The sequence below is a fragment of the Marmota flaviventris genome, chromosome 15 (genome assembly GCF_047511675.1).
Source record: "Marmota flaviventris isolate mMarFla1 chromosome 15, mMarFla1.hap1, whole genome shotgun sequence".
Classification (NCBI taxonomy): domain Eukaryota; kingdom Metazoa; phylum Chordata; class Mammalia; order Rodentia; family Sciuridae; genus Marmota; species Marmota flaviventris.
This window is the reverse complement of record NC_092512.1, coordinates 53,120,083-53,192,171: the sequence shown is the minus strand read 5'-3', so window position 1 is coordinate 53,192,171 and position 72,089 is coordinate 53,120,083. Positions and strand designations below refer to the sequence as shown.

At 36.3% G+C, this 72,089-nt stretch overlaps 1 protein-coding gene and 1 non-coding gene across 2 annotated transcripts; both read left to right on the top strand.

Moving 5' to 3' along the window:
- The first annotated feature begins 18,508 nt into the window (after positions 1 to 18,508).
- LOC114106482 (U6 spliceosomal RNA) lies at positions 18,509 to 18,615 on the top strand. Its single transcript, XR_003585199.1, has one exon. It is a non-coding gene; the product is annotated as a U6 spliceosomal RNA (small nuclear RNA).
- A 14,148-nt stretch (positions 18,616 to 32,763) lies between these two features.
- Zbtb10 (zinc finger and BTB domain containing 10) lies at positions 32,764 to 69,853 on the top strand. Its single transcript, XM_027953211.2, has 6 exons — positions 32,764 to 33,801; positions 44,532 to 45,420; positions 59,866 to 59,964; positions 64,165 to 64,341; positions 64,541 to 64,713; positions 64,978 to 69,853. Exons 1-6 carry the CDS (start codon positions 32,830 to 32,832, stop codon positions 65,281 to 65,283), a joined length of 2,616 nt encoding a protein of 871 aa, XP_027809012.1. The 5' UTR covers positions 32,764 to 32,829; the 3' UTR covers positions 65,284 to 69,853.
- The last annotated feature ends 2,236 nt before the right edge of the window (positions 69,854 to 72,089 follow it).

The window sequence follows — 72,089 nt, the reverse complement described above, 5'->3', positions numbered from 1 at the left end:
CATACATGGCCCCCCAGTAGCATTTTACCACTGAGCTTTCTATTTATTTATTTATTTATTTATTTATTTATCTATCTATCTATTTATTTCAACAAGGCCTGTCTAAATTGCTTAGGGCCTCACTAAATTGCTAAAGCTGTCCTCAAACTTGCAATCCTCTTGCCTTAACTTCCCAAGTTGAGGACAGCCTCAGCAACTTAGTGAGGTTGTAAGCAACTTAGTGAGACCCTGTCTTAAAATAAAAAATTTAAAAAGGTTGGAGAGGTAACTCAGTAGTAAAGCATTCCTCGGTTTAATCCCAGTACTCCAAAAAAATGTATATATGTATATATCTATATTTATCTATCTAAATATATTATATATTATATATATATATATATATATATATAGAGAGAGAGAGAGAGAGAGAGAGAGAGTCCTATTGGGGATTCAGTAGTCAACTACTAAGGGTAGATCCTGCCATCAAGTTTTAGTAGGTGAGACAGACAATGAAAAAGTAATAATAAAATAGGTGAATCCTATGCAAGAAAAAAAAATCTGGAAGCTATTTTAGAGAAAAAAATAGGAGATAGGGAAATAGGTATTCAACAGACTTTCTAAGAAAGTGACTTTTAGATTGAGATCTAATGCTAAGAAGAAGGCAGCACAGAAAGGGATGGAGGGATAACATTCTACTCAGAGGGACTGGCATGTGCTAAGGCCCAGTCAAGAAACAATCCCAAGTATATGAGAATTGACATAAGGCCAAGGTAGATACAGGACACTGGGAAAAATGGAGGTGGCATTGGAGAATGAAGACTAGAGCATGCCAGGCATGTGGGCCAGTAAAGGGATTGCCTTCTAAGCACAGTATGAAAACAGTGGAGACAGGCAGGCTGGCCACTGTCTATCACATTACTTCATACAGTGCTAAATTGTGTTGCATGTCAATAAACACACTTCCCAGATCTCACGTCATATTTATGAAAATATTTATTTTTCAGAATACATAACAGGATATCATCATCCTGAATATTTTTCCAGAATATGAACAATTTATTCTAGCAGAGCAGTCAATTGTATATTGATAGAAGCTTAGGCCTACATAGCACCCATTTCATCAAAGCTCAAATGGATATCCACAGAGCAAAAAGGGCTATTGAAATTAGGACCCAGAGGGCAAAATTTTTTTCTCTTTAATTCTGGGCAACTGGTTCCAAATAGCAACAACATTCCCTCCAGTTGGTTATTGTCCTGGTCACAAAATTCCAAAAGAATATGACCTGACATAGAGCTGGGGGAGGTGGCAGAGGCTTTGGCTAGAGATGAATGACGCTGTCTTCATACTTGAATTCCAGAAAGTCACTATACTGTTTGCTTTGACTTTCTTTTCATTACTTATTCTTGCATAAACTAAATTTTTATGCCTCCAAGGTATTCTCCTAAATGACAGGGGTTATGTTTCTATATCCTTTTGGGTTTGAAGAATAGCTTCAAACTTGAAAGAAGAATGAAGCAATCCTAAACCTACTCATGAATATTAATCTAATATTTTATAATTTTTAAAAGCACCTTCACAGATTTGTGACTGTGCAGTTCCTATAACTTGAGGCATTTGCTCTCTACTGTGCTCTGAGGAGAGATTGAGAAATCAGCTGTCAGCAATTTCCCTGGGGTCTTGGAAGCCTTGGTGATGTAAGCGCTTTTCTTCATTGGGTTAAAGTTAGGAGGAAAGGAAAAATCTGCTGAGTTGGTGTTTTTTGTGGCAATAAGCCAATTTTCCTTTCCATATGTTGTTTGCCCTGGGGCACTCTTATAAAGGTACTCAGGATTCATTTCCACTGAAGGAGAACTTACAGCACAGGAGAAAAAAAAATGAATGACACAGGATGGTATGATTAGCTATTTACTATGATCTGTAAAATACTATAAAATTGAGAATGGATGCTGGGGATTACAAATGTGCACAAATTCAGGCCAGCATTCCCAGAAAGTAAGCAGATTGTCTTGATTTGTTGTACAAAACAGGTTGCTGGAAGATCAAGGCCAGGAAAGTTTGGTTTGAAGTGTAGGCACTCACTGAGATCACAGTCCAGCGGGATTTCAAACAAAGAGACTTACAGTCTGATGAAGTGCTCTGAGGAGGGAAGCAGACATTACCTCAATGGTAGCACTGGGAAGGATTTGGGGCTGTGGGGAGAAAGGCTTTCTGGAGGAAGCCCTTTCAGATTCTAGATCTAAATATAATGAAGACGGATTTCAGGCACAGAATGGGATGGGGAATGGGGTGGGGTGCACTGGTAAGAGGATCATGGAAGAGGAAGCATTCATGCAAAATAAGAGTTCAATGGCAATGGGAGGTGCCTTCCAGGAACTGAAAGTAACTCAATATGCTGAGACACCACACACAGGTGGGGAGAGGAGGGGGATTAAGAGAGGAGGCCCGGGCCAAGGACCTGAACAGACACTTCTCAGAGGAGGACATACAATCAATCAACAAGTACATGAAAAAATGCTCACCATCTCTAGCAGTCAGAGAAATGCAAATCAAAACCACCCTAAGATACCATCTCACTCCAGTTAGATTGGCAGCCATTATGAAGTCAAACAACAACAAGTGCTGGCGAGGATGTGGGGAAAAGGGTACACTTGTACATTGCTGGTGGGACTGCAAATTGGTGCAGCCAATTTGGAAAGCAGTATGGAGATTTCTTGGAAAGCTGGGAATGGAGCCACCATTTGACCCAGCTATTCCCCTTCTCGGTCTATTCCCTAAAGACCTAAAAAGAGCATGCTACAGGGACACTGCTACATCGATGTTCATAGCAGCACAATTCACAATAGCTAGACTGTGGAACCAACCTAGATGCCCTTCAATGGATGAATGGATAAAAAAAATGTGGCATTTATACACAATGGAGTATTACTCTGCATTAAAAAATGACAAAATCATAGAATTTACAGGGAAATGGATGGCATTAGAGCAGATTATGCTAAGTGAAGCTAGCCAATCCCTAAAAAACAAATGCCAAATGTCTTCTTTGATATAAGGAGAGTAACTAAGAACAGAGTAGGGTCGAAGAGCATGAGAAGAAGATTAACATTAAACAGGGATGAGAGGTGGGAGGGAAAGGGAGAGAGAAGGGAAAAAGCATGGAAACGGAAGGAGACCCTCAGAGTTATACAAAAGTACATACAAGAGGAAGTGAGGGGAAGGGGAAAAATAATACAAGGGGGACAAACGAATGTCAGTAGAGGGGGCAGAGAGAGAAGAGGGGAGGGGAGGGGAGGGGAGGGGTGATAGTAGAGGATAGGAAAGGCAGCAGAATACAACAGACACTAGTATGGCAATATGTAAATCAATGGATGTGTAACTGATGTGATTCTGCAATCTGTATATGGGGTAAAAATGGGAGCTCATAACCCACTTGAATCAAATTGTGAAATATGATATATCAAGAACTATGTAATGTTTTGAACAGCCAACAATAAAAAATTAAAAAAAAAAAAAAGTAAACATAATAAACATGCAAATCATGCTTTGAATATGGAGATACTTAAAAAAAAAAAAAAAAAGAGAGGAGGCCCTAAATGTGCATCCAATTGTGAGAAGGCAAGATTTACCTGAGGACAATGGGGTCCCAGTGAGGGCTTTAAGAAAAGAATGATCAATTGAGAAAGATCAGTTTAGCATCTGTGTGAAGAATGAATCAGAGGGATCAAGAGGTAAAGTAAAGCAGGGGCCCAGTAGGAGGCAGTTGCAATATGCAGGTGATAGGTAATGATGACCTGAACTAAGGTGGCCATAGTGGAATGGGTGGAAGTAAATGGAATTAACAAGTGTAGTAAGACTTGATAAGTGTTTGAAAGAAGGGGTGAGGGAGATAAGCAGTTCAGTCTTCCTGTAGGTTTCTGGCTTAATGAGCTGGTAAATGGTGTGACTATTCTCTAGGATGGCATCCAGGTAAGTTAGATCAGTGTCCTTCACACAAGGCCATGATGTCTCCCCTCTGTTGCAGGTCTTGTGCATTGAGTCAAATTTAGGCAACCAAAAGGGAGCCATGAATTTGGTACCATAGTCATGATTTCCCAAGATAGTACTGCTGTATCTCAACCCATGTATCTTCTGGTTTATCATCTTTTTAGAGATGAATGTACTGCTTTGGACTATAAATAATAGCCGCCTACTATGGGAGACTGCCCTTAAAAGGAAAAATATTCTTGTTTGTTTTGGTGCTGGGGATTGAACCCAGGGCCTCACAAGTGTTAAGCAATGCTGTAGCACTGAGCTACACCCCTTATTCCTTTCTTAAACCCCTTATTTTTTTACAGGGGTAGTAGTCACAAATTAGTTTTTAGAAGGGTTAAATGGGGTAGAAAAATATTAGTAAGGAATAATCTATTATTCTTATTTTTTGATATTATAATATTACCATAGTGGAAATTCTAAATTATATGTATTCTGACAATTTAAAAAGTTATTGGAAAAAAAATAAAATCATTAAAAAAAGATATTGGAATTTGGAAATTATTTCATATCAACCTACCATTTTAATTTTCAAATTGTGAATATATATGAGTCTAAATACTACGAAGAGGTGAAATAAACCATGAACATGTCTACAGTGTTTTTTATTCACATGAGTGTGATTTAGTGTAGATGAGGTTGTTCTTAGGATATGATTGGACCTCCCACCAAACTGGGCAAAGCCCAATTATATTCTAATGTGGATACGATAGTCTTCCCTTTATTCCTGGAGGAAATGTTCCCGGACACCAATGGACACATGAAACCAAGGATTGTACCTAAACCTATATATGCTATGTTTCCTCCTACATGCCTTACAGTGTTGCCACATAGTTCTGGAGTTAATCTGTCCCCCCATGTTTTGTGCCCCATGCCTCCTCTACATTACTACTATTGTGGTCTGGAGTCATTATTAAGTAAAATAAAGTTACTTGAACACAAGCACTGTGATACTATTGATGTGATAACCCAGAGCTGGGCTATTAAGGGACGAACAGGTGGATAGTATATACAACATGGAGACATTGAACAAAGGAATGATTCACTCCAAGGTGGGACAAAGCAGGACAGCATAAGATTTCATCACACTACTCAGAATAGCATGCATTTTAAAACTCATGAATTGTTTATTTCTAGAATTGTCCATTTAATATTTTCAAATGGCGGTTGACCATGAATAAGTGAAACCTCAAAAACCACAGATAAGGGGGGGACTATTATAGTTCATTTCAGGGCTATGAACAGCTGAAACTATTCTGTAGCTCATCTTAAAGTCTTAAAATCATGTGTTTTTAATCTATAAGGTTCATTTATATATTCATAGACCATCTCCTTCCAAAAAGTATCCAAGATAACTCAAAAAGATTTAGCCCATTAGAAAAGTTTTTCGAAATGCTCACCATCTCTAGCAGTCAGAGAAATGCAAATCAAAACCACCCTAAGATACCATCTCACTCCAGTAAGATTGGCAGCCATTATGAAGTCAAACAACAATAAGTGCTGGCGAGGATGTGGGGAAAAGGGTACACTTGTACATTGCTGGTGGGACTGCAAATTGGTGCGGCCAATTTGGAAAGCAGTATGGAGATTTCTTGGAAAGCTGGGAATGGAACCACTATTTGACCCAGCTATTGCCCTTCTCGGTCTATTCCCTAAAGACCTAAAAAGAGCATACTACAGGGATACTGCTACATCGATGTTCGTAGCAGCACAATTCACAATAGCTAGACTGTGGAACCAACCTAGATGCCCTTCAATAGATGAATGGATAAAAAAAAATGTGGCATTTATACACAATGGAGTATTACTCTGCACTAAAAAATGACAAAATCATGGAATTTGCAGGGCAATGGATGGCATTAGAGTAGATTATGCTAAGTGAAGCTAGCCAATCCCTAAAAAACAAATGCCAAATGTCTTCTTTGATATAAGGAGAGCAACTAAGAACAGAGTAGGGAGGAAGAGCATGAGAAGAAGATTAACATTAAACAGGGATGAGAGGTGGGAGGGAAATGGAGAGAGAAGGGTAATTGCATGGAAATGTAAGGAGACCCTCATTGTTATACAAAATTACATACAAGAGGAAGTGAGGGGAAAGGGAAAAAAAACAAGGGGGAGAAATGAACTACAGTAGATGGGGTAGAGAGAGAAGATGGGAGAGGAGGGGAGGGGAGGGGGTATAGTAGAGGATAGGAAGGGCAGCAGAATACAACATACACTAGTATGGCAATATGTAAAACAGTGGATGTGTAACCGATGTGATTCTGCAATCTGTATACGGGGTAAAAATGGGAGCTCATAACCCACTTGAATCAAATGTGTGAAATATGATGTGTAAAGAACTAAGTAATGTTTTGAACAACCAATAATAAAAATTTAAAAAAAGAAAAGTTTTTCATAGTAGTTTTTAACTCCAAACTTTCTTTTGAAAACTAACTTATACAGGCTTCCCTGTTATTTCATTTTCAAAGAGACTGCATTCCAAAACTGCATCTTGGGGTTGATTCTTTGGAAGATGGAATTCATTTTTCTTTCAGAAACACTGAAGGGTGAGTTCCCAGCATGGACAACCCCCCCTCCCCAATCAACCTCGTACGTACATTAATCACTTGAATTCTGGGTCCTAGAAGTATCACTGGGCAGAGTAGATGAAAGAAAAAAAAACTATATACAGAAGATAATTCTAGAAAATGTGAAGTCTGTCTTATCTCCACCCTTTTCTGTATGCTTCTCTCTCTCCTGCTGGTGCTTCTCCAGTCCCAGTGCTATCTCAAGTCATCACTGCTTTCCTCCATTTGGGCCTGTTCCAACCCCTAATAATGTAATTTCCCCTAATCATTGCTTCTTTCTTAGCTAATAAAACTCCAATGCCTGCAGAATAACCTTATCTTACCTTCCCATTAAAACACTGATTGAACGTCCATCTGTGAATGACTAATGGATTCCACATATTTAGAGACAAGGAATATATATTATTTCAAACATTTATGATTTAGGAGAAAAGAATGTAGTGCATATTAATAGAAAGGGAGGAGATTTGGGTTAGGATAAGGTATTGCGGGTCCAGGGCCTCCAGAGTTAGATTCTTTAAATTCTTTATTTTATTTGTGTGTTCACAGTGTCTGCCTTTATATTTAAATGAGAACAACAACTGATTTAAGCACATCACTTTATAAAATGCTTCCATATGTTGCCAAAAGCTAGGGTTCTTGTCCCCCATGCCAATCCAATAAGGAGGACATGGTTTTGAGAAAAAGGAAAAAAAAAATGTGTATTGCTATTCTAGCAACAGAGAAACAGAGGGGATTCCTGTCCCAAAGGCTGCAATTCTGCCCATCAGCAGGAACAGGGGGGCTTTTAAAAAGGAGATTCAGAGAATATGAGATTAAGGAAGAGAAATCAGGAAGGAGATTAAGGAAGAGAAATCAGGGAGGAGAAGGTTAGGGAAAAGCAGATCAGGGAGGAGAAGATCAGGGAGAAGAAGGTTGGGAAAAAGAAAAAAATAAACATGTAAGTTTCAAAGCCACAAGGGATATGGTCAAAGCATCAACTGAACCCCTGTTACACATATATGTTTGATCCAGTAGGGATTATTCCTGTTTAACAGAAGAGGAAACCAGGCTCAGAGAAGCTAAGAGCATGTCTTTCCTGGGATTTCTAAGCTATTGGCCTAAAAGCTTGGGATAGAAAGAACCTAGTTCCTAATATTCCACTTCTCTGTCAGGTCGGGGCCTTCGGTCACCCCTCCAAGCTTCCAAAGTTCCCAACATCTCCATGTTTGTAGGTAAGGTTTAGGCAGCGCTGGTGAAAGAAAAGGCATGTAAAATCAAGGATTTGGCTCAGGATTGCCATCCCAAGCGAAAGCTGTTTTTGTCAAAATTCAAATGTGCCTACTTCTCTTGGAGGAAAAAAATGGTTGCTATGCTAATGGTTGATGCAAACTTGAGATTCAGTCAGAAAGGAGTGGGGAAGGGAGTGGAGAATAAAAGGAAACAGCCAGGACCCATGGCACCTACCTATAGTCCCAGTTACACAGGAGGTTGAGGCAGGATGGCTTGAGGCTAACCTGGGCAACATGACCGGACTCTGTCTCAGAAAATAAAAAGACATAACTCATGGGGCCATAATACCACGGTTGTAATCAAAATGAAAACGAAGTCCAACATGCATCAGTATCACTGGGGGGAAAGAGTGTTTACCACCAGCTCTGAACTTGGCAGAGAGCTTCCTATTCCTGAATGTCATGCATGGATGTTCAACTTGGTTTTCTTACCTTTTTTTGTATGGTGGGGGGTGGGTATCAAACCTAGGGCTCCACACATGTAGGCACATGCTGTACCTCTGAGCTATATTCGCCAATCCTGTACTTATGTTGCCTTTCATTTTATATATATATATATATATATATATATATATATATATATATATATATATATATATATATATAAAGATCCATTGTCTCTCTCTATATATATATATATATATATGGTTCTTTTTTAGTTGTAGGTGGACACAATAACCTTTATTTTATTTTTATGTGGTGCTGAGGATTGAACCCAGTGCCTCACACATGCTAGGTAAGTGCTCTACCACTGAGCCACAACCCCAGCCCTTGCCTTTCTCTTTTGAGGTCAACTCAGCTCTTCAGCAGTGCAATAAGTTAACACAGGAAAATATTGGTGCTCAGAAGTCCTAGGCATAGCTTTTTAGAATGAAGTACTGGGAGTCCACTGGGGTGCTCCTTGGGGCGCTTAAACCCACAAATTCCTGAGAGTCTTGATCTGTTTCCCGCTAGAAGTGCTCTGAAGAAGTGATGGGGAAAGAACAGAGCCAAACAGTTTACTCTTTTCATTTTAAAATAGTACTAGGCAAACATTTATCAAAAGCCATACAACGAGGAAAAATCCTGACTGTGTTGAAAGGAAGGTGCTACCCCATTGCCTGCGTTTAAAAAAGCAAGTCAGAGCAGGGTAAGTAGGGCATGGCTGTAATCCCAGTGACTGGGGAGGCTGAGGAAGGAGGATCACGAGTACAAGACCAGCCTGGGCAATTTAGGGAGACCCTGTCTAAAACAAAAATAATCAATCAAACAAACAAAAAGTCATAGGACCCTGTTAAGAGGATCAGGGAGGAGGGTGGAGCAGGGAGAAAGCTAAAAGGAGGGCTGGAGGGCTGTGGGGGGTTTCTTTAAATTTCTGATAGTCTGTCAAACCTAGACTAGAGAAAATCCCAACAATGAAAATGTAAATCCATTTACTTTAAACGAAGGCTAAGTCTGTAAGTGGGCAGATAGGATCTTGTTTGTTTCTAGTTGAAAGTGATTGGATCCATTTGAAATTCAGACCTCCTCAAAGAAATGTTTTGAACAACCAATAAATAAATAAATAAAAGAAATGTTAAACTGAAATAAAAGAAGCATTTTTTCACTTTATTTTGAGTTTTATTTTGATGATTAGGGTGATTTGATGATTAGGGTGATTCTGGTTTGTGTGGAAGAATCATGTTTGGGTTTACTACGGTATAGTAATGTTTGTTTGCTGTACAATATTTTACTAATAAAATATTTTAAAAGCTGGATCTCACATATTTCTTTACATTGGTTATTCTTAATTTTCTTCCTGACACCCTCCTCACCACATTACTGGGGATTGAACCCAGGGGTACTCTACAACTGAGCTCCCTCCAGCTTTTTTTTTTTAATTTTAATATTTTTGGAGTTCTGAGAATTGAACTCAGGGCTAGTAAGCACTCTACCACTGAACCACATCCCACAGCCCTCTTTTTTTTTTTTTTTTTTTATCTTGAGACAGGGTCTCACTAAAATGCTAAAGCTGACCTTGAACTTGGTTGACCTGGAATTTGTGATCCTGTCTTGGCTTTCTTAGCAGCTGGGATTACAGACGCCTAGCAGTTACTCTTAATATTCTTTACTGTGGTGATATATTATTTATTTATAATCTGTGGACTGGGGACGTAGCTCAGTGGTAGAGTGCTTGTATGCACAAGGCCCTGGGTTTTAGTCCTAGCATGAAAAGAAAAAAAAAATCTGAGCCTCTCTCACCTTAAATTTCAGTGCAAAATATTCTCCAGTATTTTCCACCAAAACACTTTGCATTATGTCAGCACATGAGTCTCACAGTTTAATAAAGCAGCTTCTTTAGTATTTATAGAGTCATTTACAGAACAAGTTTATCTTTGAATGTAAATAATATATAAATGATGAGTTTTAAAATATTTTTTTTAGTTCTCAATAGACCTTTATTTTATTTATTTATTTGAGGTGCTAAGACTCAAACCCAGGGTCTCACACATGCTAGGCAAGCGCTCTTCCACTGAGCTGCAACCCCATCCCTAAATGATGTTTTAGATCAATTTTACATTAAGATCTGCTACCTTCATAACTCTATACTGAGACCATTTTTTTGTTTAATGAATATTTGTTGAGTAAATGAATTCCCATGTTAAATGCTTAAGGACAATATGGAACAGATAGAAAGAGTAGATAAAATGAAGTTTCATTGGTAGCAGAGGAACTTAGTGCAGTCGTCCTGCTTCCCACAAAAACCCCAAAGTATTCATAGCATTTTGTAGTTTACTAAGGTTGTTTAAATCCATCATTTCATAAGATCTTCATAATTACTATTCCCCAAATGTGTTAAGTATGTCTTTTCTCTCTACCTATACTGCTATTCCTTCATACAGACTTTTGTTTCCAAATTTGCTATTTAAGATTACAATAGATGGTTTTTACTCTATTTCATTTTCCACATAAATGGTAGAATATTTTCTCAAGGTGAAAATCAGAATATGTCACTCACTGGCTTAATACCCTCTTGATATCCCACAGTCCTTAGAATAAAATACATATATCTTATTGGGGTCTATAAGGCCCTATGGATCTGGACTGTGCCTACCCTCTGACATCATCTCCTGTCATTCTCCTTCCTCTTTTACTTCAATCCTGGAAAGAATCTTCTTTAAATATTATTATTATTATTATTATTATTATTATTATTATTACTGGAGATTGAACCCAGGATGCTAATCATGTACTCTATCACTGAGCTACATCCTAGTTCCTCTACAATATTATAAAGTTTGTCTCATCTCAGTGTCTCTGATGTCCTACTTCAAAAACTCATTCACCACCATGAGCTAAGCTATAAGCTAGTTTCTTCTCATGGCTAAAATAGTATCATCTTCATCCTCATCTAAAGTTTGTCTTGTTTTCTTTATAATATTTGTCACAATTTGTAAATTTATTTATTTATTCATTTTTAGTTTATTCCCCCCCCCCCAAAAAAAAAAAGTTATAAAGAAAAGGAGTTTATTTTGGCTCAGGGTTCTGGAGGTGCAATCTTGAGGGGCCATATCTGAGAATGGCCTTCTTGATTGGAGAGTCCAGAGACAGACAGCATCATGTGGCAAGAGACAATACACATGTGTAGTGTCTACTTAATTTTTAAAAATTCACTTCCCATCTTGACCTATGAGCATACTCTGTCCATCTTTTTTACTGATGAACAGCTAGTATCTAGAACAGAGCCTGCTGAGCAATGAAAACACAATAAAATTCTTGGAGAAATAATTAAAAAATGAACAATAACTCACTGACATGCATAGGCTTTTCATGGTGGTCAACATTATTTACTAATGACCACACAACTTTTAAGTGGTGAGCCAAATAAAAGTGAAGTCTTTCCAGGGTTTAGTCCATTCATTGCATGGCCATCTGGCTGTCTCCCCTTCCTGCTACACACTTCTATTGAGAAAATTGCTTAATAGAAGCAAAGCTGAGAACGCAGCATATTGTTTTACAGTAAGTCATTTTTTTAATAAGTAGAAAGAGTATTCTAGAAGGATGCTTTTTTTTCTTTTTCCCCCAGAGTTGGGGATCACAGGCTAGACAACTGCTTTTCTACTGAGCTACATCCCTGGCTATGGAGTACCCTAAAATAACTTTAAAAAATATAATGTAGTAAATACATAAATCTATAATAAGAGTTGTTCATTATTTTCAAATGTTATGTACTGTACCTAATTGTATATGCTGTACCTTATAAACTGGGAGCATGGTTATGATATTACCATGGTTGCCACTGCCATGATGTCACTGCGGGTTATACATTTTTCAGTACCATTATAACCTTTTTTTTTTTTCCTTCCTTTTTTGAGGTACAGGCAATTGAAACCAGGGCCTCATACATGTTAGGCAAGTACTCTACCACTGAGTTATATCTTCAGCTCTCTTTATTTTAGACAGTATCTCACCAAGTTGCCCAGGCTAGCCTTGAACTTGCCATCCCCCTGCCATTATTTTAGGCAGACAATTCCTGAAATATTAAAGCCTCTTTAAAGCTTTTATTTATTTATTTGGTACTGAGGATTGAACCCAGGGGTACTTTATCACTGAGCTACATTCCCAGACCTTTTTCTTTTTTTGAGACAGGGTCTTGTTAAGTTGCTCAAGGTCTTGCTAAATTGCTGAGGCTGGCCCTCAAATTTGTGATCTTCCTGCCTCAGCTTCCCAAGTTGCTGGGATTACAGGTGTGAACCACCACACCCAGCCTCTTTAGCTTTTTTAAAGAAAGTTAGCATTCAATTAATTTTTTTTTTTGGTGCTGGGGATTGAACTCAGGGCCTTATTCATGTGAGGCAAGCACTCTATCAACTGAGCTATATCCCCAGCCCTCAAGTTAATATTCTTAACAGTAACAATAAAAAAATTTATAAATACATCTTCTTGTTCATATGGAAAAAAAATAACAATCAGTCAATAAATGAATGAAGGTTTCTGAATTTTTTATTTTATTCTATTCTATTTTATTGGTATGAGAGATTGAACTCAGGGGCATTTTACCACTGAGATACATTCCTAGTCCCTTATTTTTTTTTTTTTTTATTTTAAGACTTTAAAACAGGGCCTCACTAAGTTGCTGAAGCTGGCCTCAAACTTGCCATCCCAAAAAACAAAACAAAACAAAACTTGCCATCCTCCTGTCTCAGCCTCCCAAGTCACTGGTATTGCAGGTATGTGCCACAATGTCTGGCTTCTTTCTAAATTGTAATAACTATCAAATAACTTACCCAAACCAAGATACAACATACAGGAAAGCAAGCAGCAGCTCCAGAGAAGAAACTCAAAGACTGGTAGGTCCTACCACATACAATAGAATCTCACAGAATACTAGGCTGCAAGTAGAGGTAGCTTGTGCAAATACAGAAATTCATTAGGAGAATTCTGGAGTGTTTGGTGGCACATAAGGAGAGTAATAAGAGTTCTGGGGAGTTGAATTCAGGAACCCAAGACTTGAATCACATCAGTCCACATAGTTTTGATCTCTGTTCCTATCCACATCTTTTCTAAGATTTAATTTTCCTAACCCATAGACACAATTAACATTTCCATTTTATGGATAAGGAAATTGAGGCATAGTAACTTGTTTAGAATCATTAGGTTAAAAATTAGTAGAAACCAGTTGGGGAGGCTAAGGCAAGAGGATTGCAAGTTTGAAGCTAGCCTAGGCATCTTAGCCTAAGCATTTTAGCCTACTTACTGTAGCTGAGTGGTAGACCACCCCAGGGTTTGACCTCCAATATTAAAAAAAAAAAAAAGAGAGAGAGAGAGAAGAAAGAGGAACTTTCTAACTCAATTTATTTCTTTACCACAAAAAGTAAATTTTACATTACACTATCTCATTTTAACTTCATCTACAATAAAAAATTAAATGGAACCATAAAAGAGTTCTGTGGTCTCTCTGACTTTCTGGTGTTATCCCACTAAAATCTCTGAAGGCACTGATGTTGATACAAAATCCCCAGATATCAGCTAAAATCTGGAAAGTGATATATTTTAGTCATGGTCATGTGTTTGCTTTAAAGAACATATCACTCTAATTTTCATTGAACAAAATATGAAGAACCTGTTTCCTTGTTTTAAAAAAAAGAATAGAATGCACACTAATCAAAATACTCAAGAATGAATTGTTAAAATTCATGGTGCTGAGGACCTTGTGCATGCTAGACAAATGCTCTAGCACTGAGCTACATCCCCAATCCTTATTATTTCCTTTTTGGAAACAAGAATATCTGTAAATGTTTAAACCAGATGGTTAAAATTGTAGTTGCCTTGTAATGTATAAGGTTTTTCAATAAATTTCTTGCACAACTGCATTTAAACGTACAACATGATAAATATGAAAATAGGTGATTAAATTGGGAGAAATAAACAGGGTAAGTTCCTAGGCAAAGGAAGAAACCTAGATTCCAAGATATACAGATAAGAAATTTTTATCCTGTTAATTCATTTTATTAGAGTCTAAGTTATCAATTTTTTTTCTTTTGGCTTAGGATATAATTTAGAAAAAATAAAAATGTACTTGTAAAATTAAGGCGATCTATCTTACTGAATACTGTTAATGAAGGAAAGAATGAGGCTTGACTACCCATTCTTTCTAGTTTTAATATACCGATTTTAATAGTCACTTGCTTGGAATAATAGTAATACATTTTTGTGGATTTTCTGAGGAGGGCTTGTGCTTCTCCAGGAAAAAAATTTTTTTTTTTGGTTTATAATACTCTCATTTAAAAATGTGTTACATATAACAGCCCCAGTTTGGTTAGCAACCTTTAAATGTATCACTTAGTCACTAGAGATAAATAATTATTCATAACTGTTGCATTCATTTTATTTTTAACTGTTCAGTGATAATCCATAGGATTTAAAGTATAAATCAGAGTTATTGTCCTTGTCCAGTCACTACATTTTATATTATTCATTTCATAATAATCAGTTGTAAATTTGCTCTTAACAGTGTTCTACTGCATCCACTGATGATGCAGTCTGCTGTTCATTCAGTCAATATCTTTGGTGAAATCACAGTGTAAGGAATTATGCCAATGTGTTATGGATACAAAGGTAATCATGACATGATGTCCCTTTAGAAAGCTGACAGCATGGTGTTGCAGAAAAATCCTTGCACAACATGTTATAATAACGTGGTAATGACACTGATGGACATGAGTCCTGGGTATTTTAGAAGCACAAAGGTGTTTGTAGGTAGGTAGGAAAGACTTTCTAGGAAGACTATAAAACAAAGACTGATGAGCCAACTGATGAAGAAGACAACAGAAATGGCAGGATGTTCCAGACAAGCACAGGAGAAATACCACCATTGCTAGGGAGCAAGTGAAAGTACAGGAGGAGGACAACAGACCAAAATAGAAGATTAGATGGGAGCCAGATCATAAAATTATTTAATTTCATGTCAAACAGCTGGAACTTTATTTTATATGCAATGAAAAATCATCAGGCTATTAATTAATTGATTAATTATTTTTTCATAGTGCTAGGAATCAAGCTCTTGTATGTGTTAGATAAGTGTTCCACCACTGAACTATAGCCCAGCTCTGAACTTTTAAGATAGAGAAAGAAATGGAAAGATTATGGACAGGGCAAGACCAGACATTAGAAACCTAGTTAAGACATCAGCTGCAGAATTCAGGATAAGAGGCTGAACTGGAACAGTAATAGCAGAGATGGAGAGCAGGAAAAGGATGTTAAGAACTAATTAGGAGAGAGATGGGTAAAGGGAGGAAATGTGGAATGAATTCTTTAAAAATCATATTATGCACATATATAAAAATACCACAGGGAACTTCACCTTTATGAATAAGTAAAAAGAACCAGTTAAATATAAACAAATAGATGAGCAAAAGGAAGTTTATTAGAGGAAGGAGAACAGGAGAGGGAAGGGAGAAAGGACAGGAGAGAAAGGGGAGAGGATCATGAACTGTCATTGAATTCCATGCATGTATTGAGTTTGTCGGGATGAATCCAGCTACTGTGTATAACTATAAAGCTCTAATTAAAAAGATAAAAATCATAAAAATAAATAAAACACATCTAATTTTTTTAAAAAAGAACTAATTAAGCATAGTTTGATGATTGGTTGAATTTGAGAAATACAGAAAATTGGAAGGCAACTGTGAAGCACAGCACTGACATCAAGGGATAGAGAATAATAATAATAATTATTATTATTCTCTATCACTGTAATAGAGAACACAAGGAGTAGGGAAGGAGTATAAGGAGAAGGGAAGTGATGTTTTCCATAATTTTAAGCCTGTTGGGTTTATGATGTACCCAGAGCATATACACGGCAGACGGCAGCTCTGGAGAAAGTTTTCAGGTTATAGCTGTAAACTTGGTCTCATTACAATATCAGTGATAGTTAAAATCCATATCAATGAGTCAAGTAACTCAGAAAGAATGCAAAGCCAGAGAATTTTTCTTTCAATTCACTGTGAAGTTGTGAACTTGTACTTTTAGTAGTGTGCTCATCTCTGCCATTAACTCTGGATTTTGAATACAGCACTGGTCATAAATGGATCCACCTGCCTGATTTATCATTAATTTGTGTATCTTTAAGGTTACTCTTTAAAGTTTAGACATGGAGGCTCATGTTAGGTGAAGAAGCACACAAGAAAAGAAACAAGCAACTGGCTAGGTGAGGTGGCTACTGGAAAGGCTAAGGAAGAAAGAGCTTGAGTTCAAGGTCAGCCTTGGTAATTTAGCAAAATTTTATTTTGGCTCAAATTAAAAACTACAAAAAGGGCTAGGGATGTAGCTCAGTGGTAAAGTGCCCCTGGTTTCAATCTCCAGTACCCAAAATAAGAGAAAAGAAAGAAGGAAGGAAGGGAGGGAGGGAGGAAGGGGAAAGAAGTATGAAACAAGCAACTAAACAAAAGTATCTAAAATTGAATATTTTGACTGTCCTTCAGGATTATTTCATTATCTTCCAGGGTTTGAAAATACTCCCAACATACTAATTCTTCAGTTTGCTGTACTTCTTAGTTCAGTTTTTATATTGGACTCTACCTGTCCAGCAAAGATGTCATTGTATATTTAAACATTCTAATTCTTTGTTTTTTTAATAGGTCATTTGAAAATATGCTGTCAAGGTAACAATTTAGCATTGCCACTAGAAGATCTCCTGTGGAACTTTTAAAATGACAGCTGAATTCTTTGATTCGTTTCTAACCAAACAACCTCTATTACTTTTTGTTCACTTCCAAGTCAAATCAAGAGTACTTTCTGAGCAGCTTCAAGGAAAGAACCATGAATAAAACTCTTGTAATGACATTTCAGAACCATGTGTGGCAACCATGCAGATTAGCACTCCAAGGGCTTCTAAAAATAGACCTTGTATAACTGGGCAAAATGAGTGGGTGAGTAGATTTTTCAGTAGGGCCATGACCTCTAAGATTTTCTGTTGTCCTTCCTATGGTCAATAAACTGAACAAAGTGCTAATTCTTTTTCATAGGAAGAGTCTGTTATGAGTCTGGGATCAAATTTTAAATTTTATTTTGCTTTTTGTCATATATATATATATATGCTTTTGTCATACAAACATATATATATATATACATATATACATATATATATATGGGGTGGGGTACCAGAGATTGAACCACTGAGCCACATCCCAAGCCCTTTTTATTTTTTATTTTGAGACAAGGACTAGCTAAATTGTTTAGGGCCTAAGTTGCTAAGACTGGACTTGAACTTGCAATCCTCCAGCCTCAGCCTCCACAGTTGCTGGGATTATAGGTGTATGTCACCGCACCCAGCATACTATTGCTGTTTTTAATGGAAAATGTGGGTAACCTGTACCTCCTCTTCTATGTTCCATTTTCAGGGTAAACAGTTTAGTACCACCATTCCAACAATTCCAATTCGTGGCAGTATTTCATAAGCCAGGACTCTGATTCAGAATCCTAAACATCATATTGTTCAGCATTAATTAAGTTAATACTAATCAACTGGAACTGACAAAACAAAATGAAACTCCAGTGCCATTGCTGGTCCTTTGTCCTGATTCAGGACAGGCATCCAATATGATTTTTGAGATAAAATGTGGACTGAGAGCTGGGCTTAATGGTGCACTCCTGTAGTCCTAGCTATTAGGGAGAATTATTTGAGTCTAGGAGCTTGAAATCAGGCTAGGTGACATAATGAGACCCTATCTCAAAAAAAAAAAAAAAAGGAACTAAGAATACAAAGATAAGCAGAATCATGTTCTGTCTCCAAGAAGCTCACAGTGGAGTAAAAAAGAGACATGCCAGCCATCAGTGAGCAATACAATGAAACAAGTGAAATAAGGGAGATTATTTCATACATGCAGATTAAATCTGCTTTTACAGTTTAAACAAGAAAGGGGAGAAGAAAAAGAACATTCTCTTTTTGGGGAGAAGAGGTACTAGGAATTAAACCCAGGGGCACTTCACTACTGAGTTACATTCCCAGCCCTTTTTTGTTTTGCTTTAAGTATTTTGTTTTTTAGTTGTAGTTGGACACAATACCTTTATTTTATTTTTATGTGGTGCTGAGGATTGAACTCAGTGCCCAGCACGTGCTAGGCAAGCACTCTACCGCTGAGCCACAACCCCAGCCCTTCCCAGCCCATTTTTTTGTTTGTTTGTTTTAAGACAAGGTCTCTGTGCTCGCTTCGGCAGCACATATACTAAAATTGGAACGATACAAAGAAGATTAGCATGGTCCCTGCGCAAGGATGACATGCAAATTCGTGAAGTGTTCCATATTTTTTGTGACTGCATGACCACTGTAATTCTGTAACCTGTATACTCAGAAAAATGAGAAATTATATCCCATCTGATTCAAATGTATGAATCATTGTACGGTCATGATCATTGATTGTACTGTCATGTGTAACTAAGTAAAACAAACAAACAAAAAGACGGGGTCTCACTCAGTTGCTGAGGCTGTTCTTGAACTTGCAATCCTACTGCCTCAGCCTCCCAAGCTACCGGGATTACAGGCATACACTACTGTACTGGGCAAGAACATACTCTTAATCTATTTTATCTATGCAAGTACATGGGATACATACAAAGTTGTTACCCTCTACCCAAACTGACATCCATAAGCTCAGGAGCAGATCAACTTGCTTCATTCATCACATAAGGGGATTGAAAATTATCATTCTGAAGTGTCACAAAAGGGACTTAAGGTTAACAATAAGCATAAATTTTTATTTCATCCAGGTAGACACGATCAAAATAAAGTCATTTGCTAAAAGTCCTCTATTTAACATGGAACAAATTCAAGATAGCACTGGGATACATAAAGTTATTCTATAAGAAATTTTAAAAAAATTCTCCAGTGATCCTCAAAGCGAATCTTGCAAGTCCAATGTCCAGCAACAGACTCTATAACTAAAGGAGGGAGATGGAGAAAGTGGAAGAGATTCAACAGAGAGTCACAGAGATGATTAAAGGGTTGGAAAAATAGGAGCTAGAAATTATTTAGCCCAAGTTAGAGCAGACTACTAGGTTTCTTAATAACAGTATTCAAGCATAGGAAGGGTTGTTATATACAAGATGATGAACAGCTGCTTTCTATCTCAACTGGAGAGTGAACAGAAGAAATAGACTTTGATTAAAGAATGGAAGGTTCAAGTTAGACATGAAAAAGAACTTTGAAAATGAGGATTATTGAATGTGGGATCATCCCATGATCCTCTTTCTGCACCTGTTCTTTAAATAATGCTGTCTCACAGGTTCTTTTTGAAGTTCTCTATCCTCACTTTACATGTTCTCTTTAGTTTATTTCATTTACTCTCATTTCAGTTACCTTTAAAAGCCCATAATCCTCAAATCTAGCTCTAAATATTTTCAATCCAGACTATTCTCCAAATGCTTACTAGGCATCAGTCTTTTTTTATTTTTATGTACTAGGGATTGAACCCAGGGGTGCTTTACCACTGAGCTATATCTCCAGCCTTTTTTATTTTTTATTTTGAGGCAGGGTCTCACCAAATTGCTGAGGCTGGCTTTAAACTTGTGATCCTCCTGAGATGCTGGGATCACAGGTGCACACCATTGCAACCAGGGATCAGGCTTTCATCAGTGCTCTTCCAGTGAACCACATTCCCAGCGTTAACATGTTCTTTTGAATGTCTTAAAAGAACCTCAAAATCAGATTTCCAAAACTGAACTCACAATTTTACCCCCCCACCAACTTTCTTGTTCTAATGTCAGTAGTCTCTGTGAATGGTGCCAGAAACCTGGGAGTTATTAACACAGTTCTTTTTTATTATTGTAATTTGTTATATATGACATCAGAATGTATTATGATTCATATTATACACATAGAGCACAATTTTTCATATCTCTGGTTGTACACACTGTCATACCATTCCTTAACACCGTTCTTTTTAAATCCATCACTGACTTCTATAAATTTCCCTCCTAAATAGCTCATGAATTTGTTCAGTCTCTCACCTTTAGCATTATCAGCCAATTAAAGCTTTTTTATCATGTCTTGTAATAGCCTCTATATGCTCAGTGTCTCTTCTCAATCATTCTTTGCAACAATGATGATGTCAAAATCCCAATGTGATCATGGTACTTTATTCTGTCTCTTCTCCCTACTTCATTCAAACCTTCAGAAGCTTCCCATTGTTCTTTCTTTTTTTTTTCCTTTTCTTTCTTTTTCTTTTTTTAGTAAGATTACAAATTTCCCATTGTTCTTATCAAATAAGGACTATAAAATTTTTTTACAAAAAAACTTTAAACTGCCACAGGGTCCTGCACCATGGACCCCCCCACACTTCTTTTCACACACATCCTATCTTACATTCTGCTCCACCCCCCCAATAGCTCCAACTATTTGGGCTTGCTTTTCATCCTTCAATCCTGTGATGACCCATTCCTCTGCAGGCATTGCACAGGATGGAAAGCCATCTTTCTTCTCAACTTCACCTGGTTTACTCCTCATCATCATTCAGCTTGAGAGTTTTGTTCCAGGGAAGTATTCTCTGAACATCCTCAGATATTTCTATAACAAGCTCCCAAAGTGCCACATTCTTTCCCTTTTCCCTCCACATCCTTCCCCTCTGCTTTCTTTTACAGTTGTTGTTGTGATTGTCAACCTCCTCCATTAGATGATAAGCTTTATGAAAATTATGTCCATTCTTATTTTTAAAAAATGTTTGACACATAATCATTATATAGATTCATGGATTACAGTATGATCTTTCAATATATGTGTACAATGTGTAATGACCAGATTGCAATTAGCATATCTATCATCTGGACTGTTTATTCTTGCTTACCATTTTATCTGCAGTACCTGACAAATATAAAGTATTTGAATATGAATATGAATATTCAAAAATGAATATGAAGAAATTAATCTGTTGGTTTATTTACCAGGCACTGTGCTAAGTGCTTTAACTACATTAGCTCATTAAATCTTCACAACAAGTTTATGAGGTTACTACTATTTTCTTACTAGTTCCATTTTACAAATGAGGAAATTTGAGCAATTGGCCAATGGCCTCACAATACAAATACTATCTCTACAGTAGAACTACGTGACAGTGTGACTGGAGCTCATCATTTGGGGATGTAAATGTGTTAACTAAAGTAACATGGAGCATATGAGCATTTTAGTCTGTGGAGCAAACCTGAAAATCCTGAAACATTTGAGTCAACCACAGAAACCCACAGTTGTTAGGTCGGGTTACTTAAACAGAAGAAAAAAGTAGGTTGTACCTGAATTGTACTTGTTTAATGAACCTAATTATTCCACTGACCAACAAGGCATAATAACTTTGCAGTGTACAACTCTGTCCCAGGAAAAGATAGCTCCATCAAGAAACATACCAAGCCAAAATAATGACTTCTCATTTCACCTACAGGAAAATAACACACCTGCCTCACTTGTTGATTGTCGTTGTGAAACAGATAAGACTAATGACTCACTGACATAAACTTACTATAGTAATGGCCTTATTGGAGTAATACTATAGTACTGATTCACTCCAACTAGTACAACTACTTTGAGCCAAAGGTACTTAGGAATTTTTCCTTTTCCACCCATGCTATCTGGCTTGCCCTTTTGTGAACAGAGGTGTAACTGCACATTTGTTCTTTACAGGTCTTGCTGAGCCAGAGTATTATTGTCTTAGTATTTCAGGGAAATTTTATGTTGACTGATCACAAATGTTTGGAAAAGCTTCAACTTTATTTCTGGTTATATTAAGGACCTTACACCCCCCCCCCCGCCCCCCAGTACTAGGGATTGAATCCAGGGGCACTTTACCACTGAGCTATAACACCATTCCTTTTTATTTTGAAACAGGGCCTCACTGAGTTGTTGAGTGCCTTACTAAACTGAGTGAGGTTGGCCTAGAACTTGCTATCCTCCTTCCTGAATTCCTGAGTTGCTGGGATTATAGCTGTGTGCCACCATACCTGGCATTTAGATTACTTTTTAATAGATCAAATTTGGCAAGGTAACATACCTTGTTTTCAAAGGGAATTTCTCTCTAGTGGTTGAATAGACATAGAGGACAAATTAAAGACTGGTTGATTGATGAGCATATAATGAGAATGAAGGAAACTGATGTTAAGAAGTATCTGCTTTAGTCATTCCTTTAAAAATCTTTCAGTTTCCCCGTTGTTAACCAGGATAAAAATCCAAACTCCTTTATTGATCACTTTGTATTGATCACTCTTCCTTTCTCAAATCTCACTTCAAGCATTTTTCTTACAGTCCAAACACACTTAACTCCTTAAGAATTCCTTACTTTTTTTTTTTGTTCTGGTGATTGAACCCAGAGGTGTTTTACCTCTGAGCTATATCCCCAGCCTTTTTTGATTTTTTATTTTGAGATGGTCTCGCTAAATTGAAGATTTCTTTACTTATGTGGATAAATTTCATTTTTATCTCAAAATCCTGCTTAAAGACTATCTTTCAATTTGATTTTTCAAATCAGCCACAGTCGCATTTCCATAGAAAATTTTCATATTTCTATCAACAGTTAACTTCTGTAGTTACTAATTTGAATATTTTCCTCCCTTAATGGAATGTAAATTTCTTGAGAGTTAGGACAATTTATTAAATTAAATCCTAATATTTGGCACAGCAGAAACAAACAACAAAAAAGAAACTTTAAATTGCCTGCTTCATCCATTAAATGAGGTAGTAAATTGGCTCTCTATTCCTCAATAATTCCAAAACATTCTGTTTTAAAAAATATTCCATTTTACATTTCATTAGGTTCTCTGAGGGGCCTGAATTTGTGAGTTAACAAAAAGAATTCCTAAACATTTTGGAGAGTAACTAAGAGCACTTTAAAGATAACATCCATTCACATCACGATTAAAAAAAAAAAAAACAGCTTAAGTCTAAAAACATCAGAGAGGATATAACTTTTGGAATATGAGCACTTTGTTTAAATTGAACATATTTAATTTCATAAAAAATTTTCTAGGGCTCTAGGGATACTAGTAAAATGCTCAGTAGTAAAATGTATTTTTAATTTCACCACCAATTGGTGAAAGATGGCATTTAGAAAACACTGAACAAGATTAATGTCCTTCCTAAAAATGTTTTGAAAAAATACTCATCTATGCATTTTTTTCTTTTTCTTTTTTTGGTACCAAGGATAGAACCCAGGGGCACTTAACCACTGAGTCACATCATCAGCCCTTTTTATTATTTATTTTGAGACAGGATCTCACTAAGGTACTCAGGCTGCCTTTGAATTTGTGATCCTCCTGCCTCAGCCTCCCAAGTTGCTGGGGTTACAGGCACACACCACCATGCCAGCCTGACCATACATTCTTAATTACCTGAGACATTTCATTTTAAGTTCAAATTATGATGATGAATGTCATTTCCAGAATGTTGTAAATATCAACACTGCAAAATTAAATTACATCATCTCAGAAATCCATGGAATGGAATCTAAACATGCTGATATGATATGACCATTAACTGAAAAATACAGGAAAAGTTTGAAAATTTACACTTTCCTTTTATTTCCATTCTGCTTCCCCACAGAATTTTGCAACATATTTTTACTCAGAAGTCTATTTTCAATTATTTTAAATTTATATTTAAGAATTTCTGTGAAATGTCTAAAAATGTCCTGAATTGACTTACTGTTATAATTATTAGTGTACATTTGATCAAAGCAACATAAATATATTACAAATATTTTGTTAAACATGACATTAGCATTTATTAGAAATGCATGTAATTGGCTGATTTTTTTCCAAAAAAAAAAATGCCAAGGATGGGTTTGCCAGAGTCAGACAGTGCTTGTCATACATTTCATTGTTTTTCCTTTTCTTTTGTATATGTGTTGAGAACATTTGTTCACAAAAATTATATATCATGGGAATAAAAGTAGTTTTGTTTTAGCTATATCACAAAATTCTTTAAACTCCTTCCAAGCTATGCATAAATATTCTTAGTGATCTACCAAAGTTGTTTACAATGATTAACTGACATCTCAATTAGGTCCTTCAGTTTTGTTGAAAGCAAAAGCTGGAAACTATGAAGTTTCATAAGTCTTGCTACTAAGTAATTAGGGAATTTACTTGTCTCTGATACTCTTCTTCCACTCTGGGACGATGCACCACACTAAGATTAGGAAGAGGTGAAATGTATGCTTATTTTGGTGAAGTGGGAGAGGGATGGTTGCGAAGTAGAAGTGAAAAATAAAAACCAGTTTGAAAGAAGCAATCTTCAGTAGTTCAGTTTTTGGAAAAAAGTCCACTTGGAAGGGGAAAGCCTGAGAACCATTCTCTTAAAAATAGTCCATGTGCTCATACACTCCTTGGAAATTCTTTGTGTACCTCTAGGGCTAAGCATACCCCAGTTTGAAGAACACTGTATTAAGCCAGGTACAATAGCATTTACCAATAATCCCCATGACTTAGGAGACTAAGGAAGAGAAAGTTTGATGCCAACCTGGGCAATTTAGTGAGATCCTATCCTTTAAAAACAAGCACACACACACTGGACTAGATTTGAAAATACTAGTTTTCTCTGAAGAGGTAACATTCTAATCCCAGGATGTGCCATCAATCTTTTTTTTTTTTTTTTTTTTTTTTAAGAAAAAAAGGTTGGTACTGGGGATATTGAACCCAGGTCCCCCAGCTTCCCACTTAAAAAAATTTTTTTGAGACAGGGTCTCACTAAATTGATGAAGCTCCACCTCAAATTCATGATGCTTCTGACTCAGCCTCTAAACTTGCTGGGATTATATGTGCATGCCACCACCACTGGCTTGTACCTTCAATCTTAAACAGGAGATAAAACCATCCTAATCAAATCTTTGGCAATGCTGATTTCTTTTATAAGATTTATCTCTAATTTTTTAAATATTTATTTATTTTTTTTGTTTTTAGGTGGACACATTACTTTGTTTTTATGCGGTGCTGAGGATCGAACCCAGTGCCTCATGCATGCTAGGCAAGCACTCTACCATTGAGCCACAACTCCAGCCCATTATCTCTTAATTTATGATTGTCTACAAAGCATAGTATTTTCTGATCTCAATATTATTTTCAAATTCTGGGGGATGGAAGTTATGCCATTTGGAACCTAAAGTTCCCATGAAGTTAATGTATAAAATTGTGTAGCAAGTCCTGCTTTGTGGCATTTGTTTTGATACCAGGGGCATAACCACTGAGCCACATCCCCAACCCTTTTTATATTTTATTTAGAGACAAGGTCTCATAGTTTCTTAGTGCCTAAGTTGCTGAGGCTAGATTTGAACTCGTAATCCTCCTGCCTCAGCCTCCCCAGACACTGGGATTACAGGCATGTGCCACCATGCCCAGCTGCTTTGTGGCATTTCTTCATACACAGTACCATTATCACTTGATCCTTATGAAGGTAGTTGGTTTGCATTTGTGAATTTATGAAAGAGGTGTGTTATTGTGAAATCTGTTGCTATTGAACAGAGCCAAGTTAACTGATCCACAAGGGGAATGAATTTGTGAACCAAATAGCAGCTGTAAATATTTGGAATAGGTCTCCTCCTTAACAGAAATATCAGTAATATAAATGTAGTTTTAATAATTGTTTTCACCAAAAATAAACATCAAACCCTTACTCCACTATTTCCATTTATTGTACTGCATCATCAAAATTCACATTATAGCCTGGACATGGTGGCACACACCTGTGATCCCAGTAACTCAGGAGGCCAATGCAAGAAGATCACAAGTTCCAGGTCAGTCTTGGCAATTTAGCAAGTCTCAAAATAAAAATTAAAATGGGCTGGGGATGTGGCTCAGTGGCAAAGTGCCCCTGGGTTTAATCTCCAGTACTACAAAAAAAGAAAAAAAGTGTTTTGATATGCTGGCCAACAAAAAATAATTGAAACCTTGTAGGGTTTTAGGGATGATGGGATCAGCAATCAAGAGTGTGGGGAGTGAGAGGATCAGATTTGCATTTTTAAAAGATTGGCTTCTGTAGAGAATGGATTGAAGGACCGGTCTAGCACATATGGTATATACTGTGATAAATGCTTCTCTGAAGATCTGCGTGTAAAGTTGACCTTTTGTAAGATAAATTACATTTTTAAAGGGTTGGAATTTTCTTAGGAAAAGAAAGCACCATGGTTTTTAATCCTTTGGATCTTTTGTTTGTTTTTAGGGGTTGGGAAACTAGTTCATAATTCATGGAGAAAAGGAAGGAACAGTACATTTCTCCAACAATCTTGAGGAAAAAAACATGTCATTAATAAATTTTTCTTCCAAAATGAAAAGTTTTATTTTTTATTACATACTCAATAGAATTTATATTTTTTCAATATAAGATTACTGAAAATGTATTAAGAAAGTTTTGAACAGGGTGCAGTGGTGCATGCCTGTAATACCAGCAACTTGGGAAGCTGAGGCAGGAGGGTCATGGAGTTCAAAGCCAGCCTCAGCAATTTAGTGAGACCTTCACTAACTTAGCAAGACTGTTTCAAAATAAAAAAGGGCTGGAAGGTGGCCCAGTGGTTAAACCCCTCTGGGTTCAATTGCTGATATCCTGTCACACACACACACACACACACACACACACAAAGTGTAGTATCAAGTGAAATTATACTATTAATCATTGACTCCATTCTGGTGAATGTCTTTTTAAACATGCCTATATTTGCATATGGATTTCTGTATCTGCTCTATTTTGTCACTGTACATGGGGCAAACAATCTCCCAAGTGCCTCTTTTTAGGGTACTAATCCCATTTGTGAGGACTCTGTCCTCATGATGCAATCAGCAATGAAAAGCCCCACCTTTTATTGTCATAACCTTGGGGTTTAGGTTTTAAGGGATTTTTTTTGGGGGGGGGACAGGGCTGGTGTTGGGGGTGGTGGTACTAGGGATCAAATCCAGAGATATTTTAACGTCGAGCTGCACCCCAGCCCCCCTTTTTTCTCTGTTGTGCTATTTTAAAAATTTTTTCCTTAAATTAACCTTGTTTGTACTTTATTTTTTTATTAGTTCTAATCAGTTATACATGACAGTAGAAAGCTCTTCAATTCTTTGTACACAAATGAAGAATTCTTCACTTTTCTGATTGTACATGAAGTAGAATCACACCATTCGTGCAATCATACATGTACGTAGGGTAATGATATCCATCTCATTCCACCATCTTTCCTATACCTCATGATCAGACTGAAGGTGTACTTCACCCTCTCCCCCCTCCCCTTTGCCCCACCCAAAGTTCCTCTACTCATCCCATGTCCTGCCCCCCCTTATGGATTAGCATCCACTTATCAGAGAAAACATTTGGTCCTGGTTTTGGGGGATTGGTTTATTTCTTTTTTCTTTTCTTCTTCTTCTTCTTTTTTTTTTTTTTGAGACAAGGCCTCCCTAAGCTGCTGAGGCTGGCCTCAAACTTGATATCCTTCTGTCTCAGCCTTCTGAGTCACTGGGATTACAGGTGTGAGCTACCATTCCCAGCTGAGGTTTAGTTTTAACATATGAAATGTGAGAGGACCCTGGGGCTGGGGCTGGGGCTCAGTGGTGGCATGTGAGAGGCGCTGGGTTCAATTCTCAGCACCACATATAAATAAATAAAATAAAGGTCATCAACAACTAAAAAAATATTTTAAAAAAAGAAATAAATTTGAGAAGACCCAAATGTCTGAACTATAGCATTTGTATTTCTTTTTCTGTAATTTTCCGATATATTCCTTTGTGTATATTTGTGTTTTTAAAATTTTATTTATAATGGCCCTTGGTATATCAGTGATATAAAGCCTTTGTCATATTTCTTTTCCTAGTTCACTTTAAAAATCTCTATTTATAAAAATGTTCATTCTTTTTGTCAGGAATTCTTCTTTTAGAATTTGTCTTAAGCAATTATCATATCAAGTTTTACTTTCAAGGAGGATGGTCACTAAAGAGTTAAGTGAAAAAACCAAACAAAAAATGTAAACAATGAAATATTCAACAATGAAGGATTAATCAATTATGGTATATCATTAAAATATTTAATGATATTAAACATAGTAATAAATATAACAAATATGCGAGGATCCAACCTATAAAGACCAAAATACAATTTTAGCTAGGCACTGAAAAGGAAGACTATATTACATGTTAGTCCTTAAGTCTGGAAATAAGCATATTTGCACAAGAAATTTAAAAATTTTGTGTAGTTAAAAATTATGCAGATATAACATTGTTAATACATACTTTAGTGGCAAAGGGTGCCTTAGATGGAAGGGTATTTTACTCTTGTGGGTAACCTTATAAACTTAACTTTTGCCTCAAAAACCCAGAACAAAATAGTTAACCTTTTTGTACCAGGGTTTCTCCATGTGTTAAATGATAATAATAATTGCTACCTTGATTTAATTCACAAGGACACTGTGTAAACTGATGGTAATTCACTGTAACTACATAGATAATGATACTAGTAATATTACTTAACTATAGTCATATTTTATTACATTTAATGTAAATGCAATGGAAACATTAACTCAATACTTGAAGAATAACTGTTATTTAACCAAGAAAAATAAAAATCAAACAGAAGAAAAGTTTGTTTATCAAAATAGATCTCAAGGGAAGATGCAGTAAATTACCCAATAAACATTTACTATTTATTTGCCTATTTTGTGCCAGCCTGGGCCTATAGGTTGGGGAGTATAAGGTGGTCTCCTAACCTCACATACATCCTTCTGGTGGATGATCATGTCAATTTCCACTTATAGCATCATAGGTGATTGTCTCTAGACCCTGAAGAGGCAAAAATGCTGATAGACGCAACATACCTCTACCAAGGACAGTCTGATCATGAAAGATCAACTACTGAGCCAGTTATAGGAGCTAATCACCATCAGAGTTATGGGAAAACAACATCAAGCATAACATCAAGCATAACCTCCAGCAGTTTTACATTGCCTGAAGTGAAATTAGGGGACAAATTGGTTGGGGATGCCCCATTCTTGAGGGGTTCCCCTGGTAAGCATTAGGGGGAATTCCCTTAAATATGGTAGAACCCTAACGGTACATATATGGGTTATTGGGGAGAACAGATCCCTGCTTGCTAGTAAGAGACTGGAAGGGGTGGGGGAATTCCTAAAAACTCCATTTACAGAGCAGGAGATCCCCTTCTGTTACTCAAAGTTCCCTTGTTACCGGGTATTCTGAGATATTTGTGATTATTATCCCTTTAAACTTTTTTTCCTGATTCCTTCAAGGTTTCCAATCTTCCTTCAGGGTTCAGAGGAAAACAACTGAATATGTATATGTATGCATGTGTGAGTGTGTGTTTATACATATACACAGAGTGATAAATATATACACAAGTATGTATGTGTGCTTATGTGTGCGCACGCGCACACACACACACACACACACACACACACACCAGACTGACTGGTACTTGTTTGGCTGTTAGTGCAGAGGTCCTAGAATTTAAGCATTTTATTTTTATCACTTGAATCTAGTATTATTCATTTCTAATCAGTTCATGATAAAACAATTCCAGACAGACAACAATGTAGATTTTGTATAACATAAGGTAAGATATATGTTTGAACAAAATAGCACCATTAAGAATTTGAACACTTTTGGTTGATTCTAACACCATTAGAAAGCAAATATAATTACAGTAGCATAAACTAATAGAGTACCTATTGTGCAATAGGGATATAAAATGAGAGAAAGCAAAGATTTGAATTTAACAGTTTTAGAATGACAACAAATTTTATAGTTGAAAAGTCCATTTCTACTTCCCATCACCTTCATCTCAGTTAAGCAATTAACTTCAGTAACTCCTTTTTTAAATGGGGAAAGCGACTATAACGGTTAAAATATAATAATATATTTTAAAAATGCCTAGAATTCTAAAAATGCACTAAGGACAAAGAATGGTATTATTGTTAATTCTTTTATACATGGCACAAATTACATAAAGCACAATAGGGAGAATTCTCTCATTTTTTAAGGTACAAATTAGGTCCAGGTCATAGACCTACAAACTGCACCAACCTGAAGACCTGTATTGCAATTTCAAGCTTGTGGATTACTGGTGCCCAGGTTGGACAACAAGGATAGGTGACAATAAGCTTATCATTGGAAAAATAACTCAAAGTCCAAGTCCTTTGGTGGGAGGGTAGTAGTGTCATTCTTTATATTGAAATTACATTTAATCTGTAAGGTAGAACTAATGTTATTGTTTGATATACAACACTATACAGATGCTAAAATTACAGTGAATTAAGTGAAAGTGGCTTTGAATCAATCTATACAATCAATATATGAGTCTGGATGTGCAAGCATGTGCTTAGTTCATGGTATTTTATAATATGTTCAGGAAAATTTGTTTTTAAAAGCTACCTTGAAAATAGCCTATTTCACATTATATATTTGAAGACTTAAATATTGTTTTTCTCTTAAAAACAGAAAAAAAAGACAGTAATCACAAGACTACATTAACGTGCTTTTTTTTTTTTTTTTTTTGGTATCAGGGATTCAACCCCCAGGGGTGCTTAACCACTGAGCCACACCCCCAACCCTTTGGTTACATTTTATTTTGAGACTTGGTCTTGCAGAGTGGCTGAGGCTGGCTTTGAACTCCCTAATCCTCTTACCTCAGCCTTTGGAGCTGCCTGCGCCTCAACCACGCCTGGCTCAACAATTATTTTGAATTTATTTTATATTAGTGTTCCGATTTCTAATAAACATATTTCTTGAAAGAGGAAAAAAAATCTTTCCAGTTGGAGAACTTTTTTTTTTACCCGAAATATGTTTGCCCCAAAATAAGATTTATCTTACATTGCAAATTAGTAAATGAATTTAAACACTTCAGAATTTGCTAAATTTAGCGTATTAAAATATTTAAGTCAGAAGTTTAAGGGCTTGGAATTGTAAGACCTTTTTCTTATAAATCTCACTAAGATTATAGTTATGGGAGGTTCATTTCCAGCTCAATCTGCTCTAATCATTCTATGTAAAAATTCCATATGAAATATAAACAGCTAAAAAAAAGTCTTAAAAAATGATGCTTGTCATTAAACACGATCTTCGGAGTCACATACAATCTTCGGAGCCGCACACAACGCCCGTATAAGCAGACTCCTCCCCGCTGCCGGGGAAAACCCTGCCTAATATTTATAACGTTATGACATACTGTAATACTCACAAGGTGGTTTGTAGAAGTATAAACATGACTGGAGTTATCTGATTGGCTGCTGGTGATGTAACACCCATGTCAATACTTCCCAGTGAACGCACGTGTTCGACCTTTTATTTAAATTTCCATTTCATCACAGCAATAAGACACTCGGGGCGGTGCGTTTTCTGTGAAATGATTATTGCCTTGGGCCGGAGGTGCTGCCTCGCGCACACAGTGTATCTGAGGAGGTGTCCGTGGTTGTAACCTCTTCGCGTGAAAGGCACCGCCTGGTCCAGTCTTTGTGAAGAAACAAAATAAGTTCACTTCCTTGACCACCGCCACCCGCCCCCAGCAAATGACAAGGCAGGAGCGCAGCTTCCACCGCACAGTTATTTCCAAAGTCCCAGGTGAACTCGTGGCGAGGGAAGGAAAATGAGCGTCCCGGGCGAGAGTAGGTGCGTGTGGGCAGCGGGGAGGCGGCCAGACCCTGACAGTCGCCAGCTGTTTGTCCTCCGCTTAGCCCAGCCCTGGACGCACACGCCCGCCCCCTCCCTGGGACCCCCAGCCTGACGCCTGGCCTTTTGTCCCCCGCCCCTTAGCCGACTTCCTTCCCTGCGGCCGCACCCCCGCCCCCAGGCCGGAGGCGCGGCCCGGCCCCTTTCCCGGTCCCCTGGCGCCCCCACCCCACCCCAGCCCAACCCCAAGCCCAGCCCCCTCCCCCCGCCCGGCCCCCACCCTTTCCCCCTCCAGCGGTTACTGCTACCCCGGTGCATTGTGGGCGCACGGTCCGTTGTTCATTTGCCATTCGACCTCCGCCAGGGCCTGGTCGGACGGAAACGCTCCGCCGGCTTTATTGTCGGTTCGTTATGTGTCGGAGCCCAGCAGTTTAACGTGCCTTTCGCCCTCAGCGCCTCGGAAGCCGGCGGCGGCGTCGGGACTCCTCGGCGCGCCGGAGGAAGGATATCTGTTGGAGGGTCGGTGTGTGCGCGCGGCTTTAAAAGAGGGGGCAGCGGAGGGTCTCCCGCACTCCGCCTCTCAACTTCGAAGGCCCCACGCGCCCCGACTCGCCGCTCACCGCTCCGCCGCCCGCCCCCTTCTCCGCGCGGGACGCTGCCCGGAGCGCTGCGGGGCGGGGGTGGAGGACGAGGAGAGCGGCCGGAGGCGGCGGCCCGGCGGCAGCGGACGCGTGCGGCAGCCCCGGGAGCGAGCGCGAGCCGGGCGGGAGGGTGAGGCTGAGCCCCGCGAGACCGGAACGCCGGGGGCGGGGGCGGGGGCGAAACGGAGGGGGAGACGCGGGGAGCGCGCGGGACGCGGCCCGAGGCCGGGCGCGAGCCGGGGCACCGGGCGGCGGCGGCGGCGCGCGCCATGTCGTTCAGTGAAATGAACCGCAGGACGCTGGCGTTCCGAGGAGGCGGGTTGGTCACCGCCAGCGGCGGCGGTTCCACGAACAATAACGCTGGCGGGGAGGCCTCGGCTTGGCCTCAGCAGCCCCAGCCAAGACAGCCCCCGCCGCCAGCGCCGCCCGCGCTTCAGCAGCCCAATGGGCGGGGGGCCGACGAGGAAACGGAATTGGAGGGCCTGGAGCCCCAACACTTGGAGGCCTCCACTGGGGCGGCCACCGCCGCCGAGGAAACCAAGGAGTTGCTGCTCCCCCAAGACGCGGTCGGCCCCACCTCGCTGGGCGGCGGTGGCTCGGGGGGCCCTTTGCTAGCGGAAAGGAACCGTCGGACTCTGGCCTTCCGAGGAGGTGGCGGCGGGGGTCTCGGCAACAATAGCAGTAGCCGCGGCCGCCCGGAGACCTCGGCGTGGCCCCTGAGGCATTTCAATGGGCGAGGGCCGGCGGCTGTGGATCTGGAGCTTGACGCGCTGGAGGGGAAGGAGTTGATGCAGGACGGCGCGTCCCTGAGCGACAGCACCGAGGACGAGGAGGAGGGGGCGAGCCTGGGCGACGGCAGTGGGGCGGAAGGCGGCAGCTGCAGCAGCAGCAGGCGGTCGGGCGGCGATGGTGGGGATGAAGCGGAGGGCAGCGGTGTGGGAGCTGGCGAAGGAGAGACTGTCCAGCACTTCCCGCTCGCGCGGCCCAAGTCCCTAATGCAGAAGCTACAGTGCTCTTTCCAGACCTCCTGGCTCAAGGATTTTCCCTGGCTGCGATATTCAAAGGATACTGGCCTTATGTTTTGCGGCTGGTGCCAAAAGACCCCTGATGATGGGGGAAGCGTGGATCTTCCGCAAGTGGGGCACGATGAGCTTTCTCGAGGGACCCGTAACTACAAGAAAACCCTGCTTCTGAGGCACCACGTCTCCACCGAGCACAAACTCCACGAAGCCAACGCCCAGGTACAGTATATCCTGCTCCTGCTTTTTGAGGTCTTTTGGGAAAAGGCTTATCAACTTAAATAAAAAACCATTTTCCTGGGTGAAGGCATCGTTCCGATTGACAGAGGTGCGAGGAACTTAAGCGTGGGGGTTTAGAAAGCCTGGGAACAAAGTTTTGAAAAGTTGTCTGTGTGTGTGTGTGTAGGGGGGGAGGGGGATGAAATGAGAATTTTCTAATCTTAGCAATGAATTTGTTGTATTTTTTGTATGACTCAGACTGCTTATCAGATTGAATCAGAAGGAAAGTTTAACAAAATGAGATTGAAGGTTTTAACCTAAAAGCTTAACTTTGGGCTAAAAAATTATTAGCTGTGATTTTAGAAGCCGCCTTAGGTTCCTAGATATTTGGTGTTTAGAGGAAGTCAAATCTGGCAACGCTTTGCGAAGAGTGGATTAAAAAGTTCCCTTAAGTTTTAGACGCTACCTCTATGAGGAGAACATCCACCCGAAAAAATTCTTATATCAGGTCAAGATAATGTGAAATCTGAGAGTTGTATGTAAATATAGAGGAAGTTATTTGAATAACCCTCCTTTCTCCTGTGAATCATTTTACTAAATTCATCTCTATTGAACTTGTTGAACCTTCTTTACCAAGCTTTTTGTCAAATTATTGTTTTTATTCACTTCATTCATATTTCTGTTCCATGATATTTCTATATTAATTTTTTAAAACTTTGTCTTGTAAACACAGTTTACATGAAGTATTTTAAACTTAGCATTGGAAGTGTTTTACGTGAATATATTGAGCATTCTATTGGGACTGTTAGGGAATTTATTTACCAAACTGTGAAAAATCACAAGTCCTTGGTTACAAAGTTGTGTGGGTTTTTAGTCCTTATTTTAACATTTCTTGTCAAAAGTTAGTAACCTAACCATCTTGGTAGGCCTTTTCAAGACTGTTTATCAGTCTTCCTTTTTATGACTTTAATTTTAGACAGCCTTGTAGCTGGGGGATGAAATCCATTCTTTTTGTACTGATAGCCAGTCATTGATTTTAGAAAGTCAGTGCTCAGATAGTTCTACTCAGGTATTAATCCCTTGCTATGGTGTTTATGGGAGCAATCCTGCCATTCAGTACACTTATACTGGAGTTAATTAAGTACACCAGTAACCCCACAGACATAGCCCAAAAATTTCTTGGAAGTTAGGGATGAATTTTTTTTTTTTTTTTTTTTTTGGTGGAGTAGGACACAAATTATAGTTGCCTCAGCCCTAGAAGGAAGGTCGTTTTTTAGAGAAATAAAACCCAGAAAGTTTAAGTAAAGTTCTGGGTGACAACTGACACTAGAACCTATTAGGAATGTTGTAGTGGGAAAATAATGAATTTGGAGTAAATCTGAGTTCAGATCCCAGCTTTGTGCTGTTTCTAGCTTTGTGAACTTGGGCATTTGAGTGAGCTAGAACATTTTCTTGTCTTTATGTACCAAAAACACATTAACTTTAGTCCACAAAGTATTTTTGTTTCCATTTCACAAAAAGAGTGATCTAAGGCATTCAAGGGTTAATGTATCTCTAAAGTTATTTATAAGATAATAGAGGCCCATAACTTGTGAAAATGAAAGCTTAATTTTCTCAATTATGGTAGCTTGGTATTTAGAAAAAAATTAAAAGACAATTGGAATGAATTTTCTTAATCTACAGTGGACCAGTTATTCTTATCAGTCTGTCCCTGTAGGCAAATCTGAATGGGAATACAAATTATAATTAGCTGCTTAGTGAACCTGAAGTCAGAGGATGGGGGAATTAGTTGGGTACCCTTATGGTAGACTTTGTATGGGTGTATCTCTTAGTATGGGTGGATCACAGAATTCATTTATAGTTAAAACATTTTCCAAACTTGACTTCTGAACTATTCCTTCCCTGTTCCCCTGTGGAAATTGCCCTTTGATATAATCTATAGGCTATCTACTTTTAGAAAGTTTTTTTTTCTATTAAATTTAAAGTCCTGTTTGTCTTAAAGATATACATTGGTTCCTTTGATTGGATTTTGGATGTTTCCACTTTGATCTTCCTCATTTCTCTAAATTCTAACCTAGTTTAGAGGATATCTTGCTATCCTAAGTACTGTGGTATTGTTGCCCTCCAGGCTTTGATTACCTATAGGAGGCAGTATAACACAGTCTGTGAGAGGATTTTTTTTTTTTGCCCAAGGTCAAGACCTTGGGTCCTGATCCTCTTATTTTCTTAACAGGAAAATTAATTAACTTGTTTCTTTATGTATACAAAGTATATTTGGCAACATATAATTTTTTAGTAAATAAGAATGATTATTTATTGTCATGATTACTTATATTTAATACAGGCAAACATCTAATACAAGATTTGTTTAAGAATTTTAAATTTGGGCAATGCTGGAGATTGAATCCTGGACCTTACACATGCCAAGCAAGTGCCCTACCATTAAGGTACACCTCCAACCCTAAGACCTTTTTTGTGGCCTGCTACATCATAAGTTAGTGTCACCAGTTTTTTTCAGCTTTGAAGTCTTTTTCATGGATTCACTCTTGATTCTAGAGAACAAACCATTTTCCATTTTTATACCCCCAGACTTAGCCATTTTGAGCCTGCCCCTCATCATGTAATTTTTCTTGGCTTCCCAAAGAATATCTTGCATTTGCTTTATATTGTTTTAACATTAAATTGAGAATTTTGGAATTCGGGCAAGAATTTAGAGGCTTAAAGTAGTTCATTCCCTTTATTTTTTCCATCATTGTTGTTTTGGTGGGTGCTGAGGATCAAACTTAAGGCCTTGTGCATGCTAGGCAAGCACTCTACCACTGAGATATACCCCCAACCCCTTTTCTTTTAAAAAGGTCTGGTTTTTTGAGAGGTGTTTGAGTATCTTAGTAATTATCACAAAGGGTTATTTTTATTTCTCATGCTTTCTATAAACAAGAAAAGTCGCTTGTTAATTTTTTTGGTGGTGACCAAAAATATTTGAACATAACCGTTAAAAAGTTTGGTATTTTGTATATGATATTGCATGTGCATACGTGACTTGGGAGGTTGAGGCAAAAAAAAAATCCAAGTCCAAGGCTAGTCTCAGCAATTTAGTGAGGCCCCATCTCAAAATAAAAATTTTTTTAAAGGGCTAGAGATACATGGCTCAGTGGTGGATTGCTTCCCTACATTTGAGAGGCACTTAGTGAGAGGCCCTGAGTTCAATTCAAGTACATGAGGGAAGGGCTGGAAGAAAAATTATGACCTTTTTTTTTTTTAAGATGGGGATCTCCTGGTAATTATTCAGATTGGCCTCAAACTCCTGATCTGAAACCATTCTCCAGTCTCCCAAATAGCTGGAACTGTAGGCATGATGACTATTTGTATTCTTTAAATTAGACTACTCTTTAAATTAGACTACTCCTGGAGAGTCTTTTTAAACATGCTTTCTGAATTTGTGTTCTGAACCTTCTATGTTAGAGGTGTTCTGTATTTGGATATGAGGAAAATGTATTGTTGGTTTTTGTGGGGTGGTAGTGGTAAGGACTTAGTTTCTTGTAGTGGGGATTTTAACCACTACCATGCTAGGCATGCCCTAAGCTCTGTATTCCCAGCCTTTGTTTTATTTGAGATAGGATCTTGCTAAATTGCCCAGATCAGTCTCAACCATGTGATCCTCCTGCCTCAGTCTCTCAAGTAGGTTGGATTATAGGCCTTTGCTTCTATGCCCAGCTGGGATCTACAGTTTTGAGTAACTGGATTATCTTTTCATAGTCAGAGTCAATGATTAGCTCATTCATGATTTGACCATTTGGCCCAGAGGACTCTAAAATTGCTTTAATTACAGTTTTGACTTCTGTGTCTTGGTTCAAACCATTTTTATTTTTTGATACTGGGGATTTAACCCAGGATCACATTACCACTGAGCTACATCCCCAGCCCTTTTTACTTTTTATTTTGAGGCCCAGTCTTGTTAAGTTACATAGGTTAGCCTCAAGTTTATGATCCTCCTGCCTTAGCCTCCTGGGGCATTCACTTTCTCACCAGCTCAAACCACTTTCTGCCCAGTTGTGAAATTTTCATTTCCTAAATCATTCCTTCTCTCAACCCTTTCTGGTTTAGTAAGCCTACAACATGCACCCAAATAATTACTGTAACATCCAGAAATAGTGAATTCAGATCAATGATCTGATTGAGATTTTGATGCCAGGTGGAACAAATAAAGAAGATAAGTCATGTCTACCAGCCTTCTTTATTTTGGGCAAAAATTAGGCCTTCAAGGTTATTCTAACCATTTAGGAAGAAAGTCTGAAAGACCTTTGAAAAGGAGAAATAAACCACAGGCTCATCCTTAAATATATTAATAAATTACCATTGTATAATGATTGTAATTCATTTATTCATTGAGTAAGTAAAAATCGTTGTTTTCCAAATGTTTGGTAATATACCTTATTGTATATCTAGGATTGGCATCTTACTTCTTAAATTTATCTATATTAGGTAAAAGCAAAGCACTGAAGATAAAAAAAAACTTATAAGATTTTCTCTGCCCTCAAGGAACTTGTAATCTAGTAACAACAGACTGACATGATGATAAAAATAAGATACTGTCATGTTCAGGGTACAGTGAAGACACTAAAGGGAATCAGGCAATCAGTTTTACATGCAGTGGGTTGGAAAAAAGCTCACAGAATTGGTTCTTGAACCAAACTATGTTAAATAAATAGGCATTGACAAGGAGGAAAGGGCATTCTGGCATTGCAGTTTGAAGCAGCATGAGGAAAGTGAATAATGGTGTCTTCATGTATCTGAGAAAAGGGATAGTTTGGTTAGTGAGCAGGATGAAAAATTAAGTGTGAATAGGTCATGAGGATCTCTTTATGTTTTAAAGATTGCATTTTCTGTTAACAAATGGGCAACGATAGCAGTTTTAAGTAGGAGAAAAGTATGATCAAATGTGTATGTGTTTTTTGTTAGTGGCACCTGTGTTTTGTGCTGTGGGTTGTTTAGAATTTGAGGAGGGAGCTAGTAATGAAGCATATCTTTGATAATCAGTTGGCTGGATGTTAAAATTACATGAAGTTCATCTCCTCACCACCACCACAGAATTAGAATTTCTGGGGAGCTGCTTAAGCTACAAAAGAGAATGTCATTACTGAAGGACATCATAGAGGTGATAGAAGACTGCAAAGGAGTAGAGCTTCCTGTTTTCTCTGCCAACTATTATAATTAGTATCATTAGCAGGTATTATTTATTATCCCATTTGCCATAGCCTCGTTTATTGTCATATTCTATAAATCAAATTTGATTTTTTTCCCTAAAATCTGAATTTAGAAGTGGAAACTAATGTTTTCTTCTAACATGCTGTTCTGTTGGGTTGCAACAAAATGCAGATTTTGGACGTTTTAATACTTTTACATTACACTTTGATTGTATTGGAAATGTCCTCTCTGCTAATCATTTATTGAAAAAGGTCTGTAATTCTGAGTACAGAAGTAAATATTACTTGTTGATTTTTAGCTAAACAACCTTTTCCTCTCACTAATGGATTGATTTTAAGCTGTTTGAAGTTTGTATTACTTGCAGCAAAAGTTAGCTTCTCTCCTTCTGTTCCTTACAAGGGCTGAGACCAGGTAGTGGTCTTGTTTTCTCTACAAGTTGGCATCTAATTTCTCAAACTAGAATGCTAAAAGACAGGACAGGTTTTCCTCCCTGCCTTTTTATCCTGTGTATTTATTTCATCGTTTAAATTCTGCTGATTTGGGCTGAGGGTTGTCCTCAGTGGTAGAACGCTCGCCTTGCATGTGGAAGGCACTGGTTTTGATCCTCAGCATCATATAAAAATAAAATTTATTGTATCTATTTACAACTAAAAAAATTTTAAAAATTCTGCTGATTTAACCTTTCAGTTTTTTATTAGGTTCTGCCTTTCCCTCTCCATTAATAATTTGTCTTCCCTAGTTAAGGTTCTTGTTGCTTGTACGTACATTGTACTATTAACAGTAGCTTCAGTATTGGTCACAGGATCTGCAGACTAGGTTTGATTTAATCCTCCACATTGCTGCCACCCTCCATTAATATCTGTCTTCCCTACTTAGGGTTCTTGTTGCTTGTACGTACATTGTACTATTAACAGTAGATTCAGTATTGGTCACAGGATCTGCAGACTTGGTTTGATGTTAATTCTCCACATTGCTGCTACAGTCACATCTTCTGCCTACCAGTTCAGTCTTGTCATTGCTTCTAAAAACTCTGGCCCTGGGTTCAATCCCCAGCTTTAATTTATATATGTGTGTCTATCTCTGTTTCTGTGTCTAAATATATCCCATGCTTTTATTTACATACACTTTACACTCTAAAAACTCTGTAAGGTTCCCATAGCAGTGATTCTTTTTTTTTTTAAATATTTTTTAGTTGTAGGTGGACACAATATCTTAATTTTAGATTTATGTGGTGCTGAGGATCGAACCCAGTGTCTCATGCATGGTAGGCAAGCACTCTACCACTGAGCCACAACCCCCCCCCCCCCATAGCAGTGGTTCTTGATCATATTTTGGGCTTTTGGGGTTTTTTTTTGTCTGTGGGGGGGTGATGGTGGTGTGGTGGTACTGGGGATTGAACTCAGATACTCTACCATTGAGCTACATCCCAGTCCTTTTAAGAATTTTAAATTTTGAGACACAGTCTCATTAAATTACCCAGGCTGGCCTCAAACTTGATCCTCAGCCTCCCAAAATGCTGGAATACAGGTGTGTACCACTGTGCTGGGCAGTTTCTTCATCTTTCAGGGATCTAATTCTTTTATAAATCTGAGGAAAATGATGAACATTTACCCCTGGAAAAAATGTGCATATTTGCATAAGTGGATGAGCGGGGCACCTTGAAGTTTTTGGATGGATCTAGAATTCTGGGGATTCTGTTGACCATTTTAGGATTTTTTTTTTTCCTCATGCTGTCTCATTTGCTTAGAATCTACTTCACCCTCTTATTCACTCTTCTTTGAGTGTGCTAAGATCTCCTTTCTTCTCAAAAAACATTGCAATACCTATAAAAAAAAAACTGGAATAGAAGACCTTGGCTCTGCTCTTATAACATCTATTTATTTTCTTCAGTACCTAAAGGTTCTCTCTACTAATACTAACTTAAAGTTTGAAACTAAATTATTTTGTTTCTAAGCATAGGCTTTGACTAAAAGTAGGTAATCTGTTAATGATTATTAAATGAATGAGTAAAGTAGGATTTTTTTTAAGCTTTTAAGAGCTTTTTCCTCTAAGTGTTAATTTTATTTGTTAGCATCCTGTGGAAATAAAGATAAGTTAAAATTTAAGTGGACATTTCTCTAAACTTTGGAAGAACTGATCCTAAGGTCTTATCCAGTTTAAAATTAATGATTTTACTTGAGCATTTTCACAGATTAAATTTAAGACTTCATATTTAGGTCTGGATGTCCATTTCTTTAAAGTCTTCTTGTTTAGATCGTTCTACACTTGAAGAGACCAGTTGTGCAGATATTTAAACTTCATCTTTATATTTAAAAATTATCTGCGATACCTAATGCCACCAAAATATCATGTGGAAATAGAATATTGAAGAAACCAAAGAGAGCAATACCTGGAGTTTTTAAGAATCTACTGTAAGATTGTGTTACTAGTACTAAGAATATTTTAACTTTTATTTGGTTCAGCAAATAATATTGGCAGTTTATTTTATTATGTGCATATTTAGCTGTATTGCTCAAATTCCTTAAATAATAATCTCCTTGGAGAGTACATATACTCTTGACTTGGAAACAGTTCATTTTGAAGGGCATATTTAAAAGTTGTTTGAAACACAGCATAGTCCTTTAATAATTAGTGAAAAGAAATTGCTGGTTTTGCTTGTAAAAGTAGGGAAATGTTAATATTTTTGTACAGTAGTATAAGAAAAATAGCAGTTGCATAGTGTTTGATATGTCAAAATAGAATGGGCAAATATTTGGTACATAAGCTTTTGACTGGGTTATTTTTAAAAAATTAGAACATTGTGGTGTGATGAAGGCAGAGACTCTTATACAAATTGATGGGACCCATCCAGAAAATACAGGACATGTTGACTATAACCTAGGAGATGGTTACAATTAGACATAACCACTTCCCAAAGGGCTTCCAACTGCTTGTTATTTAAACATTAAGTGGTACTTGATTTGTAAATGTTAATTTGCTGCTTCCACAAACACTTTATGGATGTGCTGCCAAATTTTTATTCAGTGTTTAAAATTTTTGTTTCTTTCAAATATTGATGCTTTTTTTGAAATATCTATTAGAACTTTGAACCAAATGAGCTTGCTGACTAGGTACAGCATGTATAATAAAGTTTAGTGTCAGGCTTACACTAAAAGAAGATTCCTATTCATGTTCAGAATTTTCTATAAAGAGCATAGACAAATTAATAAAATTTCATTCAAATAGTCTCAAAGGGGAGATTAAGTAAACAGTATGAGGCTTTATTGAAAATTATGCTGTAATTGTAATGATTATAGGCATTTTAGTATTGTCTTAGTTCTTTATATTCATGAGCACTAAATATTTTCATTACCATTTGCTTAATGTTTTGATATTTTACACCATACTAGTTTATATATATGATCTAAGTAAAGCAACCCCTTGGAGCTTGTGTGTATGTATGAGGCTGTTGGTTTGATCCTCAACATCACCAAAAATAAACAAAAAAACCCTGTAACTTCACTTCTTCCCTCATCTGCCCAAAAAAATGAAAAATTTGGAAGTTTGCTCATGAATGGATTTGTTTTGATTTATTATTTATTTTTACAGAGGATTGAGTGGGTAGGAGAGAGAAATAGCTAATTGAGAGCATGGAACATTTTGGTATGATGTAGGGGGACATGGGGAGAGGGGAGATTTGCTGTGGTAGAATGGCATTATGCACCTGAGACATGAAGAGGGGTTAGGGAGACTGCTAAAAGTCAAGTGAAAATGAAAAGAAATTCTCTACTCTGATTGCTTCATTTTGTAGCAGTCTTATAGTACTAGCTCCATTATCCCTATGGAACATTGAAGTGTTCTGGAATTCTAATATTTTGTTTCTTTTGGTTGGCCACCCAACCCTGGAAATAGCACAGAAATTCTCAAATGGGCTATGTTTTAGTTTCAGAGAATTGCTATTATTTTGTGTATAGCTTCCTTTGACCAGGATTCAGACATAAAGCTATACGTTTGCCACACCTGCAGTTGGGTTAAATGAAGTTTGTTTTTTGTTTTTGTTTTTGGTATGAGGAATTGAACCCATGGGTGCTTTATCATTTAGCTGCATTTCTAGTCCTTTTTATTATTTATTTTTGAGGCAGGGTCTCCTGAAATTGGTAAGGCTAACCTTGTATTCTTCCTCAGCTTCCTTGATAAATGGAGTTTTGTGATTAAGAATCAACCATTTAGAATAATGTTTCTAAGAATTCTTTTGCAGTCCTATCTTCCTTACTACTGCTTCCTCTCTTCAGGTCCTTTTTGGACCTGTATTTTTCCATGTTTTTCTCTATTCTCATAAAATAGATTTTGTGTGTGTATGTGTGTGTGTAGCTTCATTTATTGTGCACTTAATTTTAGCACTTAAAAATTTTTAGCACTCAAGGTCAGCCTTTTCAGTCATCCTTATTCTCCACCACCCGGGATTGAACCAGGGGTGCCTAACCACTGAGCAACATATCCAGCCTGTCCTTTTTATTTTTTGAGACTGGGTCCATAGGTTACTTAGAGCCTCCCTAAGTTGCTGAGGCTGGCTTGGAACTTGGTATCCTCTTGCCTCAGCCTCCTGAGCTGTTGGGATTATAGGCATGCACCATTATGCTCAGCTTCTGTCATCCTTTCTACTAGAAATGTCTTAGCAGTTTTTCTCTTGGGAAAAAAATGATTAGTTATTTAGCAAAGTTTAATAACTGCAAAGCACTATGTAGGATTATAGGGATATTATAGTTCTGCTTGAAGGAAGTTTACCAGCCTAGTCATTGAATGAAGAAAGTCATAAGGTTGTTAAAACTAATATTTGTAGTTCTGCTTTGTTATTTAAGAAGACAACTCAGGGATAGTGACTTTTCCAAGAACACATGATTAATAACTAGAGTACAAATAGCATTCTGAAATTAGATCATATTTTATAATGAACCACACAATTTTGATTATTGTATAGGAATTCACCTAGAGCAATGCAAAATTGAACAGTAGTGAATACCTATAAGATTGATAAGCAAAATTATAAGATTTTTAAATTCAGAAATGTTAACTTATGCAGTTTATAGTTTTATGACCTTAGGTGATATGTCCGTTGTATTATAACTTCGATATTTTATGTTTTGTCATAGAGGAGATTGCTGCTTTCCTGTTAAGAGATTAAGCAAACTATTTTGATTTCCATAAATGAAAGTTTCTTAAGAAAATAATTGCTGTTTTGATTTTAATTTTAAATAATTCTCAAATCATGTCTTTATTTTATATTTGAAAAGAAAAATCAATGAAATCTTGCTTATCCTGTCAGATATGTTCCATTTATCTTTTAATAGCAATGGGTTGCACCATACTATTCACTCCATTCCTTTCAATATTTGGGATGATGATCATTTTATTCTCAAGGCATGATGATTACAACATTGTTTGATTAGTACATTTTAAAAACTTACATTGGTAATGAAAATGTTTTCCTTGTGTTAAGGACTTTAAAATGTAAATAAAATGTAATATTAATGTTTTTTATTCAATTACAGGAATCAGAAATTCCATCAGAGGAGGGGTACTGTGACTTTAATAGTAGGCCAAATGAGAACTCTTATTGTTATCAACTTCTTCGACAACTAGATGAACAGAGAAAGAAAGACATTCTTTGTGATGTCAGCATTGTGGTGAGCGGGAAAATCTTTAAAGCTCATAAGAACATCCTGGTTGCAGGCAGCCGTTTCTTTAAGACTTTATATTGCGTTTCAAACAAAGAAAGCCCTAACCAAAACAATACTACCCATTTAGATATTGCTGCAGTTCAAGGTTTTTCAGTCATCTTGGACTTCTTGTATTCTGGTAACCTGGTGCTCACAAGCCAAAATGCCATTGAAGTGATGACAGTGGCCAGCTACCTTCAAATGAGTGAAGTTGTTCAAACTTGCCGAAATTTCATTAAAGATGCCTTAAATATAAGCATTAAATCAGAAGCTCCGGAGTCTGTAGTTGTGGACTACAATAACAGAAAACCAGTTAATAGAGATGGTCTGTCTTCACGGGATCAAAAAATTGCCAGCTTTTGGGCAACACGGAATCTTACCAATTTGGCAAGTAATATAAAAATTGAAAATGATGGTTGTAATGTCGACGAGGGCCAAATAGAAAACTACCAAATGAATGACAGTAATTGGGTCCAGGATGGTTCTCCTGAATTGGCTGAAAATGAATCTCAAGGTCAAACAAAAGTATTTATTTGGAATAACATGGTCTCCCAGGGAATTCAAGACACTGGCAAAACAAGGAGGAAAAACCAAACTACAAAGAGATTTATTTATAATATACCACCTAATAATGAAACAAATTTAGAAGATTGCTCAGCGATGCAGCCACCTGTTGCCTATCCAGAAGAAAATAAGACCCTAATCATTAAGGAGGAACCAGGTAAATATTGTATATACAAAGATAAATCAGTTTTCAATCTAATGGGCTATAATCTTGAAGCATATTTTTAATTGAAATTTTATTATAAAAATAATAGTACTCAATGAATGTCTGTAATAGAGTAAGGGAGAAATCATTCAAACGTAAAAATTTTTGGTTTATTTTTGTCTTTTCTCAAACATGTATATGTGAGTTTCTCAAAAGTTGGTATTAATAACCAGGCATTACATACACAGATGCTCCTTGATTTAAGATGAAGTTATAGCTTCATGAACTAAGAAAAAAAACTACCAGGTCATATAAACATGCTATATACTTAGCACCCTGAACATCATAGCTTAGCTTAGCCTACCTTAAATATGCTCAGAACACTTAGGTTACAGTTGGGCAAACTTATCTAACACAAAGCCTATTTTATAATAAATGCTAAGTACTAAGAGTGAAAAAGAATGGTTGTGTGGGTGCACTTGTACACCATAAGTTGGGAATTTTTAAGCTGAACTATCTTAAATTGGGGACTGTCTGTATTATTAAGGAATGTGAACTCTGTGTGCACTTCTTTGACTTTTCTCATCTTTAACCTCTGTAGTAATTATTTTATTAGTACTAGAAAAGATAGTCTTTTTCATTATATACAATCATGGTGTCATTTTGGAACCTTTTGTTTTTTGGCAGTACCAGGGCCTTGTACACACACTACAAGTGTTCTACCACGGTATACAGTACATATTCCAGTTCTTTTTATTTTATTTTTAGACAGATATAGCTAAGTGGTTGCCTACACAGGTTTCCAACTTGTGATCATTTGCCTCAGCCTCCTGAGTAGCTGGGAGTAAGGCATGTGCCACCATGCCTGGCTCATTCTGGAACATTTGTAAGACCTAGTTAACACTTTGTCTTTTTTATATTTAATTTTTTTTTGTACTACGGGTTGGACCCAGAAGCATTTACAACTGAACCACATCCCTAACCCTTTTTATTTTTTGTTTTGAGACAGAGTCTCACTAAATACTGAGGCTGGCCTCAAACTTGGATCCTCCTGCCTCACCCTCCCAAGTTGCTGGGATTACAGGTGTGTGCCCCTGTGCCCAGCTGTATTTAAAAATATTTATTTTATACAATTTAAATAATTATGAAATTATTCTAACTTCTGTTTGTTTTTTGGTACCAGGGGCACTTAACCACTATACCACAACCCCAGCTCTTTATATTTTATTTAGAGAGACAGGGTCTTGCTGAGTTGCTTCGGGCCTTGATAAATTACTGAAGCTGTCTTCGAACTCAAAATCCTCCTGCCTCAGTCTCCTGAGCTGCTGAGATTATAGGCATGCACTACTGTGCCCAACTAAATTATTCTAATTTGTTTAGAGCTACTGTTCTGTTTTCATTACAGATTTTATATATCCAATTACACCATCTAATTTTCTTTCTCCTTTGCATTAGTTAGAAGAGAGGCCACTGAAAACCTTTTCTTCAGTATATTCTTAAAAGAATGTATGCGAGAATCTTAGCATATCACCTTGATGATGGGGATTTCTTATAGAATGAGAAGGAAGACCACTGTTATGAGTATGAATAGAAAGAGTAGAAATTTTTATCTTTAGTTTAATCTGGCTGTGCCTAATTTTATTTGAAGAAGGAGCTCAGTGAGTTTGAGGTTTCTTCCTACACATACCTCTTAGGCTTGTGCACTACTATCAAGTGCTTGTATCTGAGAACATTGTGACTATTCATTGACTGATTTTTACATGATGATGGTCATCTGATGGAATACTTTCTTATTTGGTACTAGGGTTTGAACCCAAAAGTGCACTGAGCCACATCCCCAGCCTGTTTTATTTTTTTAGTTTGAGACAGGGTCTCACTAAGTAGCTAGAGCTTTGCTAATTTTTGAGACTGACCTTGAATTTGCAATCCTCCTGCTTCAGCCTCCCAAGCCATTGGAGAGTACAGGCATGAGCCCCTGCACCTGGCTGAGGATGGAATACTTTCTATTAAAAAGAATTATTATTTTATCTCCCAGGGGTCAAAATGCCATAGTAAACCTGTGAAATGGGTTTTTCTTAATTCTTGGATGTGGACTATTTTTTTGGTAGAAATTTTAGTTATGTGAAAATTAGTATATATGTTAGTGAATAGTATTTGCTATTGTTTTTTTCTAGTACTTTATATCAAGTTTTTAGAAATAAGATCCCTGAGGCTTCTTTGTTAAATAAAATATTAAGGGTACTTTGTTTGGACTTAATGGGACCTTATAATATTTTAAAACACATGCATGTATACATATATATACTTGAGCCCTTGCAAATATGTGCAATGCATTTCCTTTAAAGAATAAGCTGTTCTTTTGAGTAATAGTTGATTGATGGCAAAACTATATGATTGGACTTATTTAAAGAAAAGCACAAATACTGAATCCCAATGCATACTTTCAAAAATAGGAATACTATTAGCAATTGTTACCTAGCTTCTTCTCACTATCCTTGTATAGGATTAAGATTAGTTCTATACTAAATTTAGGATTATGTCTTGTTTTGTTTTCCTAGAAATTGAAGCCAGGGATGGTTAACTATAGAGTCACATCCCCTTCCCTTTTTTATATTTTAATTTAAAGACAGGGACTTGATGCTTAGGGTCTTGCTAAACAGCTTAGGGCCTCACTAAATTGCTGAGGCTAGCTCTGAACTCGAGATCCTCCTGCCTCAGCCTCCTGAGATGCTTAGGTTACATACACTACTATGCCCAGCAGGTTTGTTTTAAACTAGCTGCTATTAGTCAACCATGTCTTCAGTTTTAATTCTTACCATCTTATAAAAGATAATTTTATTCTTATGTCATTGATAGAACTTTGTATCTGCACTTAAACTTACAAATTTGTTTGTATTAGCAATGTGCTACCTTCCAATCATTTGAACTTACTAGTGCTTCTAAATTGACCATTATTCCTCTTTTAAGTTCAAGAGGTGATTCTGCTGTGAGTCAAGGTTGAGATCTGCTGAGACAGTGAAAAGGAGCCCAAAATGAGTCAGGTGTATTGGGCTTGAAAGTCAGCTTTGCCATTTATACATTATGTTACCATGATCAACTTAAGTTAGTTGTTCTCACTGTTGTCCTCTTCCTTTAAAAATGGTGCTTATTTTATAGGGTTATTATGATAATTAAATGACAACTATAAAATCACAAGAACTATTATGGTCACCTCAATCTCTTAAAATTGGGAAAGAAGTTGTATGTTTTCCTATGTTGTGTGCTTTCTACTAAATGCTAGGTAGGTGGTTTTATAGCTTCAGTCGTTGTGTTTGAATACTTTATGATTACCTTCCTAATCAGCCTATTTGAGTATAGGGTGATTGTGATTAGGAAGTCCTCTAAAATGTAGCCAAAGTTTGCTTCTCCCTAACTTCTTAATTCTGCCATTTTTCAGTGTGTAATTTGAACCCAACCTCTAATCCCTGTAATCTGCCAGATAAACCCCCAAATGTTAGACATTTTAAAAATTCCCCAGAAGTCCTAGGCCAAGTTCTATTCCTCCCACCTTGTGAATACAGGAAATTGACTTAGGTTTCCAGGAAAGTTCTGACCAATGTAGAGCACAGTGGATCTGTATTTACCATAGTTAAGGCTTTTCCCAAGGTCATTTCTATTAGTAAAAATAGAGGCAGGTGTCATATTTAGGACCATCTCACATTAAAACCTTGTTATTAACCAGTGAAGTGATAGATCCCTTGCCTTTTAAAATAATTGGTCCCTTTTAACTTTAAAACATTGTTATGAACACCCCCCCACACACACCATTGGTTATGGTTTAAATAAATGCTTTTAAATGAATTTAAAGTTCTACTGAAAACATCTGAAAAATCGTAGTGAATTATTCAGTCTATAAACAAAGCATGACACAAGTGGGTTTGTGGTACCTTGGGGAGGAACTGAGACTTTCTTAGGGCCTTAAGTCTTTTAGTTAGTTTGTAAGCCATAGCTCTAATAACAGTGTCATCTTCTTGATATATAATCTTGAAGCTGCTATTTGCATGCCTCATCAAGATTAAGATAAGGTGTACCAGAAGCTACCAGGGATCTTATTCAGATTTTTTTTTTTTTTTAAAGAAGAAGAAGCTAGAATATGTTTTGTAATTCACTACTGAGATTCACATATACGTGAACTCAGGAAGATTAGAAACTTCTCTTTTATTAGGTTGTGGAATATTTGTCAGCAAAAACTAAAATCTGGGTAATCAAATGGGGGGAAAGACGGACTGGAGTGATAGCTCAGTGGTAGAGCACTTGCCCAGCATATGTGAGGCAATCCTCAGCACCACATAAAAATAAATAAATAAAATAAAGGCATTGTGTCTGTCTACAATTAAAAAAATTTAAAAAGCGGGGGGGGGGGGGGAGAGATTGTTAGTGAATCTAATAATGTAAAAATTTCAAATATTTGTCTTTTTGATTTGCAACAGAAAACATTATATTTTAGCCAAATAAAGTAGATAAAAATCTACAATTAGAAATTAATTTGTGGAAATGAATGCTTGAATTGTTTTACCAAGTATATTCATGCAAGTAGTTGTATATAATCAGAGTAAATTAGGTGTTAATCCCATTTTTGATCTTGATGCCTAGTATGTAATTCGGTTTTCTAGGTCTAGATTTTTGTATTTATACCAGTCATACTGTGAGTTTCCACCTATTGTAAATAATTATACTCTGTAGGGTGCTGACACACCTCATTTTGAATAAAGATTTTTGAAACGACAGAAGCAAATTAGCTAAGTATAAGTAAATATTAGCAAAAAAGTTAAATGAATGCTAGTCCTGGTAAAGGTATGATAGCCCTTAAGTTTTTAATGGATTCTAAGACACTAAACATCCTTTCTCAAAAGGAAGAGGTATAACAGTTTTTCATGATGACAAACTTTCTTAGAACTGACTTCTGAAAGGAATTTCTCCATTGGGGTTTTAGAAAGTTGACACCAAAAGTAGGACAGTTTCGTCAAGTGTTTTCTAGTAAGTGCACCAATAGATTTATTTTTTAAAAAATATTTTTTAGTTGTAGTTGGACACAATACTTTCATTTCACCTACTCATTTTTATGTGGTGCTGAGGTTCAAACCTAGGGCCGCACACGTGTGAGGCAAGCACTCAACCCCAGCCCCACCAGTAGATTTATTTATATACAGTAATTGACTTTTATTTTTGACAGAAGTTGATATAGTTCCACATAGAGGGTTGATTCCTCCATCAATGCCATATAGGAATTCAAATATAAGGCAGTTTTACTTGATCAAAAGGTAATAGAGTTATTTTAAGTCTGAAAGTTCCTCTCTCTCACTCACCAGACTTCTAATGAGAAATATTTGAAATTTTTACGTCATTAGATTCACTAATGACATAGTTTCAAGCATTTATAGCTAAGTTGTTGGGGTGGGCGCTGAATTTGTGGTCCTCCCGTGTCAGCATCCCTGAGTCTCTGGGATTACAGATGTTTTTGACCACTCCCAGCATAAACCATCTGATTTGACACCTCCCACTATCCTGACTGTCAAATAAATTTAGTGTACAAACTACTTTAAATATGGTTAAAAATATATGTGGAATTTGGCTTTGGTCAATGAAGTGGGTTTAGGGTGAGTTCTGCCACTAACTAGTTTGAGTGTATCTCAAACAACATATGTATTGGGAAAGAAGTAGTAAAATTAATACTTCATAGTTCTGAAATCAAAGGCTTCTAAGCTTTTTCTTATTCATTTTGGCAATAAAACCTAGTTACTTAGGTATTTTTAAATGTATTTTCTTAAATGTTAATATTCTTGTTTTATTGCATAAATATAAATGTTTTGGTTACAGGATGCTACCCATGTGACCCCACTGGGCTCTTGTAGTTATCACTTTTACAAAAAGTGGAAAAGCTTTGTATTCTCTATTTTTACTTGGAGGTTTTCATATATAGTAGATTTATGGACCTGAATCCACTTTTTTCCTCAGGATAATCCAGATGTTCAGGTAAACCGTTCAGGTATCCTTTTTGTATGGACTAAGTTGTAAAAGATGAGCTACAAGTCAAATGTTAAACTACTTTTCATTGGAAACTTATTGAAAGTTTGAAGACCTATTGCTCCTTTTTAAAAAGAAATGTCCAGTAGTTATTGGGCTATAAGATATTCTAAATAAGAATCTTCAATATTTAATTTTAAAAAGGGTAATGGTGATAGTAATAGTAGAAATAATTTGCCATCTTTTTTCTCGTCTACTTTTATTCTGTTTCCTATTGCTTTTCTTTCCTGAATGCCTCTTTTGGCCTAAGAGATGGCTTTATTGGTAATCATGGCTCATAAATTTGAAATCCCAAGACTGAATCTGGGAGCTGAAGAAGACTTATATGAATCAGTTATAAGAGCTTTTTTTTTTTTTTTTTTTAAAGAGAGAGAATTTTTTAATATTTGTTTTTTAGTTTTTGGCGGACACAGCATCTTTGTATGTGGTGCTGAGGATCGAACCCAGGCCACACGCATGCTTGGCGAGCGCGCTACCACTTGAGCCACATCCCCAGCCCAGTTATAAGAGCATTTTTGTGACTTAAATTGTCTAACCTTTATAAATGTCAATTCCTGAGGGTTTTATAATTTTTGGCTTTAATACAGTAAGGTAATTAGATAAAAATTTTATTCTCAGCTTTACTCTTCAAAAAAAAATGTATGTTATAACCAAATATTAGTTTCCTGGGAAATTCCAAAATATCTTTTTAGGTCATAAGAAATTTGAAAACAAACTTTTTTTATTTTTTATTTTTTTAATTCTAAGAAACTAGGGCCAGATAATGTCAAGATTGAAGAGTCTCTTACCTGGAACTAATTCACAACAGTGTGGTTATGGGGTAGATATATGTCTGGTGCAGCTGATCATGGTGGGCTACATGTTTGTGATTCTAAGGAGGCTGAGGCAGGAGGATTGCAATTTGAGGCAAGCCTGAGCAACTTGACCCTGTCTCAAAATAAAAATAACACAAAGAGGCAGGGAGAGGTGTTGGAGATGTAGCAGTGGTGGAGTTATCACATAGCATGTGTGAGGCCCTGGGTTTGATCCACAGCATCACAAAATAAAGTCATTAAATAAAAATAAAAGGGCTGGGGAATGTGGCTTTGGGGGTAGAGTGCCCAAAGGTTTATTCAGTTCCTAGTTCTATACGGAAAGGTGGCATGGAAAAAGAAGAAATCTGGTATAGTGTGAAAATGTTAAAATAAGATTTAGAATTATGGCAAAGAGTGCATTCGGAGGCCCCTAGCTGCTTAAGAGTTGGAGAAAGCCTCACAGAGAAAACTTTAATGGATCTTGTATTGCATAGGAGTTTGCCAGGCAAAAGAACAGAAGGAGGACTATAGGAACCTGAGAAATTATCTTGTATGCCGTGTTAATAAATTATAAATTTTGTTTTACAGATTGAGATAGGAATTTTGTTTGTGTTGCTAGGATTAAACCCAGGGCCTCTTGCATACTAGGAAAGCATTCTTCAGTTGACATGTATCCCCAGCAATGATGAAAGGATCTGTTTATATTTGCATTTAAGACTGAAATTTTGAAGAGAATTGTTCATGAATTTGGGTAGTGTGTGGGAAGACCTGTTAGGGACAATTTGTGGTAGAAACAAGTCTTTTTGAGTAATACAAAGGAGAAACTCGGTGCTATAGGAACTGTCAAGGGTGATGTATATAATATGTATATATAAGTATATACATATCCATTTGCAGCTGAATTTCTTGAAAGGAGAAAAAATGAAGAGAAATCTATACCTTTTTATGAATAAATAAGTTCTGAATCTTGTCTGCAGAGAACTTGGTTTCTGATGTATATTTATATGAAAATGAAAGTTTACTAGATCACAGTGAGACTCTTTAAAAAAAGAGTTTTTATACAATGGAGTTCAGCTTTATCTAAAACTTTCATTTCTGATTTCTTCTTATATCTCGTTCTTTTCAATAGTATTTTTGTTCTAAGAAAATCTGGATTAGTTTGCATGTGTGCAATATTGAATGCTGAGAACCAGAAGCAAATGGTCAGGCAGACCTTCTTTCCATTCCCAGTCTTATTTAATTTAGCACTATAGGCAGGTGCTGTACCATTTGCTTCCCAGATTAGGAAGGGTTGCTAGCCCACTCTGGTCCAATGGTCCACAGTAGGCAAGGATGCCTACTGTGACCACAGCCACCAAGATTAACCTCACTTAATAATGGTACTTTGCTTTATTGCATTTCATATAATTATTTACTTAGTATTTTCATTTGCTAATATCACTTTTTGTTGCAACTCTGTGATGTAGGTAAATATTGCTACTGTTTTCTTTGTGAAGGAAAGTTATATAAACATGTTTTGGTAGGCTGAAATTTATAGGTCTTCTATTTCCCTCTTGTTCTATTTTCATTGCTTGTTAGTCACATTTTTAAACCCATAAATATGAAACAATTTTTTAATAATTATAATACTTGCATAATTGGAAATATAAAATATTTGAATTCTGAAGAGGAGGTTGAACAAAAAGATGATTGTAAAGAACAATGATAACCAATAGCTTGACACCCTTAAGATTTTGGGATGGTTTTGTTACTTAACTACAGGGAAGGCACTCAAAGTGAATGCTGTTAACATAACCACTAACAAAGCTATTTGAATATACTTTTCAGTCTCATTCCCAGGTTTTTGTTTTTTTTTTTTTTTTTGGATTCCCTGCTGTGTTCTAGGCCCCAAGACTTGATACTTCTAATAAACCAGAAGCAGTGTAATGAAGTTAATTAATGGTAGAGCTCTGCTACCAACTTGTTACTTGACCTCATTTGGTTTTGGTGTCCTCATTAGTAAAGTAGAAGATAGAATTTTTATTTTCTAATACCAGGAATTGAATACAGGGGTGCTTAACTACTGAGCCACATCCCCAGTTTTATTTTGAAACAGGGTCTTACTAAATTGCTTAGGACCTTGCTAAGTTGCTGAGGCTAGCTTTAAACTTATCTTGACTCAACCTCCCTAGTCACTAGGATTACAGGTGTGCACCACGTGTGCCCAGTAGAAGATAAAATATCCTTAATATTAAATATACATAATGAAATTTAAATGAGATGCTATATGTAAAGACTGCATTTCTTACATACTGCTGAATGTAAAAAAAATGTTTTTATTTAGGGGGGCTGCTGTTATCTATCCACTGGGGAAAGACTCTCTTTTACTCTGACAAAAACAGAAGAAATTACACTCAGTTTATTTATTTTTTTTTTTTATATTTATTTTTAGTATTTGGCGGACACAACATCTTTGTTTGTATGTGGTGCTGAGGATCGAACCCGGGCCACACGCATGCCAGGCGAGCGCGCTACCGCTTCACTCAGTTTATTTAACTCTGGTCATTTGGATATTACATTCCATACATATACCTGCTCCCAATCTGAAAATAACTGGCAACATGTGATGAAAGTAATGTTTTTTTGTTTAATATTTTGTTTTTTGTAGTTGGACACAATACCTTTTTTTTAATGTGGTGTTGAGGGCCTTGCAGGTGCTAGAGAGTGCTCTACTGCTGAGCCACAACTCCAGCCCTGAAATTAATGTTTTAATAAATCTTCAGAAAATCTCTGTTTCCAAAGAAACATTGGCCTTTAAAAACTAAGTTAAATAAAGTGAAGCATTTCTATAGCAGGGTTTTTAATATTCTAAAACCTCACATATTTGAGTTTATTTTGTAATTCTGTAATTTTGAAGAAAAAAGTGATGACTGAGAGTTACTGTCATGCTTCCTAATGAAACTTCTTATTCCTGTGTCAAAGGAATCATTGGTTTCCTGACTTTGAACCCACTTGTGTCGGCATTACTAGTAATAATTTGCTTGATGCTTTGGCTGGTTTTAAGTTACAACAGGCATCTGATATATTGATTCCTAAAGTCAAGCACCCCTGTTGACAAAGGCTTATCAACTTGTAAGAGCTCACCTATTTTTGAGATTTGTTTTTGATGTCAAGTAGTTGAAACTATTTCAAAAGATATAATTGAATATCTGTAGTATTTGTATTGTTTTATTTTTGAAAGGGAATTTTGTACATAGGAAGACTACATTTGCTGAGGAGTTTTATATTTACTTTCCTTGTAGGATTAAAGAACACAAATCCTACTACTTTAGGATAGGAGATTTAAAAAATGCCTCTGTTAAGTAGTAGTTGAAGAAAAGCCTCAGCAAATCACTATAGTGTTACATGAATAGAAGCACCCTGTATTTAAACTCCCTGACAGAATTGTAGTAAGAAATGGCCTCTGAACATACTTTAGAATAATGAGTTTCTCCCCCAAAGATTGAGAAATGTAATAGTTTGGATAATGATTTAAATTTTGTTTTTTAATTAGTGAAATACATTTAACTTTGTAGAAAAACTAAGCCACTAAATTTCCATTAAATATTTTGAGCTTATGGATATGTTTCAATGTAATTACAGACCAAGAAGTTGAGAAATTATTCAAGGTACTGTTAAACGAACTTATTTTATCAATGCAATTTGCAAAAGACAGGATGTTGAAGTCAATATTTGGTATTTTTGAAGGTCTTTTATTTGCCATGCATTGTGATAAATACTGGGGAAATAAACCTAAGCGGTATCCCTGCTCTTAAGGAGTATGGAAAGCAGTCTGTATTTATTATTTCTGCATTCCACATGAACTACTTATTCATTCTTCTGACTTCCAACCCATTTATTCTAGGTAATAATCTTGCATTATACCTTACAGAAAAAATAGATGCTAATAGTCTTGAAAAAATATCCTTAAGTTATACAGCTTCATACCTGTCTCTCTCTCTCTCTCTCTCTCTCTCTCTCTATATATATATATATACGTGTGTGTGTGTGTGTGTGTGTCTTGATATTTTCTACTTTCAAGTACCCACGCAGGATTGTGCTTCTGGATCCCAGACTTCTTAGGAATCTTACACAATTAATAATTTCTTCTAATAACTTCAGTGTCTTTAACTTCTCCCTTTCTTAGTGATTCCTGTTAGCATTTAAATGTTTGCTTCCACCTTAAAATTTTTTTTTTTTCCTATTTTTCCTCCCCTTCTGGTACTGGGAGTTGAACCCCAGGGCACTTTACCACCAAGCTATATCACCAGTCCTTCTTATTTTTTTATTTTGAGGTAGCATCTTACTAAGTGTTGGAGGCTTTCCAGAGCTTGCCATCTTTTTGCCTCAGCCTCCCAAGTCATTGCTATTATAGATGTGCTTCACCACATCCAGCTGTCAAAACCAATTCTGTTTCTCCCTCTTTTCTTTTATAGCTAAATTTTCCAAAAGATTGTCTATTTTATCTATTAATTAGTCGTATTCTATTCATAACCCTGGCCATTTCTTATTCCTTTCATTTGCCCCACTGACCTACCAGAATCACTCTTAAGATTACTTTACACATTACTTTAAAATGAAAGTAATGTGCATTTTTAGACCTCATCTTGAATTTAGGCACAAATTCTGAAAAAGTAGATTACCTTTTCCCTGAAAGCTTTTTCTTTTTCTAACTCATTAAATGCTAAGATTTTTCAATATACTTGGTCAGAGTTTCTTTCATGTTTCTCAGTTTTACTTCCCATCTGTATTCTGACAACTCAAAAGATTTTTTTTTTTTTTTTTTTTAGTACTGGGGCTTGAACCCAGGGATGCTTAACCAGAGCCATCTCTGTAGCCCAGCCCTTTTTATTTTTTATTTTGAGACAGGGTCTAGCCAAGTTGCTTAGGGACTCACTAAGTTGCTGAGGCTGCCTTTGAACCTGCGATGGTCCTTCTGCCTCATCTTCCCTAGCCACTGGGATTACAGTTGCCTGGCAGACGTTTTGATTTCCAGCTTAAGCACCAAATCTTCAGTTTTATTTATTTAGCAGTACTTGGGTTGACCCAGGCTGTACTCTGAGTTAACTCCCAGCCTTTTTGTTTTGTTTTGAGACGGGGTCTAAGATGCCCAGGCTGTCCTTTAAGTTAGGATTCCCCTGCCTCAGCCTTCTGAGGCATAGGAACTATTGATATGTACTGTTCTCAGCCTTTAGTAACTATTAGAATCAGACTGTGTATTTAAGATTGCTGGGCCTCACCTCTAAAGTTTGTGATTTGTCTAGAATGGGGCCTAAATTATAAATTGTACTTTATAAATTGTACTTCCAGCAAATTTCTGATGATGCTGGTTTAGAGACTTTGAGAACCACTGGGTTAGAGAAATGAGTTCTTTCACAGTTGGGATTCAATCCCAGGCTTACCCCTTTAATTCACCACCCTTATCCCAAACATAATTCCACTTTGTAGGTATGTCAGATTTTAATATGTTCATGGTAAACATCGATTATCTTCCCCTCCCCCTCCTAGGTTTCCTTGGCTACCATTGGTATATACTCGAAATTTCCCTGGAACTGACCTCTCACCCCAATATTCAGTCTGTTGCCAAGCCCAGTATTACCTACACAAGTGTCAAATTCATCCACTTTTTTCCTTTACCATTCTCATCTCTCACCTGGGTTGCTAAAATAGCTTTCTTAGTGATCTCCTTTTAATGTATTGCCCTCCTTTAATTTGTAACAAGTCATATCACATGCACTGTGTGTGTTGCTTGTTGCCAGAGGATCCAAACTATGATCTCTTATGTGCTAGGCAAGCACTGTACTACTGAGTTATACTCCCCACCCCTGCAATGCTTGGGTTGACCCAAGCTGTACTCTACCACTGAGTTAACTCCCAACCTTTTTGTTTTGTTTTGAGACAGGGTCTAAGATGCCCATGCTGTCTTTAAACTTATGTTCTCCTGCCTCAGCCTTCTGAGGCATAGGAACTATGGACATGTGCTGTTAACTCATTTTTTTAAGGCAAATGAGTTAACTTCCTATTTAAAGATTTTTTAAAATGCTTACCGTAGCCTGTAAGGATCTATACAATCAGTTACACATGCTTGACCATCATTTTATGCGACTTTTTTTTTTTTTTTTTTTTTACAATCATGCAATCCTACTAACCTCTCAGTATTTCAGAATGAAATTTGGTGATTTTGGACTTCATAATTATACACTAGAACCATTGCTGTGTAGTGCTTCATTGTAAGAATATACAGTAATTTATTTGCCCACTGTAAATATTTTTGAATAAGTATCTAATTAGGTAAGAGGTTTTTTAAATATTTGTTTCATTGTTTAATCTTGCGTACAGACCATCAAGGATGGTTGATAACAAAGATAAATGAATCTTTATTGGGAAGTATAGGGGAGATCGTTCACAGGGACATTTTAAAAATGTCTTCACACATCTAAGCATTTTTAAAAATAGAGGAGAGTTTGGTACAGTTGGTATGATACTAGAGCAGAATCAGAAAACTATATATTAATCTACACTAAAAAGTCTGAAGTTCATCCTAAAATCTCTGGTGAGCCATCAAAAATGTTTAAAGACTTGTTTTAGAACAAGAAATATTAGGAAATTAGAAGAAGTATGAACATTTATAATTTGGAAGAAAGGAAGCCAGAAACTCATTTCACTAGTTGACTATTCCAGCAAAGTACTGAAGGTAGTGGAATTGAACAGATTTGCAGGAAATTTCATAGATTTGCAACCAGAAGTATTCATTTCATTAACATCCTTTTTTTTCCTTTACAATCCTATAACAAATCCTTTCCATATATTAAGATTAGTTCTTAAGAATACTTCTTTTCTGAAGTCATTACCTACCATTCTAACTTTAATTTACCTCTTCCACTTTTGAACCATTAGAGAAACACCAGTCTGTCTTCATATTTTTTACTTCTTGGTATAAGCAATAACAGGTATCTTTTTGGATGTCAGGCACTATTATAATAATATTTGGCTTGCATTATTATCCAGTTAAATTCCTATATCAAATTTATGATACAGTGGATTTAAATGAGGAAACTGAGGCAAGTGGTCAGGTAGGCAATAACAGTTAGGATTGGCACCTAATTGACCTTGACTCTAAAGCTATTCCTAACCAGTATTCTGTACTTACTGTTTGCGTGTTCTTGTGGTTGAGAACCACGTCTAAATCTTAAAAATTATCAGTTCATAAATTATTCAGGTATATTATTCTATCTCCTCATTCATATTGAGTAATATTTAATTAAATTTAGTACATCTAACATGATTTTTCACATTAGTTTTCCAAGTACTTTAAATAAAAAATATCAGGAACATGTTAGCATTTGTTGAACGAGTAATTTGGAGAGCATTTAGAAAGACATCAATAAGAAATGAACAGTTCTCGCTGTCCTGGAACTTAACTTTGTTTTCTGTGCCTTATTGTGTTCAGTACATAGTACATAACCAATACTTGCACATGATCCTTTTATTTAATCTGCATAAAAATCAATTCTAAGAAAGTGGTATTTTGGATAGAGGCTATGGTGTGACTTGTCAGTAATATCCTACATGTTATTTTCAGATTTGGATGGTGCTCTACTCTCAGGGCCTGATGGTGATAGGAATATGAATGCAAATTTATTGGCTGAAGCCTGCTCTGGTCAAGATGGAGGTGATGCTGGTAGGTACAGTTAAATTTTTAGCAAGAGTGCATTTAGGAGGGTTTGGGAAGTGTTTGTATTTGTGTTTACTGGGGTCTACTACAGTTTCTTTCCCCTAAGTGTAAAATTACTTTCAGTCTGTGGTAATATTGCTTATGAGGACTTTGGAAATTTGGTAATACAAATTGATGTTTCTGGTTTTGTTTGGGGGGGCTCATTTAGAGTTTTTAAAACTCAAATATCAAAGAAAATATGGCTTCCTGCTAGTGAATAAATGGAATAATAATTACCAGACTGGTACTCTAATGTATTTTAATTCTTTTTGATGCAAATATAATAGTATGATTGTTGATGGTTATAGAAAATGTTGATTAATTCTAAGTAGCAATATTTGTATTGGGAATACTTGGGATACTTGATGCATACAAAGATTCCATGATTATGTTACTAGTAAAATAGAGTTAAAATAAATGGGTTTCTCTATTAACTAATAAAGCTAGTAGAAGAATGATCGAATTAGAGAAATACCTGTTTATTGATTCCAATAGAAATCATTTAAGATCATCAGTGGATGTTAAGCCACTATTGGGCTTGTCCCACTATGATTGGGTGAAAGATTGTTAGGAAACAACATATTCACATCATCTCAAACTCATCCCACATATTTCTTCTAATTTCAAAGGAGAAGAGCTATCTTTTGAGAGATCCAGGGAACAAAATAATAAAAGCAACTATTAAAACTTAGTATTGTTAACAAAGGAACAAACAAATTGAGCTGATGCATTGCACTAGCTGTCACACAACATAACCTGTGTAGTAGTCTTGAAATGTATTTATCCTGAATATAATTGTGAAGGAAATAGTCAGAAAAATCTAAGTAAATCCAGCCACATAGCAGGTAGTCCAAACTCTATCATGTCATGAAATACAAGCTGAGGAACCACTAGATTAAAGGAGACCAGCTAAATATGCAGTATGTGTCTTGGATAGATAAGGGTCAAATAGGATTTAAAGGGGATGGCATTTGGGGAACAGTTGGAAATGTGGGCTATGTGGTATGTGTTAATATTCAATTTTAAATTTCTTGAATGTGCTATGGTTTTGCAGGGGAATAGTCTGATAATAATAGTTTAATAATAATCCTGTATTTAGGCTTAAATTATGTTTTTGTGAGCTTTTTGACCACTGTGACTAAAAATCCTGAAAACAATAATTTTGGAGAAAGAAACATTTATTTGGGTCTCTCGGTTTCAGAGATCTCAGTTGATAGATAGCCAACTTTACCTTTTGAGGTCTAAGGTGAGGCAGAACATTGTGGTGAAGGTGTATGGTGGAGGAAAGCAGCTGGGAGCCTGGCACCGGGAAGCAGAGAGAAACTTCTTTCATCAAGGACAAAATAAATACCCCAAAGGAATACCCCAATGCCTTACCTCCTCCATCCACACCCTGTCTGCCTGCATTTACCCCCATTTAGTCTGTATCAGGGGATTAATGCACTGGTTAGGTTAAAACTCTCATATAACTCAGTCATTTCACCTCTAAACTTTCTTGCATTGTCTCACATGTGACCTTTTGGGGGGGACACCTCTTATCTAAACCATAACAAAGTACAAGTTTTAAAAGTGTATAAAAATGTCTGTATACACACAAAAAACATGGCAAAGTTAAAATTATTAAAGTGTCAAGGGTTATGGATCTTTAATTATTCAACTTTAATTATTCAACTTCTGTATCTTTGGAATCCTTTTCAAAGTTGATGGAAATGAGAGGACATCTAAGGAAATCTATAAACAAAGTAGTTAGGAGGCTCTACACACAGTATACACTAAACAAAATTAAGTCAGTGGTTTTGAAGACATTTTCTCAAGGTGGTTTCCCCTGATTGTTGAAAAGTATTTTAAAAGTTTTGAAATTAGTAATATGGGAATTAGTGATATTACTTTTTTAAAGATTTTCTTTACTTATATAGACAATAGTTAATATTTATCAAGAGTATTTTATTGCACTTGCTTTCTTGATTCAGAAATCTAAAAAGCTAAGATTTCTGACAGTAGTTTTCCAGGTATTTTGGAGGAGTCAAAAATGCTAAATATATTAACTTTTCAACAAATAATTGGAGGGCATATATTTTGCACATTAGATATATAAAGGAGAGAAAAACTTCCTGGAGCCCCAATTTTATTTAGAAACATGGAACTTAAAATTGATAGATTGTGCTCTCACTGCCGCCTCACTTCAAAATTCTGAAAACTTTCTCCCTAATAGTAGTACATTAAAGTTATATTATATATAATTATAGTTTCAGAGTCCTTTTTTTTTTAATTTCCTCTCATAACCTCATTGCCTTTGTAGCTTAAAAGGGAGCATATGCTTGTGTCATCTGTGGCCTCATTGCAGCTCAGAAGTGGGGCCTTTCTTTTTCCATATTTTTTAATTGGTTGGTTATAATTATTTAAGGGTGGGATTTATTGTTACACATTCATATATGCACATGCTGTAATTTGACCAGTATCGTTTCCCAATATTTTCTCTTTCCCTCCCTCTTGTTCTTTTCCTCTGATCACTTAGAGATCTTTCTTTCTTTTTTATATTTTTAGTTGTAGACACAATATCTTTATTTATATTTAGTTGTAGACAAAATACCTTTATTTTTATTTTATATTTTTAATGTGGTGCTAAGGTTTGAACCCAGTATCTTAAATGTGTGAGGCAAGTAAGTGTTCCCCTTGGAGGGCTTTCTTTTTAATTTTTTTTTAGTTGTTGGTAGACCTTTATTTTATTTATTTATACACAGTGCTGGAAATCTAACCCATTGCCTCACACATGCAAGGCAAGTGCACTACCACTGAACCAAAGCCCCAGACCCCCTGGAGGGCTTTCTTGACATCAAAAAAATGGGTGAAATAGGGGCTAGGGTTGTGACTCAGCAGTAGAGCACTTGCTTAGCACATGTGAGGCACTAGGTTCACTCCTCAGCACCACATAAAAATAAACAAAATAAAGGTATTGTGTTCATCTACAACTAAAAAATATATTTTAAAAAAGTGGGTTAACATATCCCAAGGGAAAAAACATTTGGTAGTAACAAAGTATATTTAACAATATTTTAGAGACCTTTTTACTTCTTTTGGTATTGTTTCACCAAAGAGACCTTTTAAGAAAGGTGACATGTCTGGTTATAATATGGTAGCATTTCTTTCTTTCTTTCTTCTTTTTTTTTAATCAAAACCATGTGGCATTCATTATAGAAAATTTTATTGCATATTGAATATCCCTTAAACTGAATGATTGGGATCAATGTTTAAGATGTTGGAGTTTTTGAGTATTTGCTTAGACTTTACTGGTTAACAACTTTAATCTGAAAATCCAAAATGCTCCCAAATCTGAAACTTTTGAGCATTATGTTGGTGCTCAAGATTTTGGGTTTGGGAACATTTCTGAAAGGACAGGTTTTCAGATTAGGGATACTCAACCTGTGTTGCTGCATGAATGAGCTATGCATATATATATCTTAGAAGATGAAAGTGTAAGTTCCTTAAGTAGGAGCCTGATTGCCACGGAGGAACACTGAGGCTGGTATGGTTGAAATGGAATGATAAAGGGCAAGGTGCCAGGGATAAGACTTTGAAGAATAATGGAGGTCTTTTTTGACTTTTTAACATGAATTGAGGTGTGTAGCCCTTGAAGGCTTTTGAGTAGACTGGTGACAGGTTTTAAAAGAATCTGTGATTACCAGGCAGAGTAAACTCTCTGGAATGGTAATAGTGGAAGCCAGGAGACAAGTTGGCAGTCATTGAAAATAACCCCAGACAAATAAAATTTATTAAAAAAAGAAAATAACTCCAGAGGCTAGAATTGATGGTTGATTGGACCTGAGTGGCAATAACTGGAGGATTCTGGATATATTCCTGTTGTTCAAAGATTCTTGGATTCAAGGAGTTACATACAAATTCCTGATGGAAAAAATCTAGAAGAAGGTAATTCCTGCCTGTGTTAATCCACTTTCTGTTCCTATAACAAAGCACCAGAGATTGAGGTATTTTATAAAGAAAAGATTTAGTTAGCTCACAGTTCTGGGGACTTGGGTATTTTTATTCAGCTAGTTTATATTAAGATGTTCTATCACTGCTTATAGGCTATAGATTGTATTTTGTTTTTTGACTGATGAAAGAGATCTTTACTGCCATCATTACTTCAAGCTCACTTTTCTATTGTATTAGGTACTTCACATGATTTCAAGTATGGTTTGATGCCTGGTCCATCAAGTGATTTCAAGTATGGATTAATACCAGGTACTTCAAATGATTTCAAGTATGGATTGCTACCAGGTGCTTCAAATGATTTCAAGTATGGATTATTGCCAGAATCGTGGCCAAAACAAGAAACTTGGGAAAATGGCAAGTATTGGTCAATCAAACAAATTCAGAATTCCTAAAGAATTTTTAAACATTAAAATCTTCCATATTCTAGGCTTTAGCAATAGCCCTATATCATTTACTGTTTTAGAGATACAGATAGAAGAAATTTTGATAGCAAGTCTTCTGTTTAATAATATATAATGAGTGCTCTTTAAATTTTTTTTCTTAATTCTTAAAGGTGAATCATCTCTAATCATGAACAAATTAAAATGCCCTCATTGTAGCTATGTAGCCAAATACAGACGAACACTAAAAAGGCACTTGCTCATTCATACGGGAGTGAGATCATTTAGCTGTGATATTTGTGGAAAGCTGTTTACTCGGAGAGAACATGTAAAAAGACATTCCCTGGTAAGTAACTTTAAATACAACTGATCTTTGAGATAAAATATAGTTATGTCAGTGATGTTTAAAGTATTTTAACAGTTACTTACAAATTTAAGGATGATTCTTAAATCAATTCTTTGTTTAAAGCAATTTATGTGAACTGATGCTCATCTTCATACAGAAAAACATTGGCATATTCACTCATTATTAAATGCATGATTTGAGTGGTTCAAATGCTTTCTATTTCTATACTATCCTTATATTGGATTTTTCCCCCCCTTTAATTAGGTGCATAAAAAGGATAAAAAATACAAATGTATGGTGTGTAAGAAGATCTTCATGTTAGCAGCCAGTGTTGGAATAAGACATGGATCTCGACGCTATGGTGTTTGTGTAGACTGTGCAGATAAATCACAACCAGGAGGGCAAGAAGGTATAGATCAGGGGCAGGATACAGAATTCCCTCGGGATGAAGAGTATGAGGAGAATGAAGTAGGAGAAGCTGATGAAGAGCTGGTTGATGATGGAGAAGATCAGAATGATCCATCTAGATGGGATGAATCAGGAGATGTCTGTATGTCTCTGGATAATTAACTGACCTGCTACTATACTCCTCAAGGATGCTGCATTTGGACATAATATGAATCGACAATTTGGATTGTTGAACTTGAAGGCTTGCAAAATATGGTACATGCTGGATGGTAGTTATGTTGCTGTGAAAACTGTAGGGTCAAAGCCTTATAGCAAAAAAAAAAAAAAATTATATTTGCACAGGACTATACAGCAAACAACCATGTGGTTGGATTACATGGAGTCCCCACATATTCAGTTAACAAAGTAAAATATTTTTTATTTATAGGATATACAGTAACTATTTGGGTACTATGAAAATATAGTACCTATCCTTAATAGAGCTTACATTCATGTGCCACTTTAACATGAGTGAAGAAAATCCATTTATGGAAGTACAGTGACAGTTGACCCAATCACTTTGTCCATCAAACCACTCAGGCTAGTTTGTACTAGTAGAGTTTTGTTTCTATTTTTATTTTTATTAATTTTATTTTTTTTAATACAGATTTTCAGTGAGGGGCTTTTTCAACCCCAATGGTTCTATTTTCTTGTATTTTTCCATTTTAATTTGCTTCATAACTTAAACCAAGTCTCTTCTAGTCTTAGGTATTTCTCAGTTTTGTGCTGATGGGCATGTTTATAAGAACTGGAGAGGTAATTTATTGGAATGAACTAACTGACTTCCCCCAACCCTTCTTTCCTTTTTTTGACATGAATTTTACTACTTCACAAATGAAGAATGATGTTGCAGAGTTACCATGGTGAAGTTGACAAATACCACTAAAATGATTATGATTTATAAGTAACTTTCTCCTGCTGCTCTAATCTGATAAATGGTTACTATATGACGTTTTCTGACATGGTATTTGGTTTTGGGTATCTGTTACTTTGGCACTATTCTTGTTTGCCTCTTATTATTTTTGCCAGTGTACTATACCTCAGCCTTATTTGAAAGATAGAAATCTGATCAAAAAAGTCATAGAAACAATAAGTAAAATGATTTGTTTTATAATTTATCCTCCATGTCCAGTTTGGTTAGCTTGTTATGCAATATAAGTGAAATATCAGGTTTTTACTCCTGTGCCCTCTTTATCATTAAAATTAACGCAAAATGTTCATTCTCTTTTGTTTCATACTTACCGGATATTGAGTGTTTCGAAATTATGGTTAATTTATTTTTCCATTCTTCAAAGTCACTACACCTTGAATATAGTCTTACTAGTCCCCATGATTCAACAATCTACGAATGTCTTTATTTTATAAATAAAGTTTTGAGAGGCTTTATTAAGTTCTTTAGGGTACAAAGGAGGTGATATATTAAGTTGTAATTATTAGATTATTTAGCCTGGTGATGAATGAATTGCTATATGTGGAAGTCTCAGAAACATTTCACCTATTATTAATGTGGACATTTATCAGGAGCATAATATATAAGATTGAGGGACATCATTTTCAGCTTTCTTTTAAATAAAAATTGAGTATATTTTCCTATTTTATATCAGGTAACTAAATTATGTTAGCTGTGTGGAAATTTTTGCAAAGATGCTTTGACAGATAAATTCTTTTGGTGCTCCATCTAATCAAAGTTGAAAAGTTGATTTTTTTTTTTTTAAAGAGACAAGCTTTTTCATTGTCTCTGATTTCAGTAGAATAATGGTTTAATGTTAGTGATGTTTCTGCTTGGGTAAATCAGAAATAAAAGGTTAGTTACATGGTAACTAACTTTTTGTCATCTTTATTATAGTTTCCTCATGACTATAAGCCTGACAGATGAACAGTTTGGGTTTGATTTTTTTGTTTGTTTAAAACTGAAGAGTACATCTTATTCTCAGTGTTCTAGACAAATAAGTAAAATGTAATTCTAGTGAGGTCCAAAGTAGAAATTAGTTGGGCAAAGATACTATGAATGAAAAAGTATTTTAAGCGTAAAATGTTCTGCTTTGTGAATAATGTAAGTATAGTATAAAGATTTCTTTCATCCCATTTATCCCCTTCCTTTAAAATAAACCATAGTTTACAATTGGTAGATCTGTCTATATATAAATATATATTAAAGAGCAAAGATATATATCTAAAAAAAATCACCTAAGTCTGCTTTATTAGACTATAGTTCACTTATTGCATAGAAACTGGACTTGGCTTTACATTCTTAATGTACTTTTACTTTTCCTCAAGATATGAACTTATTCTCTTGAAACTGAATTTCCTTTTATTACTTAAATCATTTATGTATATCTGGTAAATTATGACCAAATTTTTTGTTAGATTGCATACAGTAAATTGAAATACATATGTGGTACACTACGGGATTGTTGTGCATTTGTTTTGGTTTTAGTTGGAAACAAGGTTTGATGTAGATGGTTTGTTAATGTTAATTTAAAATATTCTAATTGTCCATTACCTTCAATGTTGTGTTGTGACAGATTTGGCTATATTTTTAGTCATCTGAAATATGATACTTTAAAAGTTTGTTTTTAGGTAATCCAAAGGAAAAAATGTTTATACTCTTGAATATATTAGCCTCAGCCTATATAAAAATTTCTTTGAAGTAAACATTTTACCAGAAACAGAATTGACAGATTTTTCTACTTGCCGTCTGCCTAACTTATTATGTTTCATGATCTCGAGGGACTGCCTTTTTCCCTTCTAGATCTTTTTTAAAAAATAGTTTTAGTACTAAGGTATACTACTGGACGTTTCTATTTTTTTAAGTATATTCTTTTTCTGACTTACAGTACAACAATTTCAGGAAGTTAATAGATACTAAGAACTTATGATTGGTCTTGAGGTAACAATGAAATGAATACTCATAATTTTGTCTGGAACTCTGGCAGAATTATGTGTTAAACATTTGAAGTTTTCTCGTGATTTATATTTTAAATAAAAAATATTTTAGAGCTTTTAATTTTAATGAAGGGGAAGAGTTTAAACTTTCATATTTACTTTAGTAACAGGCCCTCTCAAGTCAAGATCTTATATTTCTTAGGATTCTGAGACAGTTACTTCCATATGGTCTCCTCTTTGTCATGGTTCTTGGCCCTTGTTTTTTTTTTTTTTTTTGTTTGTTTGTTTTTATTCACTAGATAATTTTCTGAATTTTAGTAAGCAATTGAGAGTTTAAAAAAGAAACATAGTAGGAAGAGGAAACTGGACAGTAAAGGAGTATCTTTGAAATTTGTGATAGAGGGAGCTCTAGCTGGTTAAAGTTGAGTCATCCTAATGGAGAATAGTGAGCTGAATGAGTTAATTCATTTAAAGTTTTTAGAACACTGGAACTTACTAGTACATAATACATTTCAGTTTAACAATAGATGTGAACCAAGAGGAAAAATAGAAATAAAAGATGGTAGAAAGGAGGAAAATAAAGGATTAGGATTTGGAAATTCATTAGTATGATTTAGTATAAAAGGCCTGAAGATGACTGGAGTAGTATAATATGGGGGATGGTGTGATGAAAAATAGATTTTAAAAACAAATCTTAAAATTTAAAGCTTTAATAAGCTTTTGTTTGTAGGGTTTTCTGAACATAGCATGAAAGGTTTAAATTCATTTTTCTGAATAAGATTCCAAAAGCTACCAGTTTCTTTTGAGTGCCCACACTTGCCATTGTTCTGTATACATTATTTTGTGTAATCCCTATAAAGTAGGTGCTATTGTCTCCATTTTATAGATAAGGAAAGGCTCAGAAATTTAACGCAGCTATAATAAGAGCTGGGATTTGATCAGGTCTGATTCTGAAGCCCAAGCTCTTTCTGGGAGGCTCTATTGCTGCCTCATTAAACAACTTTTTTGTAGAATTCCAGCTCTTTAATGGAGTCTATGGAGATTTATATTTTCCCTACAAAATAGCTATGTTAGGAATTTTGTGAGTATCCCTCCTCCCGTCAATAAGCATCCTTACTACTCTTTCCTCCTGACAAAGCAATTGTTTAGTCACTTTGACTTAAATAAGACACACAACCTCAGTGTAGCATATATTATTAGTGGGCTGTGGCATTTTCATTTTTAAAAGAATGATTTTTAATCTGAAGAACTAGATTTGAGCCCCAGTTTTTGTGCCGTTCAGTCACCCGGATCCTTAAACTTAACTATGGTACATAATATACACACTTAGAACTACAAACAGGCATTTTCTTAGTCACTTTAGGATAAAGTTTTTTGTTTTCCTGCTGTATCCCTGCATTCAAGTGAAGTTGAACAATCCTAAGTAGTATGAAATGTGTTAGGGATAAGCACACATAAAGATATTTTCTAGCCCTGAATTTTATGACATTGTGTACTTAAAATTAGAGTACACTAGCCAGTGAGAACAAGATTCTGGGTTGAGGAGAGAGATGGTTGAGGCCATTATCAAATGGGAGAATCAGCATTTTAAACACTGTAAACATAGAACACTTTCTTCTGCCTGCTGTTTGTAAAAGCTCTCTGGGAAGATCTTTTACGAAGACCAATTTTTTAAAAATGTAATTTACCTACCTAATATAAGTGTCCTAAGACATGTATGTAACTTCCAAGACTGTTTTGTTTGTGTATTTAGAAAATACACAAGAATCTTTATCAAACCTAAAAATATAAACTTGTGAGCACTAAACTGCACCTGGCTTTGTGAATTTTATTGACTCTGGCATTTAATTCAAATTTCTTTGTATAAATTTAGACTAATTGGGACAAGGGGAACACTTTTGGAAACTTTGACTTATGTGTAATTTGGAAATCTCTTGTTTTTAAGTTTTACAAATTTGAATTGTAGAATATTATGAGGGGTTTATTTATTTGTATGTTTTTATATGAAAGTACATAAATGACTCAAACTACCTCCTAGTCCTCAGAGAGTTGCTTTAATTAATTAATAGCAGTTATTTGTGTATTAAGTATATGTCTCATCTTTATTTAAGGACTAGCTACAGGTTTTAGTAAATATCTAAAAAATATAATTACCTTATAATTACATTTGTGCATAAACTTGGGGGAAATGGGTTAAAAAGCAAAAATGAGCTGCTTTATTCCATATTTACTGAATATTGGACCAATGGATTACAAGTAAATATATAATATAAATATCAAGCCTTTAAAACATTGTTAATGTAGAGAGAATATACTTAAATAATTTTCATAGTTTTTTAATAGCAGAACAAAGTAAATCACAGAATGGTTAGATACTCTGATTTTATTAAAATGAACTTCAGTTTAGTTTGGAGAAGGGCAAAGTGAACAGGAGGTTGGGGTGGTACATAGCATATAATGGCAAGTTATCTTTAAACATCTAAAAAACTGTTGTGTAGGAGAATTATTAAGATTTATTGTAGTGAGCCAGACATGCTAGCACAAGCTTGTAATCTCAGCTACTAAGGAGGCTGAGGCAGGAGGATTCCAAGTTCAAGGCCAGCCTATCTTAAAATAGAAAATGGTAGGGATTTAGGTTAATGATAAAAGTATGGGGTGGGATGTGTGTCAACACACATTCTGTGTGGTTCCAAAAATTAATGATTAGGATAGCATGGCTCAAGATTAAGAAGTAGTTTTTATTACTTAGTTGTAGTACTGGGGATTGAACCCAGGTTGCTGATTTCAGCTATATCCTCAGTCTTTTTTGTTTTGAGACAGGGCTTTACTAGCTTGATTAGGATGGCCTCAAATTTGGTGGTCCTGCCTCACTCAACCTCCCCAGTCAGAATTACAGTCATATACCCCCATGCCCAGCATTAAGCAGTTTTTTAAAAAATATTTTTATTTAGTTTTAGGTGGACACAATATCTTTATTTTTATGTGGTGCAAAGGTCGAACTCGGTGCCTCATGTGTGCTAGGTGCACGCTCCACCACTTTAGCCACAAGCCAGCCCCAAGCAGTTTTTTAAGATGAAAAATTTGGGTTGTTTGGGAGGAGGGATAAGGCAATCTACTACTGCAGATGGTCAAAGTAAAGTTAAAGATTACCTGACAATCACTTTAGCTAAGGCAGTATTGACCAAACATTTCTGTTTCAGAGTCAGTTTTTTAAAAGTGTTGGGACCATCATAATTCTTAGCTTTTTGTTTTAATTAGTAAACAAAATAATTGGCTTGTGTATTGTGGTTATATATAAATATTTCATGAATATTTTCACACAAATTTGGAAAATTTTAGAATTGAGAATTTAGAAGTTGGGTTAGAGCTATAACTTAGAGCACTTGCTTAGCACATGTGAGGCCCTGGGTTCAATCCTCCTCACCACATAAAAATAAGTAAGTGTATAAAAAGAATGTAGAAGTCAAATTTAGCTTTATGGGGAAAAAATGCTACATTAGCTTTTTTTCTCTTTTCAATACAGACTAGATTGTCACAGACCAGATTTTGGAGCTGGCTTAGAAAACTGAATTACTGAATTTATGGTTAGATATGAAAATTAAAAATACTTTAGAACTTAGTCTTTGTTATAATTATCTTTCCGAAGTTTGAGCCAAAGGAGGAAATCTTAAAAATGAACTATAGAAAATTATATCCTGTTAATTAAATTACAAGTAGGCTCCATAACTGCATGGTGCCTTACCAGCTACTAATACTGCCTCCTAACTGTCAACCAATTTAGTTTTTCAAAACATGACCCATTCTTAAATTTGGGAATAGTAAATGGGCTAGAATCTTAGTGAAAGTTACAAAAATGGCTTTTTGGGGGAGGTGGGGGTGGTATTACCAGCGATTGAGTGCCTCTGCACTCAACCACTGAGCCACATCCCCAGCCTTTTTTGTATTTTATTTAGAGACAGGGTTTCGCTGAGTTGCTTAGTGCCATGCTGTTGGTGAGGCTGGCTTTGAATTCTCAATCCTCCTGACTCCCGAGCTGCTGGGAT

What these genes read in the sequence shown, in the direction of transcription:
- Zbtb10 (XM_027953211.2), top strand. Translation starts at nt 32,830, where the DNA reads ATGTCGTTCAGTGAAATGAACCGCAGGACGCTGGCGTTCCGAGGAGGC. An exon ending in AATCATTAAGGAGGAACCAG is followed by an intron (nt 45,421 to 59,865) that starts GTAAATATTGTA and finishes TGTTATTTTCAG; the next exon opens with ATTTGGATGGTGCTCTACTC. An exon ending in ACAAGAAACTTGGGAAAATG is followed by an intron (nt 64,342 to 64,540) that starts GCAAGTATTGGT and finishes TAATTCTTAAAG; the next exon opens with GTGAATCATCTCTAATCATG.